The 72,089-nt window shown below is 41.3% G+C and overlaps 2 protein-coding genes across 3 annotated transcripts; one reads left to right on the forward strand and one right to left on the reverse strand.

The window, feature by feature from the left end:
* Positions 1 to 10,866: 10,866 nt before the first annotated feature.
* Positions 10,867 to 31,870, reverse strand: LOC308293264 (CMP-N-acetylneuraminate-beta-galactosamide-alpha-2,3-sialyltransferase 1-like). 2 transcript variants are annotated; one of them, XM_080735714.1, is made up of 6 exons: positions 31,232 to 31,870; positions 26,296 to 26,489; positions 19,037 to 19,216; positions 14,202 to 14,247; positions 13,769 to 13,888; positions 10,867 to 13,252 (listed from the first exon to the last, which is right to left on the reverse strand). In XM_080735714.1, exons 1-6 carry the CDS (start codon positions 31,523 to 31,525, stop codon positions 13,079 to 13,081), a joined length of 1,008 nt encoding a protein of 335 aa, XP_080591840.1. In that variant the 5' UTR covers positions 31,526 to 31,870; the 3' UTR covers positions 10,867 to 13,078. The 2 variants fall into 2 exon arrangements, with proteins under 2 accessions (XP_080591840.1, XP_080591841.1); XM_080735715.1 differs by lacking the exon at positions 13,769 to 13,888.
* A 6,544-nt stretch (positions 31,871 to 38,414) lies between these two features.
* Positions 38,415 to 39,915, forward strand: LOC308292967 (class II histocompatibility antigen, B-L beta chain-like; the record flags this gene model as incomplete). Its single annotated transcript, XM_080735393.1, has 3 exons — positions 38,415 to 38,538; positions 39,224 to 39,364; positions 39,809 to 39,915. The coding sequence occupies 3 exons, from the start codon at positions 38,415 to 38,417 to the stop codon at positions 39,883 to 39,885; spliced, it is 342 nt and encodes a 113-aa protein (XP_080591519.1). The 3' UTR covers positions 39,886 to 39,915.
* Between the last annotated feature and the right edge of the window lie 32,174 nt (positions 39,916 to 72,089).

The following is a 72,089-nucleotide window of genomic DNA, read 5'->3' on the forward strand; positions in this document are numbered from 1 at the left end:
AAGGCCAAGTACATATTATTTTGGGGGTCCACTGATATAGTCAATGAATATTTTTCATTGCCACCACCAGCCATTGGGTCCCATAATGACAGCAATACAGCTTGAATCACTTTAGTATACATACAGCAACACAAGCAGCAGCAGCAAATACTGTATCGCAAAGGGACTTTTATAGTTCTGTACGTTTGATTTTGTGTACGCGCCTGTATTGCACCTCGCAGCACACAAGAGTAGAGCTGCAGAACAGAGCAATTTAAAACACAAATGAGACAGATTTTGGCTGAATGAACCACACTCACTGAGTAGCCCCTTGAATCTTGGTTAATCAATAACCAACATTTTACGTCTTTTTTCCGTCTTATTAAAGGGACAATGTCTACATATAACCATTTTCATTTTCAAATCTTTAAATAAATTGCAAAAATGGCAAATGTACAAGTTCACAAGTCCTCGTGTAATGCAACGCGTTTTTGTCTGCCCTATACAGAGTAGGCATCCGGCATCTGTGTAATTAAAAAATAAATGGTGTTGGCTATTCAAAAATGGCAGATATACAAGCTCGCTGCGTGTCACTTTGTGCCACACTGCAAGCTTGTACATCTGCTATTTTTTGAAAATGTTTTGAAAAACTCTTGGCCTCAGGTCTTAAAGGGTTAAAAGCTGAAATATAGAGAATGAATGAGATACATTTCTTAAACTTTCAAGACTTTAAAAAAAGAAATTCAAAAGCTCATAACGCATCACTTTGTGCCAGCTTGTACACCTGCAATTTTTGATCATTTTTGTGAGAACTACTGATTTAGAAGAAGGCATTTGTAGGTGTATAATCGGCCTAACTGTTTACAATAAAAACAAAACTTAAGAAGTTGAAATAAGGAGATACAAGGTTTTTGCTGGTCAGTGTCTAAGTGTCCACCTGCAGAAGCTCTGCATTAGAGAGCGTTCCACCTCGCTGAACACGGAAAATCACACTCTCTCATAACAGCTCAGGGGCAATTTCAGACCACACAAAACGACAAGGGAATCAATTTTCCTGGTTACGTTTTAGATGGATTTTCTTTTGACTGGTCCCTTTCATAAGTAATAACTGGGACATGTTTTATGAATTATTAAGAAATCAGTCATAGTGTTAGAGACGCTATCGGCAATAGCTCTCGCACAAATTCTCATAACTACTTTTATATCCAATCCATTGTAGAGATTTTAAAAAATGCATTTGTTGTCCCGTTACATTTTGAGGTTGAAAATGTTATTCTCAAAGAATTATGATACATTCATGGTTAACATATTTATTACTTTTGAATGAAGTAAGCCACGGGTCTTCAACAGGGGGTCCGGGACCCCTAGGGGGTCCTCAGAGTTACTACAGGGGGTCCTTCAAATCTCTGTGTTATAGAAACCCTTTTTCTAATTTTTTTATATTAACCAATTGAACCTGTCCATTCTGAGAACTTTAGCCAAAAATAGCCGATCTATCGGCTATTTTCGGCAAAGAGGTAACTTTGGTGTAGAGGGGAAAAAAGAACACACTAAGTACAGAGTGAAAGTTTATATTGACGGTTCAAGTGGTTAAATACCTGGAAACACAAATTGACATGAATCCAAAATACACTGATGACTGTGCTGTCAAACGATGAAACTATATGGAATCTGGGGGTCCCTGCTTCATCTCTCTCTCAGCTAAGGGGTCCTTGGCCTGAAAACGCTGAAGACCCCTGAAGTAAGCCCTTCACAGTAAAATAATTAAATAAAAATAAAAGATGGAATGAAGAGAAAGTGGATGCATGGATCTATCCTGACCTCATGTGGACGTTGAAGGGAAGAACATTTTCACTACTATTGACATAGAGACCTGACCACATCTCTCTGATCATTGATTGATTGATTGAAGGCTTTATTAGAAGTTTGCATAGGAAAATGTACAGATTCATGACGGTACAGTTCACTGGTACAAGGTCTACTAAAAGGAGATCCATGAAAAGACTAAGCTTATTTCAACAGGAAACCATTAAAGTATCTCATATAACATTGAATGACAGACAAATAGAACACAGTACTATGCAGTAGATATGTAAAGAAAAAAAGAAAACAGTAGGTCTATACAATCAGTAAGTACAGTATATACAATATATACAAGGAAGGGGCAGGTAACAGTAAGTCTAAACAATCAGTATGTACAGTATATACAAGGAAGGGGCAGGGAGGGTAGGGTTGGGCTAGGTTTTTACCAGTTGTGAACGGCTGCTGCCTGTAAGTGGTTTTTTAGGGCAATTTTAAAGGATGCTAGTGATCCACACTCCTTTATGGCCTTCGGTAAGGCATTCCACATTTTTGTGGTGTAGCAGAAGAACGAGTTCGACCCTTTCTTTGAGTTGACTCTGGGTTGAACGTGATCTGTGGCACTGCCTCTGGTGTTGTAATTATGGACATCCTTAACGTTTATAAAGTATTTTGACAGGTACTTGGGTATCATAGTGGTGTAGTGTATCTTGTACACCAGGCCCATTGCAAGTTGCTGTACTCTGTCATCTACTCTGAGCCACCCCACTCTTAACTGGTGAGTAGCGGTGAGGTGAGTCTGATTGGGAAGGTTAAGCAGGACCCTAATTAGTTTATTTTGGGCTGTTTGGAGTTTAGTTTTTAGGGCTTGTGGGGCGTCACGATACCATACGTGGACTCCATAGTCAAAGAGGGGCTGGATTATTGCACCAGCTATGGTCTTCAGTGTGTTGAAGTTGACCATTGGGGCGATCCTCTGTAGGAAACGAGTTCGTTGGTTGATTTTTTGTATTACTTTTGAAGTCATCTTTTCGCTGGAAAGATTAGCTTCAAGGATACATCCTAAGTAGGAGATTTCGTTTTTTCGTGTTATGACCTTGTCACCCACTTTGATTGTGAAGTTCTCTACCTTTTTGAGGTTATGATTTGATCCAAAGAGGATGGACTCGGTTTTGCCCAGGTGAATTGATAATTTGTTGTCGTTAAGCCATGTGCAGATCTTACTCAGTTCAGAGTTAAGTGTCTTTTCAACCTGCAAGTGGTCCTTGCCCGAGACTAGGAGAGCCGAGTCATCCGCGAACAGGAACAGGTTGCAGTCGCAAGCAGATGCTATGTCGTTCACGTATATTAGGAACAACAGAGGTCCCAGTATGCTACCTTGGGGAACTCCACAGCTTACTGGGAGGGGGGGGGACAGGGTACCGTTAATCTCCACCACCTGTTCCCTCCCCACCAGGTAAGATTGCATCCAGCTCACTGCTGCGCTGTCAAGACCGATGGCTTTTAGTTTCTCAATCAGAATAGCATGATCCACGGTGTCAAATGCCTTCTGGAGGTCCATCATGACCATGCCACTATACTTGCCCTGATCCGCTTCGCGTTTGATTTGGTCAGTCAAATAGAGAAGGCATGTGTCAGTGGAATGGGATTTTCTGAATCCAGATTGGAACTCGTAAATCAGATTATTCTCATCGAGATATCTTGCAATCTGTTCGTAGACTATTTTCTCCATGACTTTGGATATGGAGCTAAGAATGGAAACGGGGCGGTAGTTTCCAGGGTCTAGTTTGCTACCTTTTTTATGCAGGGGGGTTACTTTTGCTAGTTTGAAGTCCTGGGGGACATGACCCTGTTCGATGGAAAGGTTAATTATGTGGGTAATGATTGGAGCAATGGTGGCGGCTGAATCTCTGAGAAATCTAGCTGGGATTTTATCAAGGCCAGTGGCCTTGTGTTGAGGTAGGGCGCTCAATTTTTTAAACACTTCATCAGTTGTCACTGTGGAAAGTTTAAAGCTGTCTTTACTGACGCCCAGTTTTTTGTAGAATGTATTAACAAATTCTTCACCATACCGCCCAGATGGGGCGACCAGTCTTTTGACCAGTGAACGGGCTGTGGTGGTAAAGGTTTTGTTAAAATGGGTAGCCACTTCACCTTTGTCAGAAATGAGAGCGGCGTCCGTTTTGATGTTTATGTTGTGGCATATGGTTTTTGATTTTAAGCCTAATTGGTTGTTAAGCAACTTCCATAGGTCTCGTGGGTTGTTTTTGTATTCATCGATTTTGTCGTCGATGTAGTTTTTTTTGGCGGATCTAACTAGGGCGGTTGTCTGGTTTCTAAGTCTCTTGCATTGAGCAGTAAGATGCTCAATGTGTTTTTTGAGGTCATGGTTGAATTTTTTCTTGAGCTTTTTGCAGCACTTTCGTTTTTCATCGTATTTTTTGTCTCTGAGTCTAGCTGATTCTGCAATATCTGAGTTATACCATGGCTCTTGGCGGGCTTTAACCCTGGTGGTATTCTATGTTTCATTCTACCTCAAACAAGCATACACTCCAGTGCAGGAATTTCATGAAGGCCATGGCCGCCGTTGCCCCTCAGTTTGGCCTTGTGCCCCTCAAAAAAATTGCATGACCTGAGGCCACAGTGGCCTTAATGCCCCAGCTGACTGTACCACTTTCTCCTCTGTCTCTTTCTTGTCAATATGTAGACAGTAGACACTGGTGGTGTCTCTTTCTTGTCATGTAGAAATTAACCAGTGTCTTTTGTTGAGATTCTGAAATCTTAACTTCCCAGAGTGCCCATCTTTAAACCAATCTTGTGACTTTGACTTTGATTGGTGCAAGGCTGATCATGGATCAGATTGTAAATACAATATTTCACTGCAGATTAGCTTATTATCTCTAACCCTTAAATTCAACAAATTCTTTCAATGGACTAAATCTTCTTCTTTGTTTTACTTTATTTGATGGCCTTCCTGCCCTGGTAGCCTATTTGGCCTTTGTGACTTCAAAAAATGGACAACACCAAAGGCCAAGTGGCCTTGCCCCTAAAATGACAAAATTCCAGGCCTGATACACTCTCACAGTAATTTAAATCAAACTAAAATCGAATCAAATTGTAAACATAATACCTCCATAATCAGAGATAATAATTATCTCTCGATTAAGGAGCCTTAATGGTATCATTTGTAACGTTTCAGTTGCAGTTTTCTAAAATATTGTAATCATTGGCCTAAGCCTACTATAAGTCTATAAAGTCAGAAAAAATGGGTTTAATATTGAAGCAAAACAACGTTTGAGAACGCACTGGCCTAATGTATATCAAACTGTGGGCCCTTGAAATTGAAAAATGACTGATTTACATGATGTGACAGTGACACACATTTCATGAATTATTGTGTACATTAATTTCCCATCGCCTGGTAGGGTCATGTTTATCTACCCATAGCCCGTCGGGTCGGGGGCACACGGTGCGGCAGGAGGCGGGGCTTGGTTGCCATGGCAATGACGTCAATGTTGGTGTCGGGTAACCAAAGGTCAAAATAAAGACAAGTGAATGAAAACGGAAGGGAAACTTAAGCGAGCAGGAGGTCAAAACTTCTGGAGCAAAAAAGAACAGCGGAAACTATCGAACCTTCGCTCGCGCACGTCTCCGCAACGGCGGCGCCCGGCGTCGTGTGTCCCTCTGTCGCTGTGGGCAGAAGAAGCGCGTTGTTCGGCCGGTTTTTGAAGGAAAAGAACCGTCAAACAAGCAGGAAGGGCAACAAGGATACACGCAGTGCTAACCGTAAGCTAACGGCTAACTTCTGTACTTCGTCGCGTGACCGTGTCGCTCGGCGAGAGTTGACGCCGGGGCGATGGACGACGCGTTTTTCGGCCGACAAAAGTGTCGACGCGACCCGCGGTGACACTTTGTTGGCTCCCCAGACGCCGTCCGTAGGTTTGTCTCGCCGAGCGAGCGACACCGTCGCCCGGCGAAGTGTAATAATTAGCCCTTAAAAGTCAGTCGGAGCTAGCAGCGGAGTGCTAGCAGGCAGGGTTGCCATGTCCTCTTTTTATAAGCGACTTTGGGCTTACATGTTTCTGTAAAAGTTGCTTGTAAATATCTTTATTTGCGTTTTTGTGGGGGGCTTGTTTGTCCCCCATACAAGATTTGTAGTGTTCAAATATTACTTTTTTCCTATGTATTTTAATTCCTTTTTTTTCTTCTTTAATGGCTCACAATGGTGACAATTTGTTGCATCGCATGCATCCCCTATGGTCCCTTCACGAGGCGACGGGGGCGTTGTGAGCTTGTAGATCGGCTATTTTCAAATGCAATGTGACTTCATGCCGGTTTTAAGCGCTCAGTGAGTGTGTCCTTGACTCTTTTGGGCTTGTTTTCCTGGACCTAGTTGCTTATTTCTCTCGCAAGATCTGGCAACATTGTAGCTGGAGAGTGCTAGCAGAGTGAGCGGCTAGTGGAAGTTAGCTCGAACAAGACAACGTTTCCTGTTTATTCTCTTGCACGTCAATGTAAAGTTACTTTTACGCGTTCATCATTACAGTAGACACTCTAACGGCAACCAGCGTTAGTTACCCGAGGCTATTTGCGCTGATAATTAGCTTGTTCGACACTGCAGCAAAAAAAAAAGACAAAAAGTATAGCTGGCTGGCCTTGCAACAAACTTTAACGTTACTTACCTGACCTTTTACTCTCTCTGCCAGATTACCTGGTCCGTCACATTGTTATAGCGCTAAGTTACAAACCGTAACGTTACTAATGGCTGCCCGACTGGACGATAGCACGAGAGCTAACGTTACTTTGTATGGTAACGTTACATTACCGGCTAATGTTGGCGGCTACTACTACTACTAGCTTCAGTTCTGCTGTACTGCTGAGGAAGTTGGGAGTGTTTATGGTCAGTGTATTAACTTAGTTGCCCTTAAAGTCAAGAGTTTTTGATAAGTCTGCTTTTGGACAACTTTTTTTTTGTCGCTGACAGATGCTGAGTGACTTTGCGACTTGCAGGCAGCAAGCCTTACGCGTTACGCCATGCGCGTGTACGTGACGTCATGTGCCGTGTGAACGACCATATTGCAGGATGCAGCAGCAGACAAGGACATCCAATGTGCATTTTGTTTTCAGAGACTCTTGACGTGCTCCAAACAACTGATTTTTAGTGTGTATGGGGAAGGAGCCTCCGTCCCCAACCTCGGTGGTAATTTAACTCTGTGTGTGCATTGAAAATGGACACATGATGGTCCATTTGGTTCCATTTGTCCACTCTTGGAGCACTAAGTCTTTCACTTGTGTACCTATGTTTAAACAAGAGACCCATGAGGGTCCATTTGGTTCCAGATTTGTGTACACCAAGTTGAATTAATCATAAGGAGTACCTCGGTGTACCTCTTTGTTTATATTATGTGTAGTCCTCTACACTTTGTTAAATTACCTGTAATGATTTGACTGTGTACATTGTATATGTGTATACTAGATTATATAGAGATTTGCACAAGCAGTTAACCCGTTCAAATCGGGAAAGGATCTTGTGTCAATTTAGTTTTTTGCGCTGTTGGTTATAAAAAAAAATAGCAGATCCACAAGCTCACAGCGTGTCACTTCAAGCCGCACTCCGAGCTTGTACATCTGCTCTTTTTAGGAAAATCTTGGAAAGTTGGAGAACTACTGGTTTTAGAAGGAGGAATTTGTAGAATCGGCCTCGGGTCTCAAACTTTGCCTCAGTTGATTGAGGTTGTTTTCAGTGCAACGACAACAACACCAAGCAGGCAGTGTGGAAGCTGTAAACATCCCCGACTGGAAGCTGTCCATCAACAAAGCTTTCAGTCTGGTGTTTGCTGCTGCCGACTGCACCAAAGCTCTGAGGAAAACAGGCTTAAACAGCTGTCTGTGCCGTTCACCCTTCAGTCTATGATTGATCGTTTAAGTTTTTTGTGTGTGTGTGTTTTGAACGTTGCCCCGTTTTGTATTGCCTCACTCAGTATCTCATAATCCATACTCCAATTGTCTGGCTTTGGTTCTATAAATGTATGTTTACAATTGGGGGCACACAGTATGCAGTGGTGGAAGAAGTATTTGCTCAAGTAAAAGTAACTATTACAATATAAAAAAGTGTCAGAAGTTAAAGGCCTGTATTCTTTAAATGCCTTGAGTAAAAGTACAAAAGTATTGGCATCACTCAATTACTGAATATAACGTTTTGTTCAAAAGCAGCCATCAAGCTCGTAATGCATCATGATGCGGTGTGAGCTTGTAGATTGGCAAAGTATAAAATTGGGCTTAACTGGTAAAGGAATGTATGTAATGTATTATCATATCTACATCTGATATGTAATTAGCATGTGTGATATGTAGTGAAGAGAAAAGTACAATGTGCCTCTGAGATGTAATGGAGTACAAGTATTATATTTTAAAATGGTCATACACAAGTCAAATGAAGTGTACTCTTACTTTCCACCATCACTGCCGGTACGGAAGGAGTGTGTACTGTATGTGTACCTTCAGAGGCCTCTATCCTAATCCTCATCGCAGCAATTATTCAGACTCAAGTTGATGTAAACATCCTACACTCAGCTGTAATTACTTGCAGCAGAGGCTGAGAGAAGGTTGTTTACTTTAACTGGCTGAAAGTGACACGTTATCAGTCTGGGGAAAATATCAAGAGCAGCGCAGAAGACAACTGACACGTTCCCGTGGCTCATATTGATTCTGAGCTGTCTGCTCAGTCTTGACACTTCCTGTTTGATGGGGGGAACAAACGCTACCGACGGCGGGGGACTGAGTGCGGAGGACCACAATGATGTCTCTCTCGGGCTGTTGCAAGGCTGACATCTTATTTCTTTTATTTTTTTTCCCTTTGATATAGTTTGTTGCATTTTCAGACATCCTGTAAAACTTGGAATGATTTTAGCATGTCATGAGGGAATTAGGAAACATAAAAATGAATAAATGTCTTTCTCAATCAAATCTTTCGGACGTCTTGTGCTCCTGTGTTTGCTCTACGGTGTACAGTATATGTAATGTGTTGTAACCATATAAATGTTTCATTACTTCCCAATCTTTGACTTTTTCTGACTAGGGACCATTGAATGAAAATAACCAGGTATCATTTCCCAAATGGGCTGACCAAAATGTGTAAAAGTCATTCCTGACAAGTACTACTTTGGCAATGCCAAAGTTTGCCAGTAGATGTCAACCATGTGCTTCAATTTCTTTGAAAAGGGCCCTGGTTCTTCCTTCCAAGTTATTGGCCTTAACAGCATGATAAATTGATTTGATTCAACATAGAAACATTTACAAGGCTGTGCTGTTTAAACTTAATTAAATGTATGGCCAGGTCATGTGAAATCGGGAGGTTAAATGCAGTGAGACTACATAAATTGGTGTTTTTTATTCAACACATTTCTACATCACTTCACTTGTCAATCGGGTACAATTTTGAAGGAAATAAATTCATATATATATTTAAGTTATATAATGAGTGTGTGATGCCAATAATATAGCTTTAGAATGGTTTGTAGTAGGCCTATGGAAAATAACAGTGTATTTGCTTATTAAGGTATAAAGACTAACAAAGTGAAAAAGTGAACCAGTAACAGGTGAATTGTTGTCCATTAGGCTTAAGTCCTTGGTTGGGAAACGTTTGTTCCACGTTTCATAACCCAAACTATGAATCGGTTAAATGGGCATTACCTTGCAAAATCACTCTGTGTGTGCAGTATCTCCTTTCCTTGCTATAATATCTGGCACTGCAGTTCCTATTAGGGTGAATTTATTGATCATTTTGACACCTCTGGAGTACATTCTGGAGGATGTATATACTGTATGAATCCCATAAGCCAGGAACAACAAGCCCTCAAAAAGGTCTGCTTCATTTGGCAACCCCCCACACTCACCCACACATCTTCTTTATGGCCTTTAAGTGGCCGGCCCCCGGCAGGCAGCTACAGTTCCCATAGTGCAGCACCAGGAGAATAGACAGCCCTCAGGCTTTTGACTATCCATCCAATTCAGCCTCTTCTACAGCTCGACCGATGCCAGTTGTTTGTTACCAACATTTTGCCGATATTTTGTCAAAACGTGTACAAATAAAAACTTAGATGTGATTTACGGTTCTATTTAAGAACATTGAACAAAAAGTAATATAGGCCTACACAACTTTTTTATAGATGTTTTTTAAAGTACAATCCAATATGGAAAGAACACATAACTTGAATTATACAAAGACCAAGAAATGAAAATGTATACCTTATTTATAAACTAGCAGACCTACAAGTGCAATGCAACGCAACACTTGTGGATCTGTTATTTTCACCATATAATCGCAACCATGGATGGATTATGGACTGGGCCAATGAGGTCAGTGCCTATCCGGGGCCCTGGACTGTGTGGCCGATCCACAAGTACTAAAAGGTATTGGTTATAAATATAATAATACAAAGCATGTGCCTGTTTTAAATGCAAACTTCTACCACTTCATATTTAAAAGTATGGGTTTTAAAAAGTATCAGAAAACCATCCAGGACAAAAGTCAAATCACTCAAATTTAATGTGTTAGAATGTGCGTTAGAAGTAGACATTTTTTCATTACTCTGTAATATATCAGTATGGACAAATTAAGCCACTTTTGCATTGAAACATGTAATGATCACTTTCATTGTCCACTAGGTGACAGTGCCCACTAATGAAACGCTTTTATTCTGCTGAGGATTTCTGCCTCCTATGCAAAATCAGCTCATTGACAACATAATGCATCAATGTCTTAAGGCCAGACCGCACCAATGCAACTAGTAGCAACTCCTTGCAACATAACAGTTTTAAGGCCACAGCAATGCAACCCCTTGCAACTGCCATTGGGGAGAATGGTTGCAAGTAGTTGCATGTTTCAAGGAGTTGCGAGATCTTGCGACTAGTTGCATTGGTGTGTGGACTGGATTAGGTGTCCTTGGCTCTTCAAATCATACTTCATTCTCATGGATTTCAGGTATTCTAACATACATGGATGGCAAAACATTTTTGGTCTGACGCAGAAAACAACTTTATGCTATCTAATAAAGCATATAGAAAGACAAAGACATTGACTAGGCATTGACCTTTTTCCCCCCAGTCCTTTTAATGCACATTATATACTGAAGAGCCAATCATAATCAATTAATCATGTTCTATCGAAAGTGGGTTCCCCAGCATCACTTTTTATACACGTGAAATCATATGGACACTGTCCGTCTTGTATGATGACACTTTAGTTTTTCAGATGAAGTAATAATGTGAGAACATAGCAGTTCTTTCTGTTTTTAAGTCATACAAAAGATCATCAATAATGCAGTACTCTTATAACAAAGGCCTCTACATTTTGGTCAACAGGAAAGACCTTAACACATTAAGTCTGAACTAATTACAGAGCACGTAGGACGTGTAAACCTTTTTACACAAAATCTGGGGTTTATTTAAGAAGGTTACTGATTCGTCACTGCAGGGACAATAACATGGTGACCTCTGTCATGCATATGCTAATCTTTAAATGCACATTATGAACAGGAAAAGCATGGTGTTTTTATTACGATGTTATAATCTCGCACCACTTTATCGTGAGAGCATCTGGGTTTCAAGGATTACAAGAGCATTAATTATATATAATGGCAAAATATTCCTCAACCTACAGTATCTTCTCTTAAACTGTTTAATCAAAGGCACTTAAAGGCCCATTTCTGCAATATTACAAATGTATCTCTTTGATAAGGCACTTTTGACATGGACTACTTTAGAGGCTTTATGATAATATGTTATCGTGCAACTTATCACTCGAAACAAACATACTTTCCAGTCTTCAAATGACTTGGAGTGAGAAGCTCCACTACACTGTGTCTCTCTAGGGCACTGTTTCCCAAATAGTCGCGACCCATTTGTGGTTCATGGACCAATTTTTTAGGGTCACTACTCGAGTAAAAATCATGTTCAAGATGTTTATAAATGTTCAAACAAACAAGCAAACACATTCTCTAAATAAAATATAATAATAATCGAGAAGTAGTGAAAATAGCCGATCTGCTATTTTCACTAGTTTGGGTCCCGGGCGAATATCTAAGATTTCTCTTTGGGGTCACAGGCTAAAAGGTTTGGGAGGTACTGCTCGAGAGGACAGGGAGGGAGCGGAACGTGCAGGAGGATGCAGCAGGGTGACATACAGCAGTGTTTCTCAAACCTTTCAGGCCGAGACCCCCAAAATAATCATATTTGAACTGGGGACCACCCCACACCTTATGAACACTAAGAGTTGAGGCATTACATTTTGTATGACACGGTTCTATTGTGAAAATAGCAGATCTACATGCTCACAACGCCTCACAAAGCGAGCTAATTTCTGCCTATAATATTTGACAATTTGGCCAATGTTTAATTTGTCATTTTAGAGGTATTATAAAGTATTTCATTGTCATTTTAGAAATGTGCAAATACTTATACCCTCTATCTATATACTTACATTTAATGTTGGTTTGTTTACTGTTGAGTGAGAAAACAATGTTTCACATTAAGCTAATCATCTGGGGACCCCCCAATATAATTTGGGGACCCCCCTGGGGGTCCCGACCCACAGGTTGAGAACCACTGGCATACAGTACATACAACAGATGTACATTTACATAAATTGACCACTAACTTTGCATTTTCATGTCATTCTGGAGATTGTTGATCCAACCATTTAACAATAACTGTCAACAAGCTGAAGTATATACTTTTATGCCCGTACTAAGGTCTTATGCAACGGCCTTTGCTAGCCACAGTGTTTAAATTAAGTTTTATAACTAGGTTTGGAAAACAATGATCACTCCTAAAACACATTCCCTTGTCACTCCGGTCCAAACGGTCTAAAATAGGGATGCCAGTTTGAAAGTGGTTAAGTTGGTCTGTGCGTTTTATAAACATGTAACCAGTGAAAAGCATTGACAAGAGTTTCGGACTAAAACTACACTGGAACACAGGTTCTTTTTGCCCTTTCCTGAAAAGTAACCGCTTTGGACATTTTCCACCCGACAGTGACGATATACCATTATGCCAGTGTGAAAAAGGAATGTTCAGTGAAGGCAAGAGAATGGAGGTAACTGTCATTAAAGTGAATCAAATCATAAGCATGGCAGTTTCAGGTTTGCTTGTTTCACTTTGTCTTGTGTTCAAAGCCCCTGCAGAACGACTAAACAAGTGTTGTTGGAAACCGACAGCCCCGTTCCTGGAAAAGCAGAAGGAAGACCGAGCTGTATCCATTCAAGGTCTGCATTGTCTGGGCAGCGCTTGTAAAGCAGCCTCACCTCCCTTTAAACATTTGGATCTTGTGTTTGTCCGCCAGCAGCAGGGTGACGTTGTATTCATAGTCTCCGTCGTGAACTCCTGTGTGTCGGAACGCTCCTCCCAGGTGGTTCTCCTCCCAATAGTGATGCCAGTTTCCAAACTGGTCTGCACCAAAGCCAAACACGCTGACCTGTGGTATGCGAGCACAAAGGTACACTGTGACAAAGTGACATCACACCTAATACCGGACAAAAACTCAAAATCTTAAGTTTAACAATCCATGATTAACCAATAAAATACTTTAACCTAAAATGATAAAAGCTAACAGTATCAGCGGAACTAGACATTCAACAAATTATATTTGCAGGGACATTTGTTGTAATCGCTTCTATTATTTCTTTGGAGCTGCACACACACATGAAATAATGTTGTTTAGCCTATTAATGTTCCTTGTTATAATGTACTGTATGTTAAAGGCATGACAAACCTAAATGTGTTAAATTTATACCACGTGTCCCACTTACTAAGTAGCATTTAATTTATTTCTTGGCACTCTATTTACGTGACAATTTTCATTGTTGTTTATTGACCAGTGTTCATGACATTAATTATTGCACTAAGTAGGCCTATGTTACTTTGGATATGAGCATAAGCTATATGGTGAAATTGTAAGTTGTAAATTGTACAGTACAAATTATCAACTTACCTTGTCACAAATATGAATGGCAAACAGTAAACTAAGGAAGCCAGTAGAAGGATATCGCCCGTGACTGTCGAGCCAAGTCTCATAGACGTATTTGAAAAAGGTTGGACTATAGATTAACACCTGTAAAAGAGACACAGTTGCACTTCATGGTGTAGCCTACCACTGTAGATTATGTAGGCTTGGAGTTTACAGTTTACAAATCTAAGTGATTACAATTACGTCTCTATAGCCAGCTGAAGGCTGTAATTCATGCGGCCAGCCGGCCACGTTACAAAAAAAACACACGTAAGGCCTGACAAGCAGACTTTCCTCAGACAAAGAAATTGGTTGTGACTGATCACATCACAAGATTATCTGATGATGAACACTGAATTTAAATCACATGGTCTGAAAACTAGTGGAGTAACACAAAGCCTTCATTCATTGAACTCACCTTGTCCTTGTTTGCTTGTATCCTGGACGCAACAGGTACATATGTTCTGCAATAGAAGAAAAATATATGCTAAAACAGTAAAAATTGCTCCCTTTTGCACATGATATATGCACATGCAAATGAACAAATCAAGGTGCAAGAAAAAATATAAATAATTCAACATCTCGGACACACTTACAAGTCATAGCTCTATTCACACATTGAGCAGCGAGCAATAGTGATTTGTATCTCCCTGAATCGCAATATTATACAGTATGATGAAAAGAAAAATATTAAAATGCAATGTCTAGTTTGAATGGACAAATGCTCTTTATCTTCATGGGCACTATGCCAACTGCAGTTTGCATAAATGAAACATGCGTTCAGATGGAAAGCTCAGACTAGACATCGCATGTAGGAACACCACTAATATACCATTCATAATAATAATATGATATTCTAGTCGTATCTGCATTTATTATACCATATGTTATGAATGTATAACAGATATGGAAATAATGACTGTTACATACAGTAATAATGAATGGCAATCAGAGACAGAGGGCACAACAATGTTTCCAACCTGTAGACAAGGCTAATCCAGGCATAATTGGTTTGATTTTCAATATAACAGGTCTTCTTGTGTCTATTTCATATTCATCAATTCTCACATACAATTATAGATGATTAGTTGAGCTGCATGAAGTGCATGCAATTTAGAAGCTGTCTGTCATCATAGTTAATCGATGTATACATACTGTATGCATGTATGGGTTTGTCCACCAGAGGGTGCTGTAAATACCTAAACAGACAGAAGCGGCTATATGAGCCTCCTGGCTCAGCTGCTCACCACTGCCTTGTTTTGATGTGCCTTCATTTACATTTGTTTTGTGATATTTGTTACAGTAAGCACTGATATCATAACAATTAAATAAAGTTAATCTGAACATGAAAATCTTTTTGCACATGCATCATATCAAATTCTGTCACATTAGTTTTAGAACCAGAAAAGGCATTTGTGTCGATTTCGATTTTTGCATTGGCTATTCAAAAGTAGCAGATATACAAGCTCACAGCGGATCACTTTGTGCCGTGCTGCGACCTTGTTTAATTTGTTATGTTTGATGATCATGATGATTATGATATATACTCTATGGACCCCTGTGTGTCTGGAATTAAGTTTGCATTGAATTGAACATCTATAATTTTCATTGAAAAATCTTGAAAGTGTGAGAACTACTGATTTATAGAATTTGTAGAATCAGACTCAATTCTTAAAGGGGAGAACTACCCAAATATTGAACTATGTCATTAAAGGAGTAGTTCAACCCCAAAATGATTTTTTTTCCTATTGATTACCCATGCCATAGAGACTTGAGTTCAATAATATGTGTTTGTATTTGTCGCATTCCTAAGCCAAAAATGTTGATTATAGAAAATGTACCCCCATTGATTCCGGATGGAGACCCGGATGCATGGCCCTGGATGGGGACCCAAATGCATGGCACTGGATGGGGAAACAGTCAGGGTAATTTCTTTTTATTTTATTTTTAATTTAATCTTTGTCTTAACCCATTTAGTGCTCCAGACATGAACGGGTTAAATGTCCAGCGCGCCTTTCGCCTGCTCCGTCCGCGGCCAGTCTCTTATTTTGAAGGCCAGAAGTCGATTGCGCAAACATTTCCTGTTTGACGTCATGACGTCATTCACCGGAAGTGATCATCGTCCCATGCGGTTGGAGTAATGGCGGATCGTTCCCTTTCATGGCATGAACAGTGTATGGAACTCTAACCTCCCCCGCCAAATCAAACTTAGCTACTTCTTTGCAACGGTGGAGTCTGTTCTCCTCTATGGCAGTGAATGCTGGACCCTGAAGCCAACCCTGCAGAAGTCTCTAGACGGGTGCTACACTAGAATGTTGCGTGCAGTACTCAACATCAACAGGAGTGCACATGTTACAAACAGGAGCCTGTATGAGGGAATACCAAAGGTAAGCGAGAAAATTGCCACCAGAAGAATGAGACTAGCAGGACACTGCCAAAGACACCAGGAGCTTCCAGCCAGCAAATTGGTACTGTGGGAGCCAACACATGGGCACCGGTCGCGAGGACGTCCCACAAAAACATACGTGGACGTACTCAAGGAAGACGTAGGGACACAGAACACCAATGAGCTGGCCAGATGTATGGAGAACCGAGATGACTGGAAACAACGATGGAGGGCTCGTCTGAGGACGACCTAGATAGTTCCCTTTCAGCTTGTGTTATTATAGCGAGAATCCAATGCCATCCTTGGCTTCAAAAGTGTTTTTTGGAGAAAATGGACATTAAAGATGAGATAGACCGTCGGCTACCATGTTAAGGAATCACTATTGTGTGCACGTGGATCCGCGATGATGATGAATCGGCGAGTCCAATCGTGCCAGGACTTTCCAACGGACCGTACGGTAAGCTTGCCAGCTTTACTGTATATACAGAAATTAGCGCGAGTATACTCGGGATCGGCACTCCGAGTACTCGAGTATTTTTGACAAGTATTCTCGGGATCGGCTACAAATGGGTTAAGAATGCAACAAAAAACAAAAATATTATTGAACTCAAGTCTCCGTGGCATGAGTAATCAATAGAAAAAAAGTCTGATCATTTGATAATATTTGGAATTTATTTGACACTTGAAAGAATATTTAGTATCATTTTAAACTTGAAGTACAAAGTTATTTTCAGTCAGTTCTAACCAAAATGGCTATTATCTCAACGTTTTCCTCGCAACATAATCACTAAAATATCGTCACTGTCGGGCAGAAACCTTGTATCACCAAGTTTCAAATGTGTACGTCTTTTGGTAAAGTAAAGCCCTGCTTCATCATACAAGACTGTCGCACAAAACTAGTGAAAACAGCCGATCTACAAGCACACAACGTCTCGCGATGCGAGGCGTTGTGTGCTTGTAGATCTGCTGTTTTCACTAGTTTAGTACATTTTATAGATGATAAATACAAAACGAACGATTTTGGACATACAAGGTTTCCATCTGACAACGACGATATGCTATAAATATTGGTGGTGGGAGTGAAAATTATAATGTAGGGGTGCCTCGGATTAAAAAAATATGTATGGGGTGCCCTGAGACAAAAAAGTTTGGGAACCCCTGGCCTATTATACTGTAGCTTATTGCAACTTTGCACCCTCTTCCCTTCTTCATGCAGGCTTGATGACACACCAGCACTGCTAAGGACGTCTAACCTATCAACTCTGACAGGTTTAATTAATGCTAAATGAAGACTGTGAATGTTACAGGATTAAAATAGTCAGCTCAATGCTCCTGAGTGCAAATGTCTCTTTTCATTTCAGTCTCGTTCTGTACGCTCTCTGTAGAGAGGAATATCGTCGTTGTCGGGTGGAAATCTTGTATCTCCAAGTTTCAAATGCGTATGTTCTTTCGCAAAGTAAAGCCCTGCTTCATCATACAAGGCCGTCGCACAAAAGTAGTTAAAACAGCAGATATACAAGCACACAAATGCCTCGCGGTGCGAGGCGTTGTGTGCTTGTAGATCGGCTGTGTTCACTAGTCAAAATCATTTTTAAAATGATAAATGCAAAACGAACGGTTTTGGACATACAAGGTTTTCACCCGACAACGACGATATATATAATGTAACGCTCGCTGCTTCATTTTCCATATCAAATTAAACCTACAGTAAGTGTTTGAATGAGTGCGGATTTGTCACTCTAGTGGTCTGTGTCAGGGTTTTGCAAACGTATCCATGCCAAGGACCCCCCAGGTATCCATAACCAGCCACCTATTTGCAAAATGCCAAAACCCATTAAATCTTCTAAATCCTTAACAGTTTTCTGAAAAAACTTGTGTTTCTATATCAGTGGTCCTCCCAGGACCCTCAAAATGTATTTGACTGCCGTGCCCCCCCCCCCCCCCCCTTCTCAAAATATGTTGTTCCAGGGACCCCCAGAAGCAAAGATATGAGTTCACAGATAAGTGTCACAGATGCTTTCCCTAATGAGTAAAAGAAAAAAAGAAAGAAAGAAAATAGCAAAAATAGCCAGTACAAGTGCAAGCTTTTGTAGATGATAGATGGTCTATCTTTACTATTTTAGTATGACTGTATACTGATTGTCATATTCATGATGGGCGCACATTTCATTGATGGTGAAGATCCACAAAGTAACTAATAACTAAATAACTACTAACTAAAAAGTACAATATTTGCCTCTGATACAGTGTAGGCTATGTAGTGGAGTAGAAGTAAAAATGCTGAAAATGTAAAATTCTCAAATGTGTACTGAAGTGCAGTACTTGAGTACATGTACTTAGTTACTTTCCACCACTGGTCAGCTGACCCAGCTGAAATTAGGATATAGGTGTGTCTTGCTATCGTCACTGTCTGAGGAGAAAGAGCCACTAGGCTCCAAACGTCATGCCAACGGTGGTAATAAAACCATTCGTCTTTTGGTGCATATTCCAGTGTGTGGAACACAGTGATTTGAAAAAGCTGTAATTCAGTGTGAATCAGGGACATGCAGAGAATGTTAGGTGCTTTAGACCACACTAAACTAAGCATGTGCATACTGGAGATGTGACGTACGGCATGGATTTGTACGCAGAGAGGGCAATTCTTTCAACATACAATGCTGCATTCAAGTTCAGGAGAGTTTGGACAAGGCAATTGTCTTAAACGCTGCCTTCAGGTATGGCACATGGAAAGAGGGCATTTGTATTTATTTCACCTATAGTGAAAACTGCATGCATGGTCTGGAGAGGGCACTTTTTACAGACGGGTAAAAGGGCAGGGGCTCAAGCCCCCTTTGACGTCTATGTGTGCATGGTGCGAATGCACTCACTGTTTAATAGTGCCTGTGGTTAAAGCGCTGACGATCCACTGAAGGTCCAGGGTCTTGAAGGGGATCAGCAGCAGGTGAGTGGTGTTGTCCAGGTCTACGGAGCTCTCCGGGTACATCACATGGTGAGTGGTTCTGGAGCCCACGTCTTCTTCAAAGCCAGAGGTGGGAGCCTGGTTCATTCTGCGAGGACAAAAGAACACGGCTTCTCTGCATTAGTGCAAGCGTCTTCAACACTATTAACCACTTGAACCCTAGTGTCCATCTTCTGAGAACTTTGGTTTGGTGTAGAGGGGAAAAAGAGCACACCAAGTACACAGAGTGAAAGGTCAAGTTTATTAAGTATTGACGGTTCAAGTGGTTAAATATCTGAAAACATAACTTTACATGAATTCAAAATATACTGATGATTATGCTGTCAATCAATGAAACTATATGCATCTATGAACAGGTTGTGGGGGTCCCTGCTTCATCTCTCTCTCATCTAAGGGGTCCTTGGCCTGAAAACGTTGAAGACCCCTGCTTTAGTGGAAATGGATCTAGCAGCCACTGAAGCCAACTCTTGTATATTGGACTATTTGTTTTCATTACTTTGGTGTTTTTTTTATATCTGACAATTCAGTTTAGTGTTAGTGTTTGTCCTTGATCATGTTTGCATAATGAAGTAATGTAATTAGTACCTTGCAAAGCTATGCTTACAAAGTAGCTTCCCCAACACTGCACAGGAATATGCATGCAAGTGCATGTGCGCACGTACTTGCACGTCAAAAGCTAGTGCTGTACATGCACATGCATGCGTGTCCAAATCTAGCACGTGCACATGCATGTTTTAGCTTTTGAGAGAAAGACATATGGTCATGCTTTTTCAAAATACTAAATGACAATCATTTTTTATCAGGTGAGTGAAGCATTGCAGCAACTGCGTAGAGAGATAGAGAGAGAGAGAGAGGAAATTCTCAGGCAAAAGCTTTTGGCTTTATAATTAAACACTTGAAAGTCCTGGATTCAATTAGGAGATACGTTATTTGAGGCACAGTGAGGTAGTCTTTCACTGTAGCCAGGCTGACGCTAATAGCAAAATATTATGTATTCCTATCATAATATAGACCATTTAGTGGACGCTTCATTTGAAAGCACCTTAAAGACTGTGTTGGTTAACACTGGTGACCCCGGTGGGATTAAACTCTCTAAAGCAGTGGTTCTCTAACCTTATCATTTCTAGGACCTCCAGTTTGGTATGCATTAGGGCTATGGACCCCCATAACTCTGAGAGTGTACAAATTAGGGCATTAACGACTTGTGATTTTTGCAAGTCGACTCGACTCAGTAAAAAGTTGAGTTGAAGTCGACTTTATCGTTTGATGACGTCATCACATCACACACGACCCCCCAGTTATTTTGGGGGGGGGGGGGGGGGGGGTCCCCAGATGATTAACTTAACTCTTTGAGTGCCACCCCTTTCACCACTAGAGGGCGCCCAGTGACCAGAGAAAATCCCATAGAGATATGCTGGTATATGCAGGTATATGCAGAAGCCCTGCAGCCATGACTTGCCTGAACACTTTCCTTTGTGCATGTACAGGAAGAGGATGAAGTTAGCTTGAAGTTAGCTATTGGCTACCAAGCATTTTAGAAGCCTTATTTTCGTCAACTTAGCCATGATTAAACCTTGCACACCTCATGCATGGGAAAAAAACAGAGAAGAATGAGCTCTAAAAAATCCAATGCAATCCTGGATTGCATTGGAGTGGATTTGTGCAGTTTGTTCACAGCTTTCAAACAAAAAAATCCGATTGGAAATCCGTTCAGGCATTCTTGAGATAATCGCCATTATGTTTTACATGTTATGTAAACAAACATGGCTGCCCTGTATGTTAGATGGGGTTGTATGGGGGTGGAACATGCAAAATCGCGATTGAAATCATGTTCACCAGATTTGATGGGGTCCAAAAAAAAAAAAAAAAAAAATCAAAAAAATTTTTTTCCAAAAAAAAAAAAAAATTTTTTTTTTTTTTTTTTTTTTTTTTTTTTAAAAGCCGAACTTGTTCGGGATCGGCACACTGCGATACGCTAATAAAGCCGAACTAGTTCGGGATTGGCACTCAATGAGTTAATGTGAAACATTGTTTTCTCACTCAACTGTAAACAAACCCACATAAAGTTTAAGTGTATATAGAGGGTATCTGCACATTTCTAAAGTGACAATTTAAGGACTTTTTAATACCTCTAAAATGGCAAATTAAACATTGTCCAAATTGTCTAATATATAGAGGCAGAAATTGTGAAAATAGCCAATCTACATGCTCACGTAGATCTGCTATTTTCACAATAGAAAGTTGTCGACTTTTTCATTAATGCCTTAGTACAAATGGAATCAAATGGACCATAACAGGTCCATTTGACCCTGAGTTACAGACAAGTAAGGGGTCCATTTGGTTCCTAACTATTAACCCCTTGGAACCCCCTCAAGGACCCCATGTCAGTATCCCGTCTGTGTCATGTCAATATGTTGATAATATTCAAATGTATAATATGCGTATGTTTTGAATTCCCATCCTTATACACACCTCTAGTTAGGACATTCTATTTCTGTATTGCCTGTATGGTAAACAATGAATGATGTCTTGTAACGTTTGATATCTCTGACCACTCAGGTGGCAGTTTTTTGGTCACATGTGTAATCATCCACAGCTGTATTCCAAGTGATCCTGATGTGAGTGTTTGCTGGTGTCTTGTATAAGATGTGCTCCTCCCTTTGTCACAATTCAGTCTGAAGAAGAGCAGTGTGCTCGAAACGTCACAACCTGTATTAGGTGCAATACAAGCACTTTGTTTGCATATGAGCCCTCAATGTGCTAGCGTTTTATTTCTTTCTTTAATATGTTGACAGTATCATGTCAGTATCATGGTCAGAATCATTGCCATTACATGCCATTACAGGTATGCACATTGTGATTTCCAATACGATTCCCATACAAAAAAAACTGTACGTCATATAATACACAGAACATATCTCGAAGAAAATGGCTGGCACGTTCATTTTCTAGATACTTTCGTACCTGGATTGACAGATGAAAGCCCCTTTTTGAAAGCCAATTTCAAACAGTCAACGATGTAATGTGCCTATCCATTAAGTCTGTTGGGTTTATCATCCATCTTAATGAAGTTATTTGCGAGAGCTTATCGCAATCACACAGAGAACTCGATTGATGTTCAATAGTGAATCTGAATAATGAGACCCTAGCTCTCACATCTGTGACAGGCCAGTTATCTTTCATATGAATCCCACTACAAACAGACAGCACTTAAAGAGAGAGATCAAACATGATTGCATTTTGAAAAGAGATGTCAGTGATTATTATCCTTTGCAAATATTCATATTAATTTCATTAGTTTCTCTGTAATTGCTCATAGAGCTCTCAAGCTTGTTGTAGTCAGGTCTTGGGAACTATATTAATTTAAATTTGACACCGTATGCTCTAATGTTGCCAGGATGACATATTTGTTTATTCTAACGCCAGGGGCGTCACAAGGGGGGGTAAAGTAGGACTGGGTTACTAGGGCCCAAGGTGGAGGGGCCTGGAATGATTTTATACTTTAGCTATTGAAAAATAGCAGATATACAAGCTCACAGCGCGGCACAAGTGCCGTGCTGCGAGCTTGTAGATCTGCTATTTTTGAAAAGTTGTGAAAATGCAAATCTTTGAATACAGGTATATGTATTTTTTAAGCAAACCTTTTTAACTCTGCTTCTGGGTGGTCCCTGGAACTAAATATTTTGAGGTCCGTGGCCAAATACATATCATTTTGGGGGTCCTTCACATGAAAAGATTTGAGCACCACTGACATAGAAACATGGGTTTTTCAAAAAAAAAAAACTTAGAAGGATTTGGACTTGCACAAATTCTCAAGTTTTTTCAAAAACAAAATCTACAAGCTCGCAGCGCGGCACTCAATAGTGCTATTTGTCAATAGTTAAAGCACAAAATAATGCGGCCTGCAGTGAATCCTTTTACCCAGGGCACAGAATTTGGTGCGACACCCCTGTCTAACGCCATGCCACGCAACCATGCATGACTCAATCTGAGATGGCTCAGCTGGCGTAATAATAAAAACATATATGCACACACACACTCTTGTACCGCAGTGAAGTCTTGTGTTATAGTAAAACAATAACTCTTGTCTTGGTTGTGTGTCCTGTCAAGCTGTAATTGAATGGGTAAGGCAGTGGCATGCTGCTGTCACCGTAAGGGCTGGCAGAGAAGATAAGTGCAATAATGTTGCTTCATACAGAAAGACAACATGTTACAGTCAGTGTGATAAATGAAGAGCAATGGGGGGAAAATAGTAAAAGTCTGTGCAGTTCAGCATACAGGTACATACAGGTAACTGGAGTAAAAATGACAAATCCTGTATGAGACTTAAACCGAACTTTTCAGCGGTACGGTCCGGTTTCGACTACAAAATTACATCACTCGCGACTTCTGGAAAGCATTAGACCGAATTAGAGTTCGGAAATGTGCACGTCGTAAAGTCCAACTCACGGAACATTTCTGAGGTTTCGGAGATACCACGGACAGGCCTTTATTGTAAAGTACTATATAGTGGACAGCTGTTTTACTTTTGCTGGTTTGAAAAGTCCAGTTCAACTAAACCTACAGTATATAATTAGTTACATGGAGTCCCCCCAGGACTTTATAAGTGTCCCACTAGTATTTCTCCTGCCTCTACGCCAAATCTATTCGCGTAAAATATTTTCTCTGAATATTCACCCCAGAATAGGGACGGAATAGACGGAAAGTTCATGTAGTTGATGATCTTTTGTAGGGACGCTCCAAGGGCGCTCCAATGAACCCAACTCCTCACTGTCAGGTGAAAACGACTGCGAATCCCCAAGGAAAAGCCTTCATAGAAATCTCATTTCTGGCCAATTCTATAAATGCAGTCTAACTTCTAACAACATTGTTTTTTTCTTCTTAAAAAATGCAGATGTGCAAGCTCGTAGCATTTCACAAAGTGCCAAGATGACACAGATGCTTTCCCAGTTCTAATTAGCTTAGAAAATGTTTAACACAACTCATACTTTGTCAATGAGTCTAAAACATAATTTCACTTTGTTTTAACCTATAAAAAAAATTAAACCCAATTTTCATTTTGTTCACTATGCTTAATATTGCAATATATTTCCATTAAGGCTTGTATTGATATTTCTCATTCACTACATTCATCACACTAAGTTTAATTATATTTCTGTCCAGTTCCAATGGTACCAACACTCAATATACTTCATATTTATGAATAGTTGTATATCTCTTCCACAACTAGAAATAAGAGAACCAAGACAATGATTCACAATGTCAAATATTTTGCTGCTGCAAATGATCATCCGAATGAATCAGCCTGTCCTTGCGGGACTGAATATTTGTTTGTGCTTTTACATGCAAAATCATTTCATAGCTCACTATAAGCTCAAAGCAGTGGACCGATGGATTGGGCAGGCAAAGTAGGGAATGAGACTTTTCCCCAGGTGAAGGAGTTTAACTATCTCGGGGTCTTGTTCACGGATGAGGGGAGGATGGAGCAGGATATCAGCCGGAGAATCGCTAGCAGCAGGAGTGGTATTGCAGTTGCTGTACCGCACTGTTTTGACGAAAAGAGAGTTGAGCCAGAAGGCAAAGCTCTCAGTCTACTGAGCAATCTTTGTTCCTACTCTCACCTATGGTCATGAAGTGTGCGTCAATGTGACTGAATGAATAAGGTCGCGGGTACAAGTGGACGAAATTAGTTTTCTCAGACGGGTGGAGATAGGGTGAGAAGTTCAGGTTCCCTCAGGAGGAAGTGGTTAATGTTGTGCAGGAGAGGGATCACTGTAAATCTCTGTTGGAACGGTTAACCCCCCTGCGACCCGATTCCGGATAAACGGTTGAAGATGGATTGATGGATGGACTAAGCTCAGGGCTATACAAACATGTCTGACAGCACATGCACCCACGCATGCCCACACGTCGGCCTTAAACTTTCGAACATGTTTGGGTTCATTTTAACATCTACTCAGGCTTTTGTGAACACCCCAGTTGCTTGATTCAGTATTTAGATATTTTATATTCATTTTAGTGGACACACCCCTTCCTATACAAACCCATTGTAACTTCAAACTCCCGTCCTTAATTCTGGTGACTCATACTGCCCTCCTAATACATGAGGAGGCTGTGTTTTTTTAATGTTCTTTTTTCATTTATTTTTTATAATATTTTTGGAAGTAAAGAAAAAGTGCAATCTTTTTTTTTTTTTTTTTTTTTTAAGTAATCGAAAAGACTTGACCACCTCATGTATTAGAAGGGCAATATGAGTCACCAGTCTTATAAAGTCTTATAAAAGGAATATCAAATATCTAAATTGTCTAAAACTGAATCAAGCAATTAAAAAACTGTCTGGGGTGGTCACAAAAGCCAGAGTAGACGTTAAAATGACCCCAAACCTATTTTAATGTGAAATATCCCTTTAATTAATAGATTTGAATACTGTCCTATTTTCATCAACTTATTGTCAGAATATTCTTTTAAGTTCTTACGAGATTGGTGTCTGACATATAGTATATTCACTAAAGGAGTCACAAGAAGACAGACTATGAGGTTACCAAAATCAGTACGGGTTCATTGTCCGGGGAGCACAACTGCGCTCATCAGCAAGTGTCACTCATGAGTCATCATGGCAATCGATCCCATTAGATTTTGAGAAATCTTATTAAGTGGAACAGTTGTCTTGATAGAGTAAAAAGCCATTTCAAACACCAGTGGTGGAAAAAGTACTCCCATTCATTACTTAAGTAAAAGTATCAATACTGCAATATAGAAATACTCTGTTACAAGTAAAAGTCTAGAATTCAAAATGAGTAAAAGTATGAAGGTTTTGGCATCGAAATGTACGTAAAGTACCAAAGTAAAAGTACTAAAATGTTTGAAAATAGCAGATCTACAAGCTCACAACGCGTCGCATCGCGTTGTGAGCTTGTAGATCGGCTATTTTAAAATAGCCTGTGTATAAAATAGGGCTGAAGTGGTTAATGTATGTTTGATAATACAATCACTTAATCTGAAAAGTAACTAGTAACTAAAGTTTTCAAGTAAAAGTACTGAAAATTGAAAATACTCCAGTAAAGTACAAATACCTCAAAATTGTAATTAAGCGCAGTAAGTAATGAATCTACTTAGTTATTTCACACCAATGTCAAACAAACACTGACATTTATCACTCAAAATCACCTTATAATGACATCACTGGAGTCGATGAGGTCGCCGTACTGCGATCCCTTGAGGTTCCCCGAGTTCCCCACCACAGCGCAGGTCCTGCATCGCTCAGGGCCGCCGTCCGCGTAGAGCGTCTGGTCTGGAACCACTTGGAACAGCTCCTCCACCACCGCTGTGTAGTTGGCCGGATGCCTCTCCGCCTGCAACCACTGGTGACACAGAAAGAGAGTTCAGAGACTCCAGGCAGGGGCGTCACAAGGGGGGGGGATAAGTGGGACTGAGTTACCAGGGCCCAAGGTGGAGGAAGGGCCTGGAATTATTGTATACTTCTTTGGCTATTGAAAAATAGCTGATATACAAGCTCACAGCGCGGCACCGAGTGCCGCGCTGCGAGCTTGTAGATCTGCTATTTCTGAAAAGTCGTGAAAAAATGTGTGCGATTCTTTGAATATGTGGTTTTTTTTTAAGCGAACATTTGTTAACTAGAATTTTGCTTCTGGGGGGTCCCTGGATTGAAATATTTTGAGATGGGGGTCCGTGGCCAAATATATATCATTTTGGGGGTCCTTCACATGAAAAAGTATGAGCACCACTGACATAGAAACATAGGTTTTTCAAAAAACCTTAGAAGGAATTGAAATATTCAGACAAATGTTCACGATTTTTCAAAAATAGCAGATCTACAAGTGCCACGCTGCCTGTGAGCTTGTATATCTGCTATTTTTTCAATAGTTAAAGCACAAAATATTGCGTAATAATGCATTCCCAGTCTAAATGGGTTAAACCCCCTCCCCCTGTATGAAGAACAGTGAATCCTTGTACCCAGGGCCCAGAATTCGGTGCGGCACCCCTGACTCCAGGGCTACTTTAAGCTCAAGTGATTGAACGAGGCCAGTGGAAGCTACAGTAACACTACAGCCCTCAATACACAGAGCACATTTCTCAGCAAATAACCTCGTGGGGGAGCTTAAATACATGTGGAGATTCTCTTGGCCTCTCCTGCACCCGGTGACAGCTGGCACAGTGAAGTAGGAATGACAACAAATGGAAGCACAAAGGGCTAAATTGCCAAATTCATTTTCTGTATTTACGTATGTACCAAATAGAAAACACCAGGTAAGAAAACATGCACATGGAACATGTTATGCTCTCAGAGCTAAATTCAAACCTGAGGCTGATTCGGTAGTTCTCACTCTTTCAATAGTTTAAAAAAAAAAAAAAAAAAGTAGAAGCTTGCAGCACTGTGAGCTTGTATATCTGTGATTTTTGCCAACGTATAAATCTAAAATGACACAGATGCTTTACCGGTTTTAATACTGCATATTTAACTGTCTCTACTGCAGGGGTCTTCAACAGGGGTCCGGGACCCCTAGGGGTCCTCCAAATCTTTTCTCCTTTTTTATATTAACCACTTCAACCCTAGCCACCACATTCTGAGAACTTTGGCCAAAAATAGCAGATCTACAAGCTCACAGCGCCTTGCGCTGCGAGCGTAGTGAGCTTGTAGATCGGCTATTTTTGGTAAAGAGCTTTGGAGGGGGAAAAGAGCAGACTAAGTACAGAGTGAAAGGTCAAGTTTATTGAGTATTGACAGTTCAAGTGGTTAAATATCTGAAAACACAAATTTACATGAATCCAAAATACACTGATGATTGTGCTGTCAAACGATGAAACTATATGGAATCTATGATAAGTTGTGGGGGTCCCTGCTTCAGCTCTCTCTCAAATAAGGGGTCCTTGGTCTGAAAACGTTGAAGACCCCTGCTCTGACAGAATGATCAGTCTGGATTAGTACACATACCTGTAGGCCTACATAATAGTACACAATGTCACGCATGCATGCACATGAACATGTGCCCATACCAGGCATCAGGCTGTCAGCAGTGAAACATCTCTTCTCTATGTCACGCGATGAGAAAAGCTATTTTCCTGTAAATCGTATATTGATGTGCACTAATTAAATGCACAGCGTAGTGTCCTCTGGCCATGTGGCACAGGGGTATAACCACACCACCACAGAGTCTAGGGGTTTGAATGCACCGCCAATCATCTCTACCAACACATGTGGCTGTGTTTTTGGGGGAGGGGAGTTTTTCACTGCACTAGCTGGTCGTCGTTGTCGGGTGGAAACCTTGTTGTATGTCCAAAACTGTTCGTTTTTATCATTTAAAAAAACAAACTAAACTAGTGTAAACAGCCGATCTACAAGCACACAACGTGCTTGTAGATCTGCTGGTTTCACTACTTTCGTGCAACGGCCTTGTCTGATGAAGCAGGGCTTTACTTCAAGAAAAAAACGTACAAATGTGATACTTGGAGATACAAGGTTTCTGCCCTGTCTTATCGTCCCAATGGGGGCTCCTCACTGACAGTTGGGCCAGTAAGGGTACACGTAGAAATGTGGGGGAAGAGTTAATTGGCATAATAAATAAAGGTGTAGAGGAAAAGAAAAACTGGTAAATTGCCCCCCTCGGAAGAAAGCCACCTCACTGAAACAAGAACACTGCCACATCTTGCGGTCATGACCCTGCATTGCAGCATCAGCGTCCAAACCATCTGGTCGGCCGGTGTTAAACTGTGACACTCCCATCATCAGCCTCCCGCTGAGACACGTTTTGTGAAACGAGAAGTGACAGGAGGCAACCTTGCAGTAATTTTTCTCTTCTTTACCACTAAATGAACATGGTGTGTGAGGCGAATGTGATACCCATTAAGCAGTGTATACTTCTCTCAGGCTGAACGGCTATAGTCTGTGCAGCGTACAACAGTGCTGGTGTTGCTGGAAAGACAACACACAATGCCTTGGGACCTCCAGAAAGTGTTTTGGCTTGATAGCAGAGCAAAGAATCAATTCCAATTTACACACGATGTTCTTGAATTGAAATGAGAGAGAACAAATCGCTGCAAATCTTCTTCTACTACACAGTGATTGCATCACATGTTACGCTATTAAACGGCTGGTTAAATTGTCTGCTTTCATTTGTGAATACATTCATTAATATTATTATTGCGACCGTCTGTATGTGTGTATCTCTGTGTGTATCTCTGTCTATAACACTGACAGAGACACTGTGGTTCTATGGGTTTGTCGCTCTGACATCATGCTCTGATGTCACTGTGATGTCGAGGGAACCACTCTTAACAGAATGGGTTTGCTGCTCTGACATCACGCTCTGGCTTCACTGTGATGTCACACTAACAGAATAACTTTTATGCCCATACATGGAGTTCCCTGATGTCATCAATATTGAGCCCATATCTAACAGGACTTCATATGGGAATGCCATATCGGCCACATACCACACTAACAGAATCTATATGGCCAAGACAGATGACCAAGACAGCCCATATCTGTGTGGCTGGTTCTACATAGGTATCTCCATGTATAGGCATAAAAGGGTATGATGTCAGATGTCATAGACGTCATAGGACTTTCACATAACGAATAACTGAAGTAAGCATGTTTGGGCTCTCACAGCATATCTCCATATACAGTACATGGAACTCCATATATGGGTACCAGGGGTCTCCATATATGGGTAACTGGTCCGATATACATGACTGGCCAGATGGCCAAGAATTGGCACAACCTCACCCTTTAGGGCGAGGTCGCATGTCGCCCTGAGGCGTCTTACTAGTTATTATTGTTATTATTATCAGTGCATTTACTCGTTATTCTGGCAGAATTATTAGTATAGAATAATGGAATTAGCAAAGAATACGTTCAGGAAGGAAGGCCCATAATAACAACATAAAAAAGAAGAAAAGAAATCATCTTATCCACGTGACTGTGAGAAGTTGTAAGGGTCTTCAATGCTTTTCAGGCCAAGGACACCTTAGCTGAGAGAGAGATGAAGCAGGGTCCCCCACTACATATTGGATTCATGTTAATGTGTATTTTCAGACATCTAACGACTTAAAACCCTCAATACTTTGTAAACTTGACCTCGGTCTGCTCTTTTCTCAATGTACAACAAACATCTTAGCTGAAAATAGTTGATCTACAAGCTCACAACATGACGCAGGCGCTTAGATCGTCTATTTTCAAATGGCCAAAATAAATATAGGGCTGAAGTGCATGTTTTGTGATAATAATCATAATCTGCAAAGTAAAGTAAGTAAAGCGGTCAACTAATTAGTGGAGTAAAAAGTGCAATATTTGCCTCCGAGATGTAGTGAAGTGAAATTGTACTTAAGTACAGTCCTTGAGTAAATGTACAGTGGTTCCCAAACCTTTTAGCTCAAGACCCAAAAGAGAAATTAGACGTTTGCCCGGGACTCAAAATAGCAGATCTACAAGCACACAACGCATCGCTTTGCGCTGCGTTGTGAGGTTGTAGACCGGCTATTTTCACTATACTTTTAACAACACTAATTTAACATTATTTTGTTTTCTAATTTATGGAATTTCTTAGATTTTTTATTTGATTAATAAATGAAACTTCCCGACCCAGTGTTTGGGAACCAATGCTTTACACCAGTGGTTCTCAACCTGTGGGTCGGGACCCCAAATTATTTTGGGGGGTCCCCAGATGATTAACTTAATGTGAAACATTGTTTTCTCTCTCAAACAGTAAACAAACCAACATAAAGTTTAAATGTATAGACTATAGAGAGTATCTAATATTTGACAAGTTGGCCAATGTTTAATTCGTCATATTAGAGGTATTACAAATGCCTTAAATTGTCACTTTAGAAATGTTTAGAGATAGAAATTGTGAAAATAGCCGATCTACATGCTCACAACGCCTCGCGTTGCGAGGCGTTGTGAGCATGTAGATCTGCTATTTTCACAATAGAACCGTGTTATAGAAAATGTAATGTCTCAACTCGTCAGGGTGTGGGGGTCCCCAGTTAAAATATGATTATTTGGGGGGTCACGGCCTGAAAAGGTTGAGAACCAATGCTTTACACCACTGACTTTCCCCAGGTTGCTGCACCTGAACCTCACCTGCCACCACTTGAAGGTGTCGTCAGACAGCAGGCTGTTGCCACTGGTCATGAGAGGCTGGACGGAGAGGTTGAACCGCTCGCTGAACCAGGGGTCGTCGCCCTCCAGCTCCGTCATGCACTGCCGACAGGCACACGCGCCCTTGGAGAACAGGCTGTCCGACAGGCGGAAAGCGCACTTGAAGAAGTAGAGCGAGGGGTCTCCGTAAGTGTAGCTGAACAGCAACGTCGTGAACGACACGACGCAGAACAGCAGCACAAAAGTCCTGATTCTCTTCTGCTTGGGTAGAGCCATGGCGTAGGAAGGAACGTAAAAAAAAGTCAGTTTGTTGGAGACGGTGGGAGCGCAACAGAGCTATATAGGCTCATTGGTGAATTAAGAATCCAATGTTTTCAGAGAGGAAAAGAAAAAAAAGCAAAACGTTCCTCTCTGTAAAAGTAGGTCAAATACTACACTGACTTAAAGAGTTGCATCAGTGTCCTCCATTGATACACATCCTTTGACTGACAACCTTTTGTTTAAAGGAGTTCTTGGTAATATCCATAGACCGTGGGAGCCTTCTCCGTAGATGTGTGGTTCCCATCTAAGCCAGAGGCAGGTATAATTTCAACGTGACAGACACAGCTCAGCATGGTTCCCCCGTCAGCCCGTGGGATCCTGGTTAACGAGATAAAGCTGTGGTTCTGATGTTGACTCTGTGGGGTTAGTGACCGACATGGCTTCCATCCTTTGAATAACCATCGACCTAAAAGGCAAACAGACCATTTTGTGTGAGAGCAACACACGGTGACATAACATTTGAGGATATAACAACATCCTGTGAAACTTAATAGGTTTCAGCTCGAGATGAAAAACAGAACAGACTCGCCCCCATTTTTTTCCGCGGGCCGCTTGCCCCCCAGCGGTTCGTTTTACTGAGGTTAAGGTTAGGAATAAATGGCTAGACATAGTTTTACTGAGGTTACGTTTAGGAATTCCCGCGGCGACCGTTCAGAGGTTGCTGGATTAGACTCGGGGCAAGCATGTTTGGGGGCGAGCGTTCTTGTATTCACTGACACTGGCGACATTTGGTGCAATTTAACAACAATAATACTTACTGTGTATACAATATAATATAATTCAAAATGAATGGCTAAATGTTAAAATTGTTATTCCCCAATACAAATATATATATTTTTAACTAAAAACTAAAAACATTTCTGTACGTTGTTATAGAAATGCTTTTTCCAATGCTATGAAAAAAAGACCATATTGATTAATAACAACATCTCAATGCTTCAGGGGAAACAGCATAGTGTTAGTTATGTGGACTGAATGTCAAACACGAGCGAGTTATTGACAAACAAAATGTAATGTTTCTGTAAGTTCTGTAAGGCGGTCGTGGAACAGTTAGGCTCTGACTCTGAAGGTCAAAGACATGTGGACTCAGGGAGGGATGCTGGCATTCACAGGGATCAAAGCTCTCTCACCGCTTGGCTTGATAATGAGCCTGTCTTTTGAACGTCGTGCCTCCGTTTCCATACAACCTGAGAAGTGCTTTTAGTTCATTATTCAGCTGTCCTTTCTCACATTGTATTAAAAAAAGGTCAATTGTGGGAGAAGATCACTGCACTCTCTGACTGCTGGATAAGCTAAAGGTCGGCCTACCAGATAGCACATAGGGTGGATTTCATTGCTCTGCCCGGCACAATGATATATCCAGTTGTGTGTAATGTGCCATTAATAAAAAAAAATATTTTAGCTTGTGAAAGTTTAAGGTTAGAGAGAAGAATATCTGTGACAATTCTCCTCTTATGCGTAATGCAACCAGATTTAAAAACGTATTAGGAAATAAAAACTCCTGTAGTGTGATTCCAATTCCAAGAGAATATAGTGTGAAAGAAAGTGACAAAAGACATTATGGGTAATGCCAAATTGCATTGTTTAAAATGGAACAAAAAAACATCCAACAAAGTCCTCAGGACATTTTTATACGAGGTGGGAAAACACTTTAGGGCACGGTCACACCGCACTTTTATTCTACCTACCCACTATGAGGGTGGATTCTGACAATGCATTTCAATGGGAATAAAGTGTTCCGCAACTGGCAGCAAACTGCTCCATTCCCTTTGAAATGCATTGCCAGCATACATCAAATTTCATCAACTAAAGTACAGTAATTGAGTAGGGGAGAGCCGCCTCATTTGTAACGCTTCATAAAAGCACATTATCTCTTGATTGGTCAATGCCATCATGATGTCATCACATCAGATGTGACCAGGAACGTAACGTCTCCAGGAAGTAAGAATTATTTTTATCCAACCTAGACCGAGTTATTGCAGAAAAACTGGTATTTCGCAAAATGCGTAAAGAAAATCACCTTGAGTATCTTTGGTCTGCAAATCTTTTCTTTAATGTTGTGGAGATAAAATCTAGATGGTTGTCTGCATATATCTGTTCTTCATTAGTTTATATCGTTTTAACATGCTATGCATGTTAGTTCTGTTCTGTAGGCAACGTCAAAGTATTGAAATGTGAAAAACGTTACAATCGTGCAAGCTCTCCCCTACTTTACACCACTGGTATAGATACAATCTGGTACAATATTGTTTGTGACCATGACCATTTTTACACAAGTTGAATGTTTACATGATCCCTTATAGAATGAGTACATTTCATTGCATTTGGATCCATAACATTCTTTTATTTTACAGGAGATACAAAGTTGAGTCAACAATTAAAGTATATTTACATTGTTTGTGGACATTTTGTTTTTACATTTTTGATTTAATTAAGGGCATACTGTACATATCAACACACATTAAACACAAGATTCCAATTCATATTTACAAAATAAAGTTTCAGATTAGGAATTCAATAAAATACCTTTTAAACAAATTATTTGTGGCTATCCATTGAGTAAAACAAAAGGGAAATGCTAACAATCTTAGGAAAGGGCAGATTACACACTATGTGTCAAATTTAGATAAATATAAAAATAAAGAACGAAAACCTCAATTAAATACTCTGAATGTTGTTGTTGTTGTTTCTTTAAGGTTAAAAAAGCCATCCAGTCCAGTGTGCCAACCCTCTCATGTGAACTCTAGCACATTCTTAGTGTACAGTAGCATGGCTGAAATAGAGGCAGAAAGGATGTAAACAGTGAAATATTTACTAAGATCTGCAGATACAGTATTAAACTTCCACCAGTTGTACAGTATTTCATTCATCAAAACAGGAACAGGAACACCTGATATATTTTCTTGTTTCTTAACAAAAGAATCACTCCAGGGGCACCCACTGGCCTAGTGGTCCAGGCAAATACCGCATAATGGGCTCTGTGCGGCCTGGCAGCTTGCTGCGGATTCGAGTCCTGTTCCTGGCGGCCTTTGCTGCGTCTCTCTCTCTCCCTGTTTCCTGTCTATCTCCACTATCCCCTATCAATAAAGTCAGAAAAAGGCCCCCAAAAAATACCAAAAAATATATACAGTATATTAAAAAAAAGAATCACTCCAAATGTCTTCCTTTAACAAACAGGAATGTTCCAGTAGCGACGCCCAGCAGTCCCAGAACCAGACCAACTCCACAGAACACAGTTGGACCAGAGATGCTCTCAGTGAGGTCAGGCTCTGTGAACGACAGATAAAATGATACCCAGTGTAACTTGTAAATGTTCAATGTTTGCTAACACCTATTCCCTTCCATCCTAGCTTTGGACTCACCCAAAATATTTTATAAGAACTAGTACAGTAATTCACTGCCTATCTGTGTGTGCGTGAGGAGGACTGCATATCATTTGGTGCACCTCGTTACCTGTGGAATGAAGTCAGTTGAGTTCATATCTCTGTGTGATGTATGCAGGGAAATTACTAGCTATGGAGTAGTGTGTGGCATGTTGTTCACCACTATGCACAGTGCGCACAAACATCCCAATTGTTTGGTTTGGTGATGTACAATATTATCGGTAGCATAGAAATATCATCCGATATTTGATTAAAAATGCTATATCTGTGTTGAACCGATAATGTTCATATCACGACAATATTTTTTCATTGATATTGACCGATATTCCACCAATATAGCCTATTTCACAAATATTTACGCAATGATAATGTGACCTTTAATGGCTTCGAAAAAGAAAAGAAAATATCAGCAATGAGCTATTATAATATAATATATAATAATGTAATACATCAGTGAAGGCCGATTTGACCCTGCATATTATCAAATATCGGATAACAGGCAAAATGCACCACTTTGAGTATAAGTAACAGAACTTTGAACCGTTGCCGTTCTCACCCCAAACCGTGGTCTGAGGCTCCTGCAGCGCTTTGTGCTCAACCGTACAGGCATAGACGTCTCCCTCCTGTGGCAAGATGTTCAGCGTGGAGATATGACGGAAGGTCCCATCTAGGTTAGCTAAGTATGAGATGACAGGATCCTCGACAGCGACTTCTACGACGTTCTTGGACCACTTAACTTTGATGGAAGGAGGGAAGAAGTTGTCGACGAAGCAGATGAGTGTGTTCTCCACCTCCCTCGTCACTTCATGTTTTGAGTAGATGGACGTTTCTGGGGCATCTGAGGGTTAAAGAGCATGTACAGTATGCTGCAGAGTACATGGTACATAATTCAGTTAGCAAATGTGATAGCTCTGAAATTGTAGTATATTATCAATATCAATGGACCATAATCCATTAAAACCGGGAAAGGGCTAAAATTATATTTTATTATACATTGGCTATTCAAAAATAGCAGATATACAAGCTCATAGCGTGTCACTTTGTGTCTCGCTATGAGCTTGTAGATCTTACATTTTTATTAAATCGTGAAAATTGGCGCAAATCTTTAGATTTTTAAAGAGAAATCTTTTAACTCAAATCTTTGCTTTTGGGAGTCCCTGGAACAAAATATTTTGATATGGGGGTCCACAGCCAAATACAAATAATGTTGGGGGTCCTTGACATTAACAAGTTTGTGAACCGCCAATACAGAAACATGCGTTTTTCACAAAACTGTTAGGATTTTGAAGACATTATTTTGTAGAATCGGCCTCAGCTCTCAACTCACCGGGTGCCGTCGGCGAGATTGACGAAATTGATAAGGTTTTATATTAAACCGTAGTTTGCGGTCTGTAGCAGCCGAGACTGAAGAGAAAAACCCAAATTCCCACAATGCATTGGGAGATAACTCAATCAGGAAATCCGGTTTTCCATACAGGCCAATGTTTTGAAATTCACAAAAATGTATTTATCTCGTAATCTAAAAACAGATCACGTTCATTTAAAACAAGTCCTTCTCTACCGACCGTAACAAAAGCACTCTTTTTTCTGTTCTTGGTCAAAGAAAATACGACGATAAACAGGAAGTACAAATACTCTGATTACATTTACAAGGAGCTTCGGAAATAAGGAAAAAAATATAAAAAACCTTGGCACTGGTGATTAAATCATTGTTTAATCAATGGCACTCAATGTGTAATGAGTTTACAGTGACCTTTTTGTTGACTTGACTTACCTTTGGCCTCTTCCACATTTGCACCCGTTTCCCACCAGCGCCTGAAACCTAAGCACCAAGCTTTGTAAAACTCTGCATAATGGTAGGCATAAGGAACTAATAGAGGTGATGGGACCCGACTATCCCAAACTACCTTTCCCTCCTTATAGTCTGCGTAGTAGATTTCATCACCGTCCAGTGTCACAGAGAGTTCAGTATCGCCAGAGTCAAAGCACCCAAAGGTGTGTTCAAGTATATCACTTGCTAAAAAAAGAAGAAATTGTGAATTAATTTTCAAATTGGACATTCATAATTGGTTTAATATTCTTAAACACAGTATTCTGGTAATGGCTCAGTCTTGTTCCTCTGCTCATAAAACAAAATCCTTCTAGTTTTCTTTGATCGTACGTAAACTGCTATTCTGCTCAACCTAATAAATGCTTTATGACAAGATGGTAGTACGTTATTGGTCACTTGCAAAACTACATAAGATCAGGTATAGGAAAACAAGGAAGACATTTACTTACTTTGGTGCAAACAGGCGCAAACAGCTCCATAGAAAATGAGTATAATTTCAAAGAACATTATATCTTGAAGTTTAAGTGCAATTGGGATAGCCTACCTACAGTATTAACTCTCACCTACATTGGGATGAGGCTTTGAAAAGGAGGAGGCTATTTGTTTTTAGTGTAGAGCTTACAGGAAAGGGGAAATTATTCATGCCAAAGAAAGCTGTAGTAGTTTTTCCTCATTCCTACTCCTCGTGCATGGTAGGGCTGTGCGAGGAGGGAATCTATCACAGGTTTGGGTAGCGTGTATCTATTCTGCATCTAGCATGAGGCAAGACCCAAATTCAGACTTTAACACAAATATTTGCTTCTGGGGGTCCCTGGAACAAAATAAAAAACAAAACATTTGAGATCGCGGCCAAATACATATCATTTTGGGGGTCCTTGACATGACAAAGTTTTAGAACCACTGAAATAGCAACATATGTTTTTCAGAAAACTGGATCCCCAGAAGCAAAGATTTTAGTTAAAAATGTTCACTCTGAGTTTGGGTCTTGCCTCATGTTAGATGCAGAATAGATACACGCTACCAAAACCAGTGATAGATTCCCACCACGCTATGGCTGTCAAGAGAAAGCTGACATTTAAAATCGAAAGAAAATGTTATAGACATCAAAATAGACATCAGAGTCAAGAGATCCGTGTGTCTGCTGTCACGTCACAATTGTTTTTATCTCTGCCAGTCAGGATCTTTTACCCGCACCTCTGTGTGTCTGCCAAAAGCTACCCAGCCAATCAGCATTGTTGTGTACTTGGACTTTTTAAAGGTTTTGTCGTAATGTAGAAATCAGCATTGTTGAAATGAATTCTGATAAAAAAGACAGAACCACAATAATTTAACAAAATAAAAAACCCCAGACAATAACCTAGTCCTGCTTGATTTGACTTGGATCTTATTAGTGATGAGCAAGTTTGAGCAAGTTTACTGCCACACCTAAAATTTCTTACATTTCAACGTGTTTGTTCCAGGCGTCCTAGAAGCTAAACCCTACATCAAACTGAAATCAGCTAAGCCAACCAGTGGCAGACATCCATCCAAGCTTGTGTGCAGTGCATACGACTTTTACCCCAAACAAATCCAAGTCACGTGGCTGAGAAACGGGCAAGAGACTACTTCAGGTGTCAGTTCATCTTTGTTGATGCCTGATGGAGGTTTCTATTATCAATTCCATTCCTTCCTGGAGTACACTCCAACACCAGGAGAGACAATTAGCTGTAAGGTGGAACACACCAACCTCACTGAGCCAGTGCTTCAACACTGGGGTAAAGACTAAAGAGTATTGTATGATTTGTGTTAACTGAATGAGCATGTGGTAAAGAGTATGATTTGTGTTAACTGAATGAGCATTAGAGTTCTCAACGGGCCTGAAAATTAAGGCCCGGCCCTAACTGGGCCCTAACTGGGCAGGCCCGAGGCCCTACCCGGCCCTACTAGTTAACATACATTTTAGGCCCTACCCGGCCCAAAAACGTCGGGTCGGGTATGGTCGGGTCTATCATATAGTAATAGTAATAAAATAATAAAAATACATATTTAATTTTTTCATTGAGCCCGAGACCCTACCCGGCCCGACTAATTAGCAAACGTTTTAGGCACTACCCTACCCTAAATGTCAGTCGGGTTCGGGTATGGTCGGGTTCGGTCAGAATTTGAGAACTCTAATGAGCATGCGTTCAATTCAATTATTTTATTGTCGCTGTAGGTGCAATGCACTTAAAATGGGCAACAAAGTCAGTGCATTAAAGGACAGATAATAGAAAATAATATCCACAAGAATAAATTAGGGGAAATACATTTAAACCTATTACAGTATACTAAATATTGCCATTTCCAAGAGGTAGAAAAGTTGCAGTGTACTTGAAATGTTCAGTTCAAGTATTGTCCAATCAGTAGACACAATATCAGTTGTTTCTAAATTGCAAGTTTACATTTCTCTTAACATTTCAGATCCCTCCCTTCCGAAGTCAGAGAGGAATAAAATTGTAGTTGGGTCAGCTGGTTTGCTGCTTGGCTTTGTCTTTGTTTCCACTGGATTGGTCTACTTCTACTACAAGAAAAGGTCTGTGGCACACACATCTCTGTCCCAAGGTAAGAGTTCTGCAAAGAGCGACACCTACTGTAGATGAGATGAAATCCATGACTAATTAATCTGTTATTATATATAAAATGAAGGAATTGGAGACAAAATAGTTAAGATGTTTTGAAAGAACTCAACTGTGATTGGTTTTACTGAAATTTTAAAGTTTAAAAGGTATTATACAGGAAAAGAAGGAAGAGGGTTCATTTGTCACTCACACAGTTACAAGCAGAGAAATGTTGGTGTGGCATGTTCCGCAGACTGTGTTAACAATGACAATTACAATATAACAAAATAATAACAATAATATACTGGATATAATTTAATAAAATATTAAAATGTAAGTATAAGGCAGGTGTGGATAATTGTTCTAGCAGCAATGGAAATGTGCATAATGTGGGGGGAGAATAATATTTAGTAATTAGACAATAGTAATGTTCTACTGTTTTAAACAGATCGGGTGTTGGTTCCTGTTGTTGAAGACCTCCTTCCAACTGAAAGGATGGATGAACCTACAGAACCAGCACTGTAACTGGTGCATGTGCGGTGGTGTCTATGTGATTCTCTCTGAGGAATGATAATGATGTCGTTGTATTATTGCAAGAGATAACGCCAAGCAAAGCTGGAGTGTTCTTCTATTGTTGTCTATCAAATAGAACTAGATTGTCATTTACTGTAACTGTTTTGTCATTTGTCTCAGAATGAGATGCAAGCCATTAGGTCAGAAACAGGGAGTTTCAAATGGCTGTGGGTGGTAGCAAAGTGCAAGACCAGAAGCTATGAACCTGTAAGTGAACCTGAAAGTTATTTGAGTTTGGGGCCGCATGATAGTGCCAGTGTCAACAGATCAGGTAGTTTGAGGCTCTGTCTTTTCTTTTTTTTTCTTTCTCAGTTTCCGGGGTTTTGTTTAGTTTTGCTTTTAAGCCTGATTGTCCGAGGGGAGTATCTATTTAGCAGCCTACTGCTGCGGAGCCACTGCATCTGAAATAGTCCATCCATGGTAGGGATTGCTACAAACTTTGAAAATCCTGACACAAAATCCATCCAAAATTATAAAAATTTAAAATCCATCGCATATGTCTTGGGTATAGGGCTGTCCACAGTGCACAACGCATTGCTTTGCAGTCGAGGTCAGTACAGTTCCCAATTCCCATACTAGGCAGTGATGCAGCCAGCAAGGATGCTCTCGGAAGTGCAGAACTTTCTATAGGCACTATAGGCAGGACATTTTGGGCCCATACCAAACTTCTTCATTCACCCGAGGAAGTAGAGGCACTGCTGTGCCTTTCTCACAACTTGTTCAGTGTGTATGTCTCTGGGCTGAGTTTCTCAGGGATGTGGAGGTGAAGGAATTTAAATATGCTGACCCTTTCCGCTTTAGTGCCATCTATGCAGATGGGGGTGTATTCTCTGCCTGACCATCAGCTCTAAAGGCCTCGTCGTTGAAGTTTTTCTCCTGGCACCATGTGTCAGGCATCTCTCCTGAGGCATTGTCATCTTTGTCAGCGTGGTCAGCGAACTAGACCACTAAATTGGAGCTGTGCGTGGCTACTGGCCAGGCAGTCATAGGTGTACAAGGAGGAGAGAAGGGGGCTCAGGATGCATCCCTGGAGAGCTCCTGTGTTGAGGGTCGGGGGAGGGGAGAGGATTTGGAGCCATCCTCACCACCCGTTATTGTTTTGGTTTTGGGTTGGGGTTATAAGTAGGAATTGGTGGGTGTATTGAGTGAATGACAATAAAGCACAAAACTGACAGATAATGTCATTTGTTTTTGGTGTGCATTTTGTCTGAGGCATTGATTACCTTATTTTCCTGCATCAAACCCTTTCTAGTTTTAAAGTGTCGAGTAGGCTCAACAAAATATAGAGATAAGTTACAGTAGCCATGGGGACATAAATAATAAGATAATTTCAAACTGGTGGGATACATCAGCTATATCCGTTTCTAAATGACCTGGCAAAGAAATTGTTGAAGTTGTATTAGGGTGTTATATTTCTCACGAGTAAGCAACTAAAGCTGGCTAACTCACTCCAGGCCCAAAGTAGAGCTGTATAATTTGTGAAACACTGAATTTGCATTGCGTTTTATTTTCTTGTGATGATTATCAATGAAGATTAGGACTAATTAATTATATGTTTAGAAATAACCTCATGTAAACATTTTTTCTTTCTGGATTACAGAACTTTTTATTTTAAGTATTTTTTAATAAGCAAATAAGCTATATCTGTTTCTAAATGACCTGGCAAAGAAATTGTTGAAGTTGTATTATGGTGTTATATTTCTCACGAGTAAGCAATTAAAGCTGGCTATCTCACTCCAGGCCCAACGTAGAGCTGTATAATTTGTGAAACACTGAATTTGCATTGCGTTTTATTTTCTTGAGATGATTATCAATGAAGATTAGGAATAATTAATGCAATGTTTAGAAATAACCTCAAGTAAACATATTTTTTTCCCTGGATTACAGAACTTTTTTTAAAAATAAGCAAACATTAATTTGGATTATGTGTATCATGCTTTTAGGTAGGAAATGTACAGTATTATGTTTATTTCTGAACTAGTACATTTTGTTGTGCTAGCTGTCACCTGTCAACAATGGGAGGCTCTCTCCATTCCGACATGTCGCCACTCCGAAATTGACTTCTTATTGTCGGAGTGGCGACACTCCCATGGGCCTAAGGTTTAGGGTTAGGGTTAGAGATAGGGTTAGTGTCGGAATGGAGACATATGTCGGAAAGGAGACATGTCGGAGTGGAGAGATGCACTCGTCAACAATATAGGCTCTAACTGATGTTACATAACTGGTGGAAAGGACAAGGAAACTGGCACTGATAAGAAGTCACCCAGTGTTCTTTGAGAGAAATGATTAATGAAGGCATGAGGAAGAAAACGGTGGTGGTAAAAGTACTCAAATGTTTTACTTAAACAAAAGGGTAGCACTTTACAATAATGACCTGTTATAAATCATTTATAAACATGTATAAGCAGTTTATAGATGAGTAATAAAACATGAACAAACTGTTTATTGACATTTGTAAATGTTTAACTAAACATTTATAACTGTTTTAAACATCATTTACAAGTTATTAGTAAGTAGTAAACTAATCATGAATAAACCATTTATATACATTTGTAAATGCTTACTAAATCATTTATAACCAATGCTAAAATTCACATAATGTGTAGGTAGGAATGCATTTACAAATGTCTGTTAAGGTGACCTCCATGTGTTGTTCATGTTTAATATACGCTTTGTAGATGTTATCAAGAGCCCTAATGTAAAGTGAAGGCTATTCATTGCGACCGTGAGGTCGCAAGTTACTATACAAACCTCCACCGGATGTCCGTCACGTCACATCACGTCACGTCACGTCACGTCACGCCACAATTTTGGCCCTACTCTTATCTCTGGCACCGTTGCCCCTATCCATGCCAAACTTTGCACACACTCCTTGGCTGCCAAACCACAACCTCCACCCCTGATTTCTCACATGCCCCTCTTCTAGCGCCACCATGAGGTTGCTTATCTCCTTACTGGTTATTTATATCTGTCTGTTAATGTGGCCTCCTTGTTTGTTCATGGTTATGCTTTGTAAAACATTCCTTAAATATCTATAAATCATTAGTAGATGTTATCAAGAGCCCTAATGTAAAGTGAAGACTATTCATTATTTACAACTGTCTGTTAATGTGGCCTCCATGTTTGTTCATGTTTAGCAGTTTGGCAAGTTTGGCATGGATAGGGGAAACGGTGCCGGAGATAAGAGTAGGGCCAAAAGTGTGACGTGACGTGATGTGACGTGATGTGACGTGACGGACAGACTGACGGAGGGACTGACAGACAGCCGGGGGAGGTTTTCATAGTAACTTGCAACCTGATGGTCGCAATGAATAGTCTTCACTTTACATTAGGGCTCTTGATAACATCTACAAAGCGTATATTAAACATGAACAACACATGGAGGTCACCTTAATAGACATTTGTAAATGCATTCCTACCTACACATTATGTGAATTTTAGCATTGGTTATAAATGATTTAGTAAGCATTTACAAATGTATATAAATAGTTTATTCATGATTAGTTTACTACTTACTAATACCTTACTAATAACATGTAAATGATGTTTAAAACAGTTATAAATGTTTAGTTAAACATTTACAAATGTCAATAAACAGTTTGTTCATGTTTTATTACTCATCTATAAACTGCTTATAAATGTTTATAAATGATTTATAACAGGTCATTATTGTAAAGTGCTACCAATAAAGGTATCAATACTGCAATATAGAAATACTCTGTTACAAGTAAAATACCAGAAATCTAAATGTACTTGGGTAAAAGTATAAAAGTATTAAAATATACTTAAAGTACCAAAAGTGAAAGTAGTCAATGTCCCATTTCACAGGTTTCAAATGTATAAAATGAATCAGTATATTTTGAAAATAGCAGATCTACAAGCGCACAAGACTTTGTGATGCGGTGCATTGTGAGCTTGCAGATCAGCTGTTTTCAAATAGCCAAAGTTTAACTAGGGCTGAAGTGGTTATATAAAAGAGAACTGGGTGCTGGTTGGATGGCATTCTTTTGCCCAAAAAATGTTGTCTTCCGTCTCCGAACATCAAGCTGAATATCTAGTTTGGATGATCATAATCTCATTTCAGGTTGATAAAGTAACGCTGCGTATAGAAACGCTGCTTGTCTTGTATGGTTGTGGCTGGCTTAGGCTAGACATCCAACACACAATGTGTCCACAAGTGTATAGGCCCACCGTATACGATGCAGAACAATGATTTGCAGGCATATTGGTTCTTTCAGTCTCGACCAGTGATTCTTAACAGCTTTACACCAGACCCAAATCTGGTGTTGACCAAGAAGTCGAGGCCATGTAATGTTCATTGGTCTGCTGATCCCTGGATGGTTGAGAAACAGTGGTTTCCCAGTTGATTACAGCTATCAATTATGAAAATAATAAAGTTGCGCACGCACACGCACACACACACACACACACACACACACACACACACACACACACACACACACACACACACACACACACACACACACACACACACACACACACACACACACACACACACACACACACACACACACACACACACGATAAGCCTCAGTGATTTGTGATAAAACTCTGTTTGCTGGCATTAAATAGAATGCAACGGCATAAGGAAGGAGATGTAATATCATTTAGAAACACCATTAACTAACTTAATAGACTGACTTAAATAAGACATCAAACAGACATTATTATGCTTATTTTTTTTAAAGGTCAATTCAGTTTCACCAAAATAAGATACAGTAGGCCTGCATGAACATAATAATCATGGTGGTAACCTGCCATCAGCTTTTAGTCCCAAACGGCTCCACATTATTTTATTTTTTTAACAAAATCTTCCAAGCAAGTTTGTGTACAGCTAGTATATAGTCTATAACTGCAGGGAACGTTTTGTTGTCCTGTGTTTTTCCGGTAATCTTTCAAAAGTGTGGCTTTTTGTTGATGACGGGTTTAAACCCTCTGGGGGCTTTGCTTTCATCATGAAAAGGCCACCTCCTCCACCATCCAGTGGCCTGGATTTCATTCTGATATGCAGCTGTGCTGAGGAATAAACACATATTTCTTTATTTAGCCACATCCAGCCATCCAACAGCGATAACACAATAAAGCACCCTATAGCCAAAGACAGAGTGAAGAATGTATTGGAAAATAACTGGAGGGCGGGAGGGGGGCACCTTCTTTTGTCCTTTGCTCTTGCGCAACCACTTAATGTAACTCTATAGAAGTGCAGACCCACTCCCAAGTCCCAATCTTCCACCGTAATCTGAAGACTCACCTCTTCAGACTCCACCTTAGCCCGTAGCACTTGCCCCAGCCTCGACGACCTTGCAGGCTTATGCAAAGGCTAAAATGCAATTTAGATAGCACGTTATGTACATTAGACAGATGCCAGGTCAGTGTTGAAATGGCATCCTATTGTGTCTGTGTATACAGTAGTTTCAAATTGTACGGATGTATAGATTTCTGGGGAGATTCTACCATAAGACTGGTGATGATAGGTTCTTGGTTTACTGTTTCTATGCATTTGATGAATTACCTTGTGTTGTCCTTGCTTACTGTAAGTCGCTCTAGATTAAGAGTGTCTGCTAAATGACTAAATTCTACATGTCTTGAATTCATTAAATGTAACTTTATCCAATCTTTGTGATAGAGTATGATAATAAAACTTAAACAATTAGGGTGGTTGTATTTTGTCATGCCGGCTCTTCAATTGGGACATTCAGATCGTGTCAAAGTCTCACCTAGACACAGGATCTCACATGATTTATCCCCTGAGCAAGCAGGTAGGCTTTATTAGCTCATGGGTAAAAATGGCAGCACACGCTTGTAGATCAGCTATTTTCTGGCTCAACAGTTAGTCCCAAAATAGCGACGCACGGGCTCATGTGGTTAAGAAGTGCTAAGTGAGCATATTCTCTGTCTGTGTACAGTACATACAAGATTGGTGGAAACCACCAGGTGAGAGGGGTTGTAAGTCTTTCCTGATTAGAAATTGATCAGGTCATTCAAATGACACCCTAGAGACTGTCTGGTATGTTCAGACCTTTGACTATGACTCATGTTATACTTCACCGCTGACCGGTTTACACAGCAGACCGTGGTTTGTTTTATTTATGAGGGAGCCACAGGATTCCATTCATTTCAGTACGATATCAAAAATCAACCTGCAGACCTGAAACGTCCTTGAGGTACTTCCTTGAAGAGCAAACACACAGTGAATTTTACTGCACCAAGTTATGTTCTAAAGTCCAGATTAATTTAACGTCTAGACAAAAGTCCCCAGAGAAAAGATTCAAGCGTCCATGACTTATTAATCACGTGATTTGGTTTAGCCAACATTGACACAGTTATTCACATGAGTTCATTCATATTTTAATGTCAATGAAGAAAATATAAATGTGCTGTGCATACAATCTAAAATGAAAGCCAGAAACGTTGTTAATATTTATATACTGTATGACTAGGCCGATATGGCTGAAGCTGTGCATAAACAATTAGACTATGTATTGACAGCGGTGTGGTTTAACCCTCTGGTTCTTTTTTCTGGGTGGCGGGTCCTTTAATTTTTTTGTTTCCTACATGTTTCCTCCCACAATGTTTCCAGAGAGAGTTGTGATTGAAAAAGTTCAAGAGGTGATAGTAGACACCTTTATGAACACATTTGTGAAGAAAGATATTGGAAATTATTTAGTTCCCAGATTGGTCCAGCATGAGGCTAATTTCCCTTACTACTGTGACCATGTCTCTGTAAGGCTGAGAGTGCTCCTATAGCACAAGCATTTCATTGTATTTATACTTTGTATGAGTATACGTGACAATAAACCTGAACCGGAACCTGAACCTATGTCTGCTATTTTTGAATAGCCAGTATGGATAAACTATGGATGAAGGGGTTAACATGATTGTGATGCTGTATTAACACATTTAGCTGGGGACCCCCTGGAACCCCCTCAAGTACCCCTGCAGTGGGGGTCCCTGGACCCCACTTTTTGAACCACTGACCTAGAGCCCAATGCTAGACAGCATAAGAAACTTTCGCAGAATACTATATATGCTAAAGAGGATACAAAATTGCTTAGATTTCAGGTCAACAAAAACAACACCTGGGGACACACTTGCTATTGCAATGAATGCTTCAAAGAACACTAATACAGTATAAGAGAGGCTGCTGACTCCAGTCAGTATAATGCTATGCCTCTTGCTTTTAAAGGGGGCCAGCATACAGAATCACGAGCGACGAACAGAGTGCGTCCAGAAACAGATGGTGCCTCCCCACGTTTGACGAACACGTGGACAGTCAGCTTGTTCCCTGACCTTGTTCTGCTGGAGGTTAGAGCAACTCTCGCAAAGATCAAAGTTCCCCCCCTCCGGAGACACAAAACTATGCAGACTACAGAGAGGAAGATGCTGCAGCAGAGAAGAAGCAGATGAAGAATAGGTCGGCTAGCACTGGAGAAAAGTGTCTGAGGTGCCTGTGCCTGTGCATTTCACTCTAATCTTCAGTACTCTGTGAAGTCATCAACTTTTCAGTGTGGCATTACAAGTAACCTCTTCCTCTAGCATGTTTTTTTCTCCCCTGCCTGGCTCACCTCTGCTTCTTGTGAGTCATTGTAGAGCTTGAGATAGTTATGAAAGCCTGCCTTACGGTATTCTTTTGAACGTGACGATAGCTTTGCAGAGCTAGCTGCCATGACCCTTTTGGCAAAAAAAACAGTGAACCTTAACTTTCTATGAACCATTAAAACACCAGACAAGGTGAATACTACAACTTAATGAATTCAGTGGTATTGCTGTGATCCAGGAGACAATCCCCTAAAAAGTGTGAACCACTTTGTCATGAAAAACCGAAAAACCAGAAACCTGACTTTAACGTGCAATGTCATCGAAATGTAAAAATGGTAAATGTATACGGAATAAAATGCTGATGAGTGCATGAGTGCAGTGTGTGATAAGAGTACCTAGGGGAATTCATTTATTTATTGTGTGGGTAAGGGTGCATTTTCTGTCTCAGCGTTGGACATACATTAGATTTTACTTCTTCATGACATTACAGGTTATCTGATTTATGGTATTGGGACTGGGAGTATTTACTGGTCGGAATGTGTTCTGAATAAAACATATCTCTCGGCCCAGACCTGTGGCCTAGCGGTCCGTGCACGTACTGTAGGCTGTCGGCGTGGCCTGTCTAGCGGGTTCGAGTCCCGTTCCCAACGACCTTTGCTACGTGTCATTCCCCGTCTCTCTCTCCCTGTTTCCTGTCAGTCATTCTCTACTGTGCCCTATCGATTAAGGCGGAAAAACCACACAAAATCTCTCTCTCTCTGTAACAACTGTCTGCTCTTGTTTGCTTAAAGAACAAATAATGTGGACATTGTTATTCACCATGCAACCATTTGTGATGAAAAAGATTATAAAAGCCTATGACAAGTTGTTTTGCACATTTTGATAACAGGTAATTTGGATTTAAGTGCTGCTGTTGAGCACGGGAAGGTTAGAAAACAAATCCCCCCAGGCGATAGATGCTGACTGACTGGAGTATATAGAAGGAGCCAAATGATTATCTGGACTATTTTACCGATGTGATCATATCTTACATCTAATTAGTTGAAGATGCATGTGTTCCAAGTCAGTATTGGTTTGCACAGTGAATAATAAGCCATGATTGAGTAGAGATAGTGAAATATTACAAAGGAAGAAAAATGAAGCTTTTCAAATAACATGGCAGAAGTTGTTATACGATTTTTAAGTATGAATTTGAAAAGGCAATAAAGCAAGCTAAAAGAGCATAAAAACAAGCGACAAAACAAGCTTAAATCTACATACAGCAGAGGGCAGGAATAACCAATTACAGAACAAATCAGTGAAAAATGAATTGCACCTGCTTGATGTTGATGTGCTGAGTACGTTTTATTTCAGGTTTGATACTAAATCAAACCCACACAGCCTTGTACGGTTAGCCTATCAGGAACTTGCTGCTGCTATACCTGCTGTGTTTTTAATCAGGGATCGTGAGGTTAGAAATACTGCTGTGCAGGTACAACAGCTTCACACCTCCGGTATCATCTGCTACCCTGAAATATGCATTATGATTCAACATGCTCCCCATTTTTACTGAGATGTATTTTTTCCCCTCTTTTTTACTGGTTCTTTGCTCATCATCAGAGGATCCCGGCATGTTTTATGTCACCTGTGATTGTGCCTGGTGTATGGAAGGTTGTTCTACGGTGTGGCAGCTGGATTTGTAGGCCCGTGGAGATTTAGAAATAATTTATGCCAGGAGGGGCGTCACAGAGATCAGCTATGTTTCTCTGCAGTGCACACAGGTGCTGTACTGTAGATAATGTCTCTCGGTGCCACTGTAATCAGTTTAACACATCTAAACAAGGTCAGCATCGGCAGCGCAAGGATCAATATGATCTATTCCCTTGTTTTCCGATTCATTCAGTTTTGTTCCCCCCATTTGGTTCAAATTCAGAAGTCAGGTGCAGAAATCACTGGGTGCCCCCCCGGGGCGCCATTCAGTCCATTCTCCATCTATTGTTTGATACATGATGGGACAGTGCCAAAATCTCCCAGTGACAGAGACCAGATGGCCATTAATGTCCCTGTATTTCCATTGTGTCAGGAGTGTGTGTGTGTGTGTGTGTGTGTGTGTGTGGGGGGGGGGGGGGGGGGGGGGAGGGAGAGTAGACTGTCTGCTATGTTTGATATTTGAAAATGTATGTTAACCACGTTATGGATTGAAGCTTTAAAAGACTCAGATTTTAGGTTAAGACTCAGATTTTAGGCTATTGAAAAATATGTTTTGAAAAAAAAAAAAAAGAAAGAAAACACATCTTGAACTAGTGATTTAGAAGGCATTTGTAGAAGGTCTTAATGAGTTAAAAGTGGTCAAGAAAATACCCCCCCCTACCCAACCCTTTTAAAATGCCACCCATGTACAGTGTGTTACAGTATTGCTGCAGGGGAATGGCCTCTGTGCGTTGTCCATGATAAGGGCAGCTGAGAGAGTATTCCACCTGGGCCTACCGTATATCTCTTTACTTCTCCTACACAAACTCCCAGGAGTCATATCATGGGAGCGTGGGATGTCAGGCCAGGCTTTGCCGTGCCGTGCCGTGCCGTGCCGTAGAGCAGTAAAATGGGCATGGCGCCTATCTCTCCCTGGGACGCTTCCCTCCCCTGGCACACGCAAAACATTCTTGGGCTCCAAAGGCGGATATGTGTTCACAGTCACACACACATGCATGCACGCACGCATGCACGCCGCGCACACACACACACACACACACACACACACACACACACACACACACACACACACACACACACACACACACACACACACACACACACACACACACACACACACACACACACACACACACACACACACACACACACACACACACACACACACACACACACACACACACACACACACACACACACTGTGCAAATGGACCTTTTCCTGTCCACATGACAACTTGGCAGATTAATAGCACTCATGCACGCAGTTCTGTGTTTCTGTGTGCGTGTGCATGATAATCACATTACAGGAACATTCTGAATGTTCATTTTCAACATTCACGAACGCACATACACACACACACGCACGCACGCACGCACGCGCACATAAATACAAACAAAGCTGTCTGAATGCCTACAGACCTGTTGCTTTGACATCTGTTATCACGGAAAGAAATCTTTGAACGCCCAGTACAGTATGTAACCATCTCTCCAGCGTTGTCAGTTTGCATATGGATGCAGTAAACAGGTCTGTCGACGATGCAGTTTCATTGTGGCTGCAATCTATTATTCAAAAAGAAGAAGAGGGTATATGCACACTGGAAATGATGGGAAAAAGTTCTGCCGTATTTTACTGCGTCAGCGTTTCGATCAATCAGATCTTCGTCCTGATGAAAATGGACGAAGATCTGCAGACCAGTGTGCAGACTCTACTTATTTTTTAACCTGGGCCACGGATGTTCGATCGATTTCAACACCATTGCAACAGTTCTGTTTGTCAGTTACAGTTACAGTCTCTGGACCCCACTTTGAGAACCACTATACCTTAACCATTAGCACTGCATGCGGGCCCCACGGGCACGTGTACTGTACTGCACTCAATGTATACAAATTACTGTATTTCCCTCTCACAGTCTGATTTCTTTGGAATTCACTGAGACCACAGTATTGGGTTTGATTTCTAACAACGATTAAACAGCTTACAGGACTGAGGTTCTATTCCTAATGGACCGGTGTAAACACCACACCAACAACTTGGAATTAAATGTTTCCATTCCACAACAGAGGAGTTAGATAGCAACCGTTTTGGAATCCGAAGGTTCCAGGTCTGGTCCCCGGCTCCTCCTGGCTATGTGTCGAACTGTCCTTGAGCAAGACACTGAACACCTAACTGCTCCAGATGAGCAGGTTGCTGCCTTGGTGACTTTTGGAGAAAAGTGCTATAGAATTGCAGTCCATTTACCATTTACCTATCGGCCATCACTCTAACCTAACGCGGACAGTTTAGTGTAGGCAGATGGGCGGGCGCGGTGAGTCTCTCCGCAAGTCTCCAGCCAATAGCATGTGTTCTCCTCCCCCCACCCCCCTCTGCTCAGCGCAGAGAACGCTGGTGCGTCATGACGTCAACACATTTGGTGCGACGCTCTCTGCACTCTGATTGGTTAGGGAAATTCTACACTTCCTACAACAGTGATCATAACGCGATCGCCAGGGCTTCTTTTTCTTCCGACCGCCTAAAGAAGTCTGGGTTTCCGAGGCTAATCGGCCATTAACAACAATGAAATTCAACAAGTGGACAAATGCAAATTCCTGGGAGTGAATCTAAAAAAAATAGCATGCTTATCCCAATCCCAAGTCCAGGTGCTGGACAAAAAAACATCAGTTCAACAGTAAAACAAATAAGTTAATAAATAAGGTGGTTGTGTGACAATCTATAATACTCTACCTTGAAATGGCTAAATGGGAGCTTTCTCAAGAAAGCACACGATAGGTTTTTCCGATCGTATGTTTTGTTTTAGAGATTCTACACCACACACTGTGTGGTTTGACAACATTTCAGCTGAGGACAGGAGACAGTTGGATAAAGTGGTGCTTACTGCCAGGCAGTGATGCCATGTCAGCTTATTATATTCGACTTTGGGCTTGTTTTTCTGTCAATTTGCTTGTAAATAATGCCTCCATTTGTGTTGAAAAAACAGTATAAAATAAAAAAAGAATATATATATGATTTTCCAATATTCTTTTGAAAATAGCCTATGTAAATTGTAAAGTGGAAAAACGTAGCCTATAGTCACTTCTTTTGGGCTTGTTTTCATAGACCACCTGGCTGCTTGTTTCTCTGGCAAGATCGGGCAACAGTGCTCACTGCATCCAGACTGATTGGATGTATGTGATCTCCCTCCCCTATACTAGTGGAAATCTATGTGGCTACAAAAGGAGGAGGCCTATAAAGTTCTAAAGGAACCCTCTCACCCGGCTAACAACCCTTTTCATTTCCTCTCTTCTCACAAAAGACTACGAAGCATTAAGACGTCCAGACATTAAGGTTCCAGAATAGCTCATATCCTGAAGCTGACCACCTCCTTAACACTCCAATCTTAGCACTGCTGGCCACTCAGCAGGTTAAATAATTGTTGCAGTAATAGCGGGCACATGTTTTTAAAGCACTTAATCTAGAGGGCCATTTGATGTTGCTGCTAATTTCCCTACGGGTGCTAGAGTTTTATCTATGGCGTTGCTATGTGCTGGATTTCGTATTACCTGTTGTTTTATGCTCTTATGATTGTTTACCCGTTTCGTACTTTGTTATCTCTGTCAGGCCAGTGTGTCTTTGCATGCAACACGTATGTGTGTGTGTGTGTGTGTGTGTGTGTGTGTGTGTGTGTGTGTGTGTGTGTGTGTGTGTGTGTGTGTGCATGCGTGTGCGCGCGCGTGTGTGTGTGTGTGTGTGTGCTTGTGTTTGTGTGTCTACAGTACACGAGTAGGCCAAGGAAGACACTCCAGCCCAAATGTTTCATATCTGCCTCATGGTGACACTAAGTGTGCCTGCTTTACATTTAGGCCTGTAACTCTTAACCGTACAGTGGGTTGTAAAACAGCCCCTTTCTGTAATGTATTATGTGCTTTAAGAGCAAGTTGTATGTTTAGCTTTTTGCGTTTTTGTTTAAACTGAGCCCATTAGGACTAATTCAATCACGGTGACATAGAATAAAGTATTGCATTGAATCTTGAAAAGTGTGTTATACAGTAGACGTGGTGTTAAGAAAGGTATATTTGTAATTATGCTTGCATGTATTCTTACTATTTAACATTCAGTATGACAAAGGCTATTAAATGTGCTCATTTACAATGAATAGTTTAGGATTGATCACTTCTGGCTGAAATCCAGTTGGCAATACCCAAGCTGCATAATGAATACACGTTGATGTTAATTATTTTATTATTAGCCTATGACTTTTCAGTTTGTCATTCTGTAGCATTGTTGATCATCAACTGTCAGATAAACTCGTTGATCTCTTGTTATGGAGCTGCTATGATGAGAGGTTAATTTGAAATAAAGCAAAATGGCCCCACAAGCCCTCTTCAGATGACTGATCGTGATCTCTTCAGCAATCTGTAAATGGTTTTAAGGGATAGATAACTTGCTGCACTTACGGGGAGCACTTAATAGTATTAAAGATGTATCATATGACGCACATAAATTGGTGTAGCGTTGCAAGGGCTCTCATGAAAGGAGCTCTGTCCTGTGCAATAACATAATGGCCCCGTTAAAATCAGTCATTTTCACACATACCGTTTGTCAGAATTCGAATAATCACACAATTAAATGCATACTACATATCCAGCGACAAATTGGCCTTGTTTCTTATCAACTGATATCAGCCAGATGATGAAATTCATAGTGCGGGGGAAAACCAACCCTCATCAATATTTTGATTACGGTGAAACAAACCTGAGCCGAGAGCAAACACGGGGAGCGGTTTGCACTGAAAATTGGTTTTGATGCACGGTGCTGTTGAATGAAAAATCTCTGTTGTTTGATGAGGCCATTTTGCAAGCCGTCAAAAACGCCTCGGCTGCTCTTCCCTCGATAGCAAGATTGTGAAACGGTAAAGAATACAAATGTAGCTCACACTGTTGATGCTTTTTGTCAAGCCCACTTCTCTCCCCAGAAAGACGTGCCAGTCCCATTAATCATGAGCGCTGGGAGGAATGCGGGAAGCATCTCCCTGGTAGATAAAGTGCAGACTAGTCCAAATTCCAAGTTTTATATGTCTTTGGCTTTGTGTTGAAAGACTTAAAAAAGGGCAACTTCTCAGATTTGTATCCTTTAATCCTATAAGTCTCTTGTATAGAAGGATGTGACAATCTGACATACATTAATCCTATACTTCTATTGTGTGGAGGATGTGACAATCTGACACACATTAACGCTTCCAGACCTGGCTCTGAAACATTGGTAAGCTGACTAAATAAATCATTTATATTTTATAATGGTGCTCAGTGTGAGGTTATTCATCTCATTTGCTGCTGGAAAATCTCCCCCAGCCTGTTGTGTAAAAGCAACACGTTTCAACACATTGTACATTTGTGCCGGGAAGTGTCATGTGAGATCGCCTCAAAGTAGAACAATAGGATTAAGGTTAAACAATTTGGGGTGCACCACACAGAACCATCTATTGCAGGGGTCTTCAACAGGGGGTCCGGGACAGGGGGGTCCTTCAAATCTTGAGTGTTAGAAACCTTTTTTCTCCTTTTTTATATTAACCACTTGAACCCTAGCGTCCATATTCTGAGAACTTTAGCCAAAAATAGCTGATCTACAAGCTCACAACGCCTCGCGCTGCGAGGCGTTGTGAGCTTGTAGATCAGCTATTTTTGGCAAAGAGCTTTGGTGTAGAGGGGAAAAAGAGCAGACTAAGTACAGAGTGAAATGTCAAGTTTATTAAGTATTGACAGTTCAAGTGGTTAATTATCAGAAAGCACAAATTAACATGAATCCAAAATACCCTGATGATTGTGCTGTCAAACGATGAAACTATATGGAATCTATGAGACGGTTGTGGGGGTCCCTGCTTCATCTCTCTCTCAACTAAAGGGTCTTTGGCCTGAAAACGTTGAAGACCTCTGATCTATTGCATGATTTATGTCTACCTGGGGGTGAATAAAATAATAAATTGATATATTTGATCTTTAACACAAATACATTATTGCTCTGTCTTTCTTTATTTAACAACAATGTGGGATTATAGAAGAAATCTCACAGTGCAAGAGAACAGCAACATAACGTATTTATATGCTAAGCAATAATTAGTCTAGTGAGGCATTGGTACATTGTTAGTTGCTACAAAGTGTTACACGCAGTCAAGGCTGGAAGCATCTTGTCCCATCACACCATTACAAGGATGTTTTTTGTATCATATTATTTTTGAGAGTCTTTATTTAGACATCAGGCAACTTGGCAGCTCTGTGATTACAATAATAGCATTGCTTGAACTGAAAAGAATCTTTGTGCAATGATGATAGAATAGATAGAAATTTATTTTTCTATTGGTCCCTATCAGAATGTCAATCAGTCTGACGGAAGATTGAATATATTGTATCTAGTCTTACTTTTTCTCTGAAGCACTTCTGCAAATCGCCCCTATCAGTCTTTGTGAGCTGGGACAGCTCTCTCCATCAGCTTGAAACCATGAGAACATAAGCCCATGATCTGATTTGTCAGGAGAAACATAACATGGAGTTACTCCTCTGACAAAGATCTGAGAAACATAAAATGGAGCCATACCACTGACAAAGAACTGAGAATCCACTCACTCACTGTGGACTTTCTCACACCAATGAGTTTTCTCAAGTGTTATCATTAGTCGATACTTTCAAAGACACTCGGCGTCTAATTCACAGTTGGCAAAGCATCTCATGATAAAAATGTGAGACTCAACCATACCAATATGATATGAATGGAACGCTGTGTATGAATTCAGTTTGAAGCTCAATATTCTCTTTAATGTCTGTCTCTTCTGGTCAGTTAACTTTGCTGAGGCCTGTTTTTCTGTCATCCTCCACGGATGTCTATCTCTGAAATATCAAAAGCATGTGTACTGTGGATAGAGGATTTTTTTAAGATGCCGTTTGTGAGATGAGACGAAAGGAAATTTGAAAAAGACTAGGAAAAAATTACCCTTCCAATGTTGGCCTACAGTACGTCAAAGGTCTTCCCCCACCTCCATAACCCCATGTTACCCCTGAACAGAGGTAAGATGTGTTATCTGAAGCAGCTCAGTTAAAAGTGCAGCCCTGTTGATGATGTGAATGGGGACAGGGACGTGCTGGGCCCCTGATTCAGCCCGGGAAAAAGAGTTGTAGAGGCCCTCAATGCGCGCTATAGAGCGAGATCTCTCTCTATAGCGCTGCTGCTACTCAAAGATTTGCCATTTCAGATCATGGCATGTGACAAGCCAGTGGGCCAATTACATATTTCGTCATTGTCGGGTGGAAACCTTGTATGTCCAAAACCATTTTAAAAATGATTTAAACTAGTGAAAACAGCCGATCTACAAGCACACAACGCCTCGCACCGCGAGGCGTTGTGTGCTTGTAGATCTGCTGTTTTCACTAGTTTTGTGCGACCACCTTGTATTAATAAGCAGTGATTTGCTTTGCGAAAAAAATTACAAATTTGAAACTTGGAGAGACAAGGTTTCTGCCCGACAGTGACGATTTACTTTGTTGGCCGCCCAGCCCCCAAAATGGAACGAAGGCCGACATTTTATTTAAATTTTTTTCCTAATGGCCGGGATGGCCTGGACCGGCCGGGAATGAACCGGCCGTTCGGTTCAGTTGTCCCGCTTTTCCCAATGGCCAGCACGTCCCTGAATGGGGAGCATGTGAGCATGTACAGTGGCTCAGAGGTAGAGTTGCCGCTTGGCGACCGGAAGGTTCCCAGTTATATTACGGGCTCCCCCAGAGTTAGTGTCGAAGTGTCCTTGAGCAAGACACTGAACCCCTAATTGCTCCCGATGAGCCTTGCATGGTTTCCTCCACCTTAAGTGTGGGAATGAATCTCTGTAAAGCGCCTTGGATAAAGGCACTATATAAATGCACCATTTACCCTTTATGTACATCATTGGTTCCCAAACTTTTTCATCCAAGGCACCCCTACATTATATTCATATTTCTCACTCCTACCTTGAGTTAATAGCCATTTTGGTTAGAACTGACTGAAAATAACTTTGTACTTCAAGTTTAAAATGATGCAAAGTATTTTTTTTTTAAGTGTCCAAATAAATTCCAAATATTATCAAATTATCTTGCGGCACCCCTGGACTGCCATCACGTCACCCCAGGGTGCCCCGGCACCCACTTTGAAAACCCACAGTAGAGCCGGCCCCATCTGGCCAAAATCTCTTTCAATCAAAGTTTGAAATAGTTTAGTTATACTTGAAAGCATGATAGCTAATGTCCAAGCTTATTTGTGCAAGTTTCAATATTGTTTCAATATTTTGAGGCAATATTGCACGACTGGTGTGCTATGGGAATCGCGTTGTGACCTTATAGATCTGCTATTTTCAAACATTTGGTACTTTTACTCTTGGTAATTTACGTACATTGTGATGCCAAGTACTTTCGTACTTTTACTACTACATTTTAATTCTGCACGGGACATGCGATGTACTAGGCATGTCTTCACAACAGCCAATTATATCAAAAAGAAATAGGCAGAATGTGGCTTCCTGCCAACAGAATGACCTTACCTTGAGTGGGAGCAGGACAGAGAGCAACTACGGTTGGCAAGAGAAATAAATTGAAATAAATGATGTAGGCATAAAAAAGGGCTTTGACTTGGTTCCACAGATATATATTTTTTAATAGTATAGCTTTCTTTTGATGCAGTAATGGTCTTATTTCTATTTTTCCCCTTTATTTTGGAGGAGTTAAAAAAAAGTCCATAAAATGTCTCTTTAGTAATACCCTATAAACTTACACCGTAGGTTGCCTGTTTACTGTTGAGAGAGAAAATAATGTTGCACAGCACCTGGGAACCCCCAAAATGATGTGGGGGGGATCCCCCTTTGAGAACCACCGTCTGAAGGTGGTTGCACACTGCACTGCGTGTTTTCGTTGCGTTTTGGAAATCCGAAAGCCATAGGCCAGGGAGAGAGAGGAACGAGAGAGAGAGCAAGGGACTCGGTGCGACAGCTGCAAAAATCGGGAAAAATCAACCCTGGTTCGAAAATAAATACGAAACGGGCGGCAGTGTGCAAACGTGATTGACATACCGTGAGGTTGATTTTTTTACTCACGCACTCCGAAATTCACTCCGATATTCGGCCCGAAAAACGCAGCAGTGTGCAAAGACCTTTACACCACAACACAAACTCAACCAACAACCACACAACCCTCGGTATGGTGTATTCTTGAGGCAGCGAATACTCGTCACTCTGTAGGAGGCATGCCATGGATTTGAAGCTGAGATATCAGGGGTGGTGCAGGTTTAGAGGGAACAACAAGACAGCTCCCTGCAGCTTTCACCCTGTGACGTCTGGCACACGACTCCGTGGTCGGTGAGCAAGATGGCCTGAACCAGGGGCGTCACAAGGGGGGGAAAAGTGGGACTGAGTTACTAGGGCCCAAGGTAGAGGGAGGGGCCTAAATTATATTATACTTTAGCTATTGAAAAATAGCAGATATATACAACCTCACAGCAAGCTTGTAGATCTGCTATTTTTGAAAAGTCGTGAAAATGTGTGCAAATCTTTGAATATATGTATTTTTAAGCGAACATTTGTAACTCAAATTTTGCTTCTGGTGGGTCCCTGGAACTAAATATTTAGAGATGGGAAACATAGGTTTTTCAAAAAACCTTAGAAGGATTTGAAATATTCAAAGACTTGCACAATTTTCACAATTTTTCAAAAATAGCAGATCTACAAGCTTGCAGTGTGTCAAAAGGTGCCGCGCTGTGAGCTTGTAGATCTGCTATTTTTCAATAGTTACAGCACAAAAAATGCTTTCCCAGTCTAAATGGGTTAAACCCCCTCCCCCTATGAAGAACATTCATGGGGGGCCTGCAGTGAATCCTTGTACCCAGGGCCCAGAATTTGGTGCGACACCCCTGGCCTGAACTCCACGCCTCTGTGGGCCGATTGACTTCCATCACTCTGAATTTATCCCGCAGCAGGACATCAGCAGGATGGTGTTGAAAGGAAAAGAAAAAGACATAGAAACTGACTCCTGCGGTGTTGGCAGTCTTATCTACATGGTGTTAAGTCCTGTGCAGTGCAAGGGTTTTGATGTCATCCACCACTGTGATAAACCGGTAGGGAAACGGCAGGGGGTCCAGAGAGAGAGAGACTCTGAGAGAAACTCCTATCAAAAGAGAATTTATTCCCACCTCGGTCATCGTGGGCCATGCTTCTTCTCTGGGCACCGGGAAACGGTATAACATTTTTCTACCACAGAGGCACACACTGCTACCTCGGTGGCAGGTTGAAGAGGACCCTGAAGAGGACCCCGTGTAATTGACTTGTCATAATACCTTTATCGGTGGGGGAACTTTATTTATTGGCTTAATGATGCCAATAAATGAACTATATATCAGTGTGGTTCTCAAACTTGGGGTCGGGACACCAAGTGGGGTCCCCAAATTATTTTGTGTGGTCCCCAGATGATTGAGAAGCGCGCGGAGGTGCCAAAAGTCGGGGGGACGAAGATTTACTATTCAATCCATGCGGGCACATAACTCGGTGACGGCGCTGAGTTAGGGTGCACACGCACACACACACACACACACACACACACACACACACACACACACACACACACACCTGGTGTTGCCCCCATCGTGTCTCTCCCAGGGCTGGTGTTGCCCCCATCGTGTCTCTCCCCTGCCCTGGGAGAGACACGTTTAGCGGTCGTTCACATACGCTGCTCCTATGGAGAGAAACGGGGGCCATGGCTGGGGGGGCTGGACGGCCGATTCCTCCCACGGCCGTCCCCGCCCAGTTCTGCACACTGCAGTGAGACATACTTGAGATGATTAGCTTAATGTCATTTTTTCCTCACTCAATGATAAACAAACCAACACACAGTATAAGTGTATACAGGGTATCTGCACATTTATAAAGTGACAATTTAAGGACTTTCCCTAACCCTAACCGTTTTAATACCAAACTGGCCAAACTGTCAAATATTAAGTAAGCAAGAGGCAAATATCGTGAAAATAGCAGATCTACATGCTCTTCATGAGGCGTTGTAATACCTACAATTCCAAGTCAGAGTCAGAGTGGGGGTCCCCAGTTCAAAATGTGTATTTGGGGGGTCACAGCCTAAAAAGGTTTGAGAACTCCTGAACCATATGGTCTACTCGGGGACCCCACAAGTCAGGAACAAAAATTGTTAAAGTTGCCTAGACCCTTCCCACACAAAGAGATTTGGTACTGTATATCCTCCACAGACCCATGGACAGACTGACATACATTTGTGGGGGGATTTTGGTTCTGGACAACCACTGATCCTACCAAATTCCCACTCTACAGCACAGTGCACAGCCAAGGGTCATCAGCGCCAGCGAGTTTTAAGTCGACCGGTCGGACGGTGCCTGAGTTATGGCCAGGGCAGACACACAGAGAGACACAGGGTTCGTGAATTTATAGATACTAGAAGCTGGGCCGCCCTTCGGGCGGCCCAGCGTCTAGTCGGCGACCTGGCCAACTCGGGAACTATGTAAATAGGGAATGAATGCCCCGCCCTTTAATGCAAATCCCATTATACTGTTGTCATAGGACCCGTTTTGACCATCTGTGTCCATTTATGCCCATATATGGAGATATCTGTATCTGTCTGTCTGTCGGCGTCCATTTTATGTCCATATATGGAGATCACTGCAGATATAGTTCTGGGTCCATTTTATGCCCATATATGCCCATATATGGAGTTATCTGTCTATCTGCGTCCATTTTATGCCCATATATGGAGATCTCTGTATCTGTCTGTCTGTGTCCCTTTTATCCCCATTATGGAGATCTCTGTATCTGTCTGTGCCTCCGACTGTGTTGCAGACACATGTGCTGGTTCCCCCTTTAATGCAAACCCCATTATACCTGTTGTCATAGGACCCGTTTTGACCATCTGTTTGCCTGTGTCCATTTATGCCCATATATGGAGTATCTGTCTGTGCCTCCGACTGTGTTGCAGACACAGTGCCGGTTCCCCCTTTAATGCAAACCCCATTATACCTGTTGTCATAGGACCCGTTTTGACCATCTGTTTGCCTGTGTCCATTTATGCCCATATATGGAGATATCTGTATCTGTCTGTCTGCGTCCACTTTATGCCCATATATGGAGATCTTTGACCATCTGTTTGCCTGTGTCCATTTATGTCCATATATGGAGATATATGTATCTGTCTGTCTGCATCCATTTTATGCCCATATATGGAGATCTATGCAGACACAGTGCCAGTTCCGGAAAATGCTGATGTCAGACATCAGAATCCGAACCTGGGGTTTGCATTAAAGGGGGAACCGGCACTGTGTCTGCAACACAGTCGGAGGCACAGACAGATACAGAGATCTCCATAATGGGAATAAAGGGACACAGACAAACAGATGGAGGAGGAGACAAACTTAATGCAAACCCCATTATACCTGTTGTCATAGGACCCGTTTTGACCATCTGTTTGCCTGTGTCCATTTATGCCCATATATGGAGATATCTGTATCTGTCTGTCTGCGTCCACTTTATGCCCATATATGGAGATCTTTCACCATCTGTTTGCCTGTGTCCATTTATGCCCATATATGGAGATATCTGTATCTGTCTGTCTGCATCCATTGTATGCCCATATATGGAGATCTATGCAGACACAGTGTCAGTTCCGGAAAATCCTGATGTCAGACATCAGAATCCGAACCTTTCGTGCTGGTTACAGAAAATCGTGTATCGGGTCGGGTCGAGGCCGAGCACTGCACTACCTGCTGTGGTGGGGAACGCGTGTGCCGAATTTGAAATAGGGAATGAATGCCCCACCCTTTAATGCAAACCCCATGAATGCCCCACCCTTTAATGCAAACCCCAATATACCTGTTGTCATAGGACCCGTTTTGACCATCTGTTTGCCTTTGTCCACTTATGCCCATATATGAAGATCTCTGGACACACAGTACCGGTTGCGGAAAACTCTGATGTCAGACATCAGCTCCGCATACAGGCATTCATTTTATTCCCATATATGGAGAACGCGCGTGCCGGTGGGACGAACGGTTCTCGAGATATGCGGATTACATACATACACACTCACAGAGATTTTTTGTTGACTCATGTGGCGTACGTGATGTCAGAGCCTTTTATGAGGTGATGTCACAAATCTCACAATGAGTCAGCGCTTGCACCGATTTCCGCCCCTGTATCTGCCCATATGCCCATATATGGAGATCTCTGTATCAGTCTGTGTCCCTTTTATGCCTATATACGGAGATATCTGTCTATATATGCCCATATACTGTATGGAGATCTCTGTATCTGCCCATATGCCCATATATGGAGTTCTCAGTCTTATGCCCATATACGGAGATATCTGTCGGTTCGAGGCAAGGCCCGGCACTGCAGTGATGTCACAATGAGTCAGCGCTTGCGCCCGGCACTGCAGTGATGTCACAATGACCGATTTTGCGCCGATTTCCTCCGGAACAGCCTGATGTCAACAATCAGCCCCGCATAAGGAGATTCCGAACGTTTCGCGCCGGTTAGGGAAAACCGCGCGTCGGGTCGGGTCGAGGCCCGGCACTGCACTCCGTGCCGCGGCGGGGAGCGCGCGTGCCGAATCTGAAGCCGGTGGGACGAACGGTTCTCGAGATACGCGGATTACAAACACACACGCAGAGACTTCTCGCATTTATAGATAGATATATAATTTATAGATAGGAATATGTCAAATAAAATTAAAATAAAAGATACTATAATGTCTGCCTAGACAGAGGAGCTAAGCTCACACGGATGAAATTCAAGGAGGGTACTGGCAGCTGGATGGATTCTCAGCCCTTTGATTTCTCCAGCATGCCTTTTGGGATCAACATCCTTCATCGATTAAGGGATCAAGATCAGACAGATGGAGCCGATTGCGTAAATCTGTTGATGTTCTTGTACTGGGCTGCTTGCAAACTTTGAGCTTCAAAGTGCCCCAAATAAATGTCTTTTGGCTTTTGAGAAATGCATTATACCTCGATGGCGATGACCTTGTACATGCCCTTTTGTATTCTTAATGAAATGCCCAATTGCTGATTGAATTGATTAGGGTATAAAATAATATAAAATGCACATTACTACTTTATATCTGGTGTTTAAAATATAATGCAGTCTCATTTCCCCTGAAGCAAAGAAATAAAAGAGAAAAAATAAAAAAAGTAAATTGCTTTTCAACTAATTTCCGGGTCTTCCGGGGCATGTCATGACTGAACTTTGATCAGAGAAAAGACCTCGTTACTTTGTTAGAGACATACGTGGGCCGTCACTATTCATTGCTCTACGTTTCTGAACTCTACTTTCTGTATTACCCATTTAGGCCTGAACACATTATGACGCAATATTTTATGCTTTAAAAATAAAAAAATAGCAGATATACAAGCTCACAGCGCGGCACCGAGTGCCGAGCTGCGAGCTTGTAGATCTGCTATTTTTGAAAAAGTCGTGAAAATGTGTGCAAATCTTTGAATATATGTATTTTCAAAGCGAACGTTTGTAACTCAGATTTTGCTTCTGGGTGGTCCCTGGAACTAGATATTTTGAAATGGGGGTCCGTGGTCAAATAAATATAATTTTGGGGGTCCTTCACAGGAAAAGGTTTGAGCACCACTGACATAGTAGTCTCTCAAGAACAGACTAACTGAGCTCCCGTTAAGTGAAAAGGACCTTTTCTTTGACGATGGCTGGCCAGATTGCTGACATAGAAACATAGGTTTTTTCCAAAAATCTTAGAAGGATTCAAAAGACACTTATAGAATCGGGTCAAAATTCAAATTTTCAAGATTTTTCAAAAATAGCAGATCTACAAGCTCGCAGCGCGGCACTCGGTGCCGCGCTGTGAGCTGGTATATCTGCTATTTTTTTATATTTAAAGCATAAAATGTTGCGTCATAATGTTTTCAGGCCTAAATGGGTTAAGTAAGGTCTATATGGCATACTGATCAAAAAACGAGCAAATTGTGCAAGCCATGTTCACTAAAATATGAAATAGCCTGAAATCCATTGATCTTTAAAAATGCATTGCCATCTACAAGCGATATACCCTCCAGCAGTCTGACCATGATATACATTGCACTGCCTGCTGCGATTCATATTTAATCACTCTTATCTCATTAGGTCTGATCACATCTTGCGCTTAACGTATGAACTCAGGATAACCGCGCTTTCAGCCGAAATGTCATGAGGTAATGTGCCTGTGCAATTCTTCTCTATACAACAATGTACAACGATTTACAATTCAGGCATTTAGCAGACGCTCTTAATTTAAATGAAGCAATAAGGATGGTAGTACAGACAGTATACAGTAGACCATACAGTAATGTATGTACCCAGCTAACGGCTGCATACTTTGATTCAGATCCCTTTTCTATAAAGCAGGGGTCTTTCACAACGTTTTCAGGCCAAGGACCCCTTAGTTGAGAGAGAGATGAAGCAGGGACCCCCACAACCTTGTCATAGATTCCATATCGTCATTGTTTGACAGCACAATCATTAGTGAATTTTGTCAATTTGTGTTTTCAGATATTAAACCAGAACTGTCAATACGTCTCCCATCTACACTCTTTGCCGAAAGTAGCCGGTCTACAAGCTCACATTTGTAGACCTGCTATTTTTGGCTAAAGTTCTCAGAATCTGGTAAAGCATCTGGCTAAAAAGTAGAAGTAAATGTTATGGCCACAGTGTTGAAACTCTCACTCCCTTTTCTATTGTTTGTGATGTTATATTCTTGAAAAGGGGGGTTATCATATACCGCTAGTTTAATTGCAGTTGGGAAAATGTTGTTGTCGGGTAAAGGGGTTACTTGGATTCAAAACTCTGCAAAAGGGGGTACTCAGCCCCCAAAACATTTAGAAACACTGATATAAAGGATTCTTCCTGTGCTTTAATTGATCAAAGTACATATTTTAATAGCGATAGTTCTGTTGAATCAAACACATGAAACATTGTCTTGGTATAGTGATCCAAAATGTAGCTCTCGTTTGGTTTCATACATACAGTATTAGTTGTTGCGAGGACACTGAATGGTGTATTCTCCTTATAACCAATTGTACCCGTCTGGCGTCTCTATAATTCATTAAGTTATTATTCTAGAGATGTGGGGGCTGATTAAAATTGCACAGGTGAGGAGTACAATTCTTCATACAGTGAAAGACACTTTAATACAATTAATAATGTATTTTTAAAGCATCAGACTTGAAATTTATATATGGATATTTCCCCCCTACTTTGCATATTGCCCAGAGGCGCTCTTGTGTGCTTGTGTGATGCTCAGAGGAGCCTGCAGTGCCTTGGAATATCTTCACTGGAGACAGACCTCAGTGGACTGGACCTTACCGGCAACGGTATCATCAGGCAGCCCACCACTTCCAATGTGTTTCTTTTAATTGACCTTCACAGCTGTAATGAGGCCAGAGACTAATTATGGCTACAGAGCATGGGTCTTCAACAGAGGGTCCGGAACCCCTAGGGGGTCCTCAGAGAGTTACGACACGGCCACCAAGTCTTTGTGTGATAGGAACTTTTTTATTGCGACCGTAGGTCACAGTTAACTATGAAAACCGGCACATCTTGTCCACCTATCTCTGTAGGTCACACCTGACACCGTGGTTCCCCTGACACATCACTGTGACATCACAGGTCTATGGGTTTGTCGCTCTGACATCATGCTCTGGCTTCACTGTAATGGCACACTAACAGTATCCCTTTTATGCCCATATATGGAGTTCTCTATTGTCATCAATATTAAGCCCATATACTGTAACAGGACTTCATATGGGAATGCCCATATGTGGAGGCTAAATCTGCCACATACCACACTAACAGAATCCATATATGGCCTAGACAGATGGCCAAGACAGCCCATATTATCTGTGTGGCTGGTTCTACAGACAGGGATCTCCATGTACTGTATGGGCATAAAAGGGTACGATGTCAGATGTCGTAGACATCATAGGACTTTCACATAACGAATAACTGAGTAATGCCTCATTCACATACAGAAAAGCCAAGCTAATGTTTGGCTTGGCTTGGTAATTCAATGTAATCTCTATGTAAACCAGCTTTTAAAATGTCCAAGCTGGAAAAAAAGCTTGGAAATTTTTAAAGATGGTTTGCATAGAGATTACATTGAATTACCAAGCCAACCATTAGCTTGGCTTCTCTCAGTGTGAATGCAGCATTAGCATGTTTGGGCTCTCACAGCATATCTCCATATACAGTACATGGATCTCCATAAATGGGTACCAGGGGTCTCCATATCAGGGCTGTATTAAGCATTGGGCCGATGGGGCCGTTGCCAGGGGCCCTTGGGGGAACTGGGCCACGTGGTCATTGACAATTTGCTAAAATTAAATGTACTAGCCCTTACCCGTTCAAAGATATGAGCTCCGAAATGATGTGCAGTGTGTGGATTATGGGATGTGCACTGTGCACACAGTATATGAGGGATGGAAAGTAACTTTAACTGGTGCTTGCATGCTAATATGTAGGAGCATCAATGTAAGAAATACCCGTTCCATTTAACGGCTACAGAGATACTGTGTACCGATCTGCATGATTTTGGACAACATCTGTAACAGGGCCAGAACCACCCCTCCCCCCCCAACCCCCCCCCCCGCCCGCCCGCCCGCCTGCCCGCCTGCACACACACACACTCCCCCCCCCCCCCCCGTGTGTGTGTGTGTGTGTGTGTGTGTGTGTGTGGGTTTGTGTGTGATTGTGCATGGCCTGAACAACAGCGCCCCTCCCTTAACATGTGTGGTCACAAAAGGTACTGTAGGCTAAATAGATATAGATACACCATAAAAATGCAATTATACAGCATACGATTTGTGAAAGTGACAAACGGGCTTCACAGTTATGTCAGGTGTGTTCATATGCTGATGGTGATGCGATTTCAGATCAATTGCTCCAGCCACTGAGGAGAAACGCGGTTTCAGACAGACAGACAGACACTCAGACAGACAGACAGACAGACAGACATTCGGAAAATTATATGTTAGATATATATATGTTACTTAAAAATCAAATATGTGGGCCCCTCCTCTGTTGTCTACAGGTGCTTTCTTGGCCCACAGATGATTCTCATGGCTTACAATCCGAGTTGGATAGTACGCGTTTGGAGGGAGGGGGGGCCCTAAAAGAATTATAGGCCAGGGGCCCTCGTGGGGGTTAATCCGTCCATGCTCCATATAGGGGTAACTGGTCCAATATACATCACTGGCCAGATGGCAAAGAATTGGCGCGACCTCGCCCTTTAGGGCGATGTCGCATTGTCGCCTTGAGGCGTCTTACTAGTATATATACATGAACCACTTGAACCCTAGCATCCCTGTTCTGGGGGAACATTTGCTAAAAACAACAGCTTGTAAAATTGTAAATCTGCTAATTTCAGCAAAGTTTGGTTTGGTGTAGAGTGAGAAAAAAAGAGCAGACCAAATACAGAGCAAAAGGTCAAGTTTACTAAGGGTATTTACTATTGAGGGTTTAAATGTGTGAAAAGTATACATTAACATGAATAAAACATACCGTATATTTATAGAAAATGTCATGTGCAAACAAATAAAAACTAAAAACATTAACTTACAGATAGTGCCGTCAAACAAGTCTATGTAGCTACCTACAGTATGACATCTATGAAAAGGTTTAACCTGCAACACGATTTTATGCAATATGCATGTCCCTGCTTCAACAAATGAAACCCCATGCTATGGAGAATTCAACTCAGTTCATATACCTGGTGACAAACTTTAGTTGAGCTTGAAAACGAGCCCTTTGGAAGAATTTATGCTTTCTGCCTATAAAATAACTGAACCAAGAACAAGCCATAAAACCCTGGAAGAGACTATTAAAAAACAGCAATCATTGCTGAGTAATGTGTCGAAACACAGCATACGGTTTTCCATCTTGTCAACAACTTGTTTTTGGCATAATGGACTTTTGGATTTCTTTATGTATCTGTTCATCAGATATTCTATAAGTAAAAACAGCACTTTGAGGGTTGTTCAACGGTCCATTTGGTGACTCTCAGGGTGCATCTGAACACCCAGAGTGTACAAAGTGAACACTCTGGTTTTTACAGTGTATGATCTGGTGCTTCCAAGAGAATTATTTTAAGGCACAATCAGTGATACAAACAGACTAAACATTGGGGAAGCCCAACCACCACCCAAAAATAAGAAATATCAAGTGGGTGATTAGGCTAGCGTCCTTCTATGAACTGACCAACACTACCAGATTCCTTGACCTTTTTCAGGTCACGAACCCCCAAACTGAACTGTATTCGGCCACGGACCCCCATCAGAAAATATACTGTATTGTGCCAGACTGCCAGGGACCCCATACAGGAATCGTCCTTTTAAAATGTTTCATAAATAAATATAAAACATTCCTCCCCTTTTTTCAAGCCAATGTATATACTGTATGTATTTGATGCGATATTAACTAATTTAGTTGGGGACCCCCCAAGGACCACACTTTGCTGCAGACAGATTCATGATTACTTGCGCCAGCAGAGTACTGCGTTCGGTGTTTCTGTTTCTGTCTACCCGTAACCATTAGCCAATCAGGGACCAGTATTCCTGGTGATGTCACCATCAACAGCCAATGAGGGACCAGCATTCTCTGTGTATCAAATACCCATAGCCAATAAGGGACCAGGATTCCTGGTGACGTCACCATCAACAAGTGCGACCTGATATAAATAACAAGGTGCGCTCTGCTGGCGCACAAGCACATGACCACGAGTGCACAAGACACAAGTTGGCACCTCGACAGAGCGCAGTCTAGTTTTTAATGAGTATTTAGGTTGACGGCTGGTTTGTTTAAGTTGGTAACACTTGTAAAAGCTTCCGTGAATCTAATGACAATGGATTAGGAAAAGTTCCAAAATAGCACATTTTGCAAGCCCTACATAAATCTAACTCTTTTTCAGAATGCATGTGAAAATAACCCTCATTTATATGGTCAACTTAATCCCTGATTAGACCTTTAAGGCTGGCTCCCAGTCGTTTTTGAAGAATCTTTTACCTTTCTGCCTACCTCAGCACTCCCGTCTCACGCTAATGCAGTTCCAAAGGGCACCTAAAAGAGCTTTAAGGCTTTGCGTCGGAGTTTATGTGCATAGGAATACTAGAACTAGACAGTGTTGTACTGCATGGATGTTCACATTAAGTTTCCTGGGGGGGAAAGAAACATCTTTCAGAAGTGTGGCATTACTGGCTCCTAAAACTAACGTGAGATCATAATTCCAGTCAGTCACACAGCAAGTTCTCTGCCCAATGATTATGACATACTCATTCTATAACAGGGGTCTTCGACAGGGGTCCGGGGGTCCTCAGAGTTACTACAGGGGGGCCGCCAAATCACTGTGATAGGATCGTTCTTTAGAATTAACAACTTGAACCCTCGCATCCCTATTCTGAGGAGAACTTTAGCCAAAAACAAGCTCTCAGCGCCTCGCATAAACAGGTTTGGAGTAGAGGTAAAAAAAAAATCACACCCGTGTGAAGTGGAGCTGTGTGTGTGTGTGTGTGTGTGTGTGTGTGTGTGTGTGTGTGTGTGTGTGTGTGTGTGTGTGTGTGTGTAGATCATGTGTACCGATTTTTGTGACATTTGAAGAAAATATGTAGGAAAAGGAGCAAAAAGTGTGTTTTGGAGAAAATTCAAGATGGCGGAAAATCTATCCTGGCGCAAATGGGCGTGGCCTATATGGGGAGATGCGTCTTGACCCAAGGAATCCAGGGAAAAAAGAATTTTATGTAATTATGTAATTATTTTTCGATTCATTCTTAAAATCATTACGAATCTCCTCTCCGAGGCTTGAAACTGTAGCTCCTATGGTTTACGAGAGAAAAATACTTGAAAGTGATTTCTTGCATTGTCCCATTATAAGTCAATGGGGACAATTAAGCGTCGTTTTTTGCCGATTACGTCGGCATGGTAAGGCGGATCGGAACGAAAGGTAATAGAACACCATTCCCGGCCGAGCCGCACATTTTGATGTATATATTGCGCGAGTGGCGTAAATGGTGCGGCACTAGTTACGCGCCGAAGTCAGGCTACATACAGACACACAGACAGACACACACACACACACACAGACACACAGCCACGTATAGGGAGCTGCACACAGCTCCAAAAACGAGCAGACCAAGTACAGAGCGAAAGGTCAAGTTAACTAAAAACACAAAACCAACATAGACTGATGACAGCTATCAAACAAGTCTATGAATCTATCGATGAAATCAATGAAAATCTGCATCACACATTTATGCAATATGTAAATGGTGGTCCTTGCTTCATGTCTCTCTCAGCTAAGGGGTCCTTGGCCTGAAAACGTTGAAGACCCCTAATCTATAAAACACATTTTCACATGTTCACTTTCAATATCACCCCAGTGATACAGCACGCAAGATGTATACTAATGTAAGACAAATGTTCAAGCAAATGGATGCAAAATGATCACTCAATGCAGCAAGCCAAAAAATATTCTATAACGCAGGTATTGTTCTTTAACTTGAACCCATGCGTCCCCATTCGGGGAACGGCTTCATAGGCAAACATTCCATGAAAATATCCGATCTACAAGCTCACAATGTGTCGCAATGCGATGCCTTGTGAGCTTGTAGATAGGCTATTTTCAGTGTAGAGGGGAGAAAAAAAAGGAGGGGACCTCTGAAGGACCCCGGTCAACTAAGTATGTAGGGCTTAAAGTGGTTAAGCTGATTACCATCCCTCTAAGACGGATACTGTATTAAGGCTAATTTAGCGTAGCGGTTCTGTGCACTTGCCTGGAGGTGTGCGGAGCTCGGTCTACATGTTTGGATAGGACATTAGTGAAGTCTGGGGTCAATAGAGTCTGTGTCTTTGAAAGCTACTTAGCTGCAAGGTCAAGGTGCTGACACACACTGACACACACACACACACACACACACACACACAACTAGTGTCACCCAAAAGTAGCTAAAATAACAGATCCACAAGCTCAAAACATGTCACGATGCGACATGATCTGTGACGTGATCTGTTGTTGATCTGCTATTTTCGGATTGAATGAAGCGCGCGTACACACACACACACACACACACACACACACACACACACACACACACACACACACACACACACACACACACACACACACACACACACACACACACACACACACACACACACACACACACACACACACACACACACACACACACACACACACACACACACACACACACACACACACACACACACACACACACACACACACACACACACAGTTGGATTGGGGGCGTACGTAAGTCCAATGCCTCCCTGTTAGGTACTTTGGGGTAAGTCACTGAGACATACAAGTGTTGTGTCCAGGGGTGTACATCAAGCCTCCTCACGCTACATGGGCCACATGACTCAGGAAGCATTAGTTCCCATTCCCAAGGCTACTTAATATGTACTATGCACATAGTATGTCTACAGTCATGTCATCAACATGGATCTGTCCCATTTAGTGCCATCATCAGGCTGATTTCTTTGCTCCTATACCGATCTACAAGCTCACAATGACTCGCAGCGCGAGGCGTTGTGAGCTTGTATCTGCTATTTTTGGCTAAAGTTCTCAGAATATGGACGCTAGGGTTCAAGTGGTTAAAGTCAATATATATGCCATGCCATCCTCCCTTTGTACTAATTTCCTAAGGCAGGAATAAATGCATGTTTAATAATGTGGTCTGCAGATGCAGGGAACATGTGTTGTTGCAACGACTCTCGACCCAAACACAACAAACAACAACAAACAGGATGACAACAGCAGAAAATCACTAAGATCCAGATCAGCCCCCTGTTCCGTTCTGCCGTGGAACATTATACGTTCTGCCTCAGGCTTCCAGCACGGCTTTA

Source organism: Nannobrachium achirus (genome assembly GCF_963921795.1).
Source record: "Nannobrachium achirus genome assembly, chromosome: 10".
NCBI lineage: Eukaryota > Metazoa > Chordata > Actinopteri > Myctophiformes > Myctophidae > Nannobrachium > Nannobrachium achirus.

What these genes read in the sequence shown, in the direction of transcription:
- LOC308293264 (XM_080735714.1), bottom strand. Translation starts at nt 31,525, where the DNA reads ATGGCTCTACCCAAGCAGAAGAGAATCAGGACTTTTGTGCTGCTGTTC. An exon ending in TCCAGTGATGTCATTATAAG is followed by an intron (nt 19,217 to 26,295) that starts GTGATTTTGAGT and finishes TTGTCCTCGCAG; the next exon opens with AATGAACCAGGCTCCCACCT. An exon ending in TACAAGCAAACAAGGACAAG is followed by an intron (nt 13,889 to 14,201) that starts GTGAGTTCAATG and finishes TCTCTTTTACAG; the next exon opens with GTGTTAATCTATAGTCCAAC.